Source organism: Podarcis gaigeae (assembly GCF_964106915.1).
Source record: "Podarcis gaigeae genome assembly, chromosome: 13".
Lineage (NCBI taxonomy): Eukaryota > Metazoa > Chordata > Lepidosauria > Squamata > Lacertidae > Podarcis > Podarcis gaigeae.
The window spans coordinates 14912763-14983445 of NC_139689.1; the positions used below are offsets into that span (position 1 = coordinate 14912763).

The 70683-nt window shown below is 47.5% G+C and overlaps 3 protein-coding genes and 1 long non-coding RNA gene across 6 annotated transcripts in view; 2 read left to right on the forward strand and 2 right to left on the reverse strand.

Annotated features, from left to right (window-relative positions):
- APEX1 (apurinic/apyrimidinic endodeoxyribonuclease 1) overlaps positions 1–1780 on the forward strand; it is an 8648-nt gene extending 6868 nt beyond the window's left edge. For all 3 annotated transcript variants that reach the window (XM_083707279.1, XM_083707280.1, XM_083707281.1), the window contains exon 5: positions 403–1780. In XM_083707279.1, the coding sequence (XP_083563405.1) occupies positions 403–917 (515 nt within the window). In that variant the 3' untranslated portion in view covers positions 918–1780. The remainder of the gene's footprint in view (positions 1–402) is intronic.
- A 1549-nt stretch (positions 1781–3329) lies between these two features.
- PIP4P1 (phosphatidylinositol-4,5-bisphosphate 4-phosphatase 1) lies at positions 3330–15072 on the reverse strand. Its single transcript, XM_083707282.1, has 7 exons — positions 14814–15072; positions 13839–14041; positions 9180–9286; positions 7973–8078; positions 7140–7192; positions 6507–6597; positions 3330–5563 (listed from the first exon to the last, which is right to left on the reverse strand). The coding sequence occupies exons 1-7, from the start codon at positions 14956–14958 to the stop codon at positions 5420–5422; spliced, it is 849 nt and encodes a 282-aa protein (XP_083563408.1). The 5' UTR covers positions 14959–15072; the 3' UTR covers positions 3330–5419.
- A 7446-nt stretch (positions 15073–22518) lies between these two features.
- On the reverse strand, positions 22519–55877 carry LOC310829325. Its single transcript, XR_014557226.1, has 3 exons — positions 55250–55877; positions 53625–54878; positions 22519–22540 (listed from the first exon to the last, which is right to left on the reverse strand). It is a non-coding gene; the product is annotated as an uncharacterized lncRNA (long non-coding RNA).
- On the forward strand, positions 28788–53064 carry PNP (purine nucleoside phosphorylase). The gene is made up of 6 exons (XM_083707544.1): positions 28788–28942; positions 46312–46481; positions 46655–46758; positions 47625–47800; positions 48450–48640; positions 49536–53064. Exons 1-6 carry the CDS (start codon positions 28920–28922, stop codon positions 49751–49753), a joined length of 882 nt encoding a protein of 293 aa, XP_083563670.1. The 5' UTR covers positions 28788–28919; the 3' UTR covers positions 49754–53064.
- Positions 55878–70683: the final 14806 nt, after the last annotated feature.

Below are 70683 nucleotides of genomic sequence, written 5' to 3' on the forward strand. Positions count from 1 at the left end.
TTACACTTTTCGCTGTAAATCAGTTTGGGACAATTGGTCAACTGTTGGGTCTTGCATAGTCCCTGGCGAGGTGCTTTGAAAAGAGCTCTGTAGCCAAAGGAAAAAAGGTCACCTGGCGACAGCTAGTGTGGCGTAATGGTTAGAGTGTTGGGCTATGACCTGGGAGAGCAGGGTTCGAATCCCCACTCTGCCTTGTAGCTCGCTAGGTGACCTTGGGCCAGCCACCGTCTCTCCGCTGGTGTACGTAAGTGTAAGAAAAGGGGTATATAAATCAAAACAAACATTGTGACTCAAACTTGGCCTGCAAGGCCTGGGGGAGACCTAGGGTCCCCACCAGATCCAGTTGCCCCTTCTGCTACTCCCGTAACCGGCGACTGTTTCCGTTCTCTTTCCCTGCTGCAGGCGAGGAGGAGCATGATAAGGAAGGCCGGGTGATCACGGCTGAGTTCCCCTCCTACTTCCTGGTGACGGCCTACGTCCCCAACGCGGGCCGGGGCCTGGTGCGACTGGAGTACCGCCAACGCTGGGACGTGGCCTTCCGCTCCTACCTGCAAGGCCTGGCCGCCCGCAAGCCCCTCGTCCTCTGCGGGGACCTCAACGTGGCCCACCAGGAGATCGACCTGAAGAACCCCAAGGGCAACAAGAAGAACGCCGGCTTCACCCCTGAGGAGCGGGAGGGTTTCGGCAAGCTACTGGAGGCCGGCTTTGCCGACACGTTCCGCCACCTCTACCCCGACACCCCCTATGCCTACACCTTCTGGACCTACATGATGAACGCCCGGGCCAAGAACGTGGGCTGGCGGCTCGACTACTTTGTGGTCTCCAAAGACCTGCTGGAGAACGTCTGCGACAGCAAGATCCGATCCACGGCCTTGGGGAGCGACCACTGCCCCATCACCCTGTACCTGGCCGTGTGATGGAGATGCCAAGGGGATGGAGGGAGGTTACTAACATGGGTCCTCTTATAATTGCAGCTTGAGCCGAGAGGTGGATAGAGAGACCCAGCCCTAGAAAACCTGCTTGTGGGATTTGAGATCGTGTTCTTTCAGTATGCCAGGGGTCGCCAACATGGTGCCATCCAGGTGTATTGCTCTTGGGAGGTGCAATCCACAAGATCTAGAGAGCATTATGGTGGCAAACTCTGGCCTATGTTCGTGCCCACTCTTCTCTAGTGGGGGCTTCAAATTTCTCTGTTATTTCTTTGTTCATAGCAGGGTATCTGCACTGGGTTGCCTGCTCCTAATCAGGGAGACCGCCTCTTTTGCAATTCTGCCTCTCCCCAAGGATGGTTTGGGGCTTGTGAAATGGTGCAGAGTGCTGGGGGAACCCAGTACTGCAGAAGTTCATGCACCCTCCCTCCCCCCCTTGCAAGTCAGCAGGGTCCCGTTTTCCACTCTAGAGCAGATGGGAGGGAAGAGGCGGGAGATGCAGGATAAGCCATATGGTGTCTTTCTGACTCAGGGCTGTTAAATGTGAGGTTGGTATCGCCGGTTCAGCAGCTGGCAACCCTTTGTTCTCAAAAGTGGAAGTTTCTCTGGTATTTAGGAAAAGCTGGAGTTTTCTCTCCGTCAACCTGACGCTGTTTTCCAACTCCTTTGGCCTCTAACTGTTCATCCTCCCTCCCTTATTTTTCTACCTAGCAGCTACCTGTTTTCTCCTTACAAAAAAGGCTGCCCCCCTCCTCTAGGCAGCAATGGTGTTCCGAGACAAAAGATTTAACTCTTCTGGAAAAAATGTATTAAACTTTCCTTTATATATATATAAAATGTGAATTTCTACAGCTGTCCTGGTTCTTTTTGTGGCATCATTCTCAAGGCTGGAGGGGCAGCAGAGGCGAATGGGCACTGCCACACCAACCCTCAGCCTGCCTTCCCACTTCCAGCCAAGGGGTCACCTGACCTGTCAGCTTTCTCTGCTTTAGTCTCTGTTACCCCTTGTGTCAATAGGGGAGAGGATGGGGACATTGGGACAGGCTCCACCTAGTGTTTGGCTCCCACCCTCCGTTCCAATGGGCTTCAGCCACTACGGTTGGAGTCTGAGTGATGGTCTTCCACCCTGCTAATGACTATTTACTTCATTTTTATCCTGTCCATCTTCCAGAGTCACAGGAATTACTTTCCCCTTCTGTTGGATCCTCCAAGAAACCTGTGAGGGAGACCTCTGGCAATGACTGACTCATGGTCATCCAATGACTATCAAACTCAAATGAATATTTAAATGCAGCTCTCCCTAACACAAGGGTAGCCAACGTGGCACCCTCAGTTCAGATATTCTTGGACCACATCTCCCTTGACCTTTGGCCATGCTGACTGGGTCTCATGGGAGTTGCAGTGGACAGTGGAGGGTCCCACATTGGCTACCCCCGTAATAGTCTCAGTCTGACAGCAACTCTGGCTCTAGATTACTATTTGCCAAGTCACCTTTTTTCTCTGCATGCATACAGCCTATTGCAGCTGAATTCGTTGATTTTCCATGCTATATACTGCTTTTCAGGTAAGCAACACCAAGTAGTTTGCAGAAATCAATTTTTTAAAAAGCTTATCTAAACACATTGGAGGGTTGGGAGGGTGGCAACACAAGACCGGGGGCCTTTGCAGTTAATGCCACATTTCTTTCCAAATCACACTGCCAGCATGCAGTCAGTTGAGGTGATGTAGCAGCCCTGTAGGCTTGGAATAGAATCGCCATGATACATGATTAAAGGGGAAATTTGGATGACTACGGGGCAATTCAGGGCGCTCTTTCAACAAACAGAATTTCCTGGTGGACTGTGTCCACATTTTAAAAGGGAACATTCTCAACAAGCAGAACATCCCACCTTAAATGCCTGTCAGTAAAAGCAGCCCAGTTTTTAACCTGTCATTTAGATTTCCTCATTTCAGTCCCAAAATGGTTTAGGGCTAGGATGGGGGCGAGGACCTGTAGCCATCCCAGTGTTGATGGACTATAATTCCCATCACCCCTGAACAGTGGCCATGCTAGCTGGGGCTGATGGGATTCATAGTCCAACACCATCAGCAAGGCTACAGATTCCCTCAGTTCAGGACAGCTCCATATTAGCAACTGTAAACAAGGAATCAAGACCAGGAGAGTTTTTGTTTGAAGGGCACAGAATTAAATCCACCTAAAAGGAAGACAGGGCAGCTCCCATCATAACTGGCCACTGTATGTTGGCAGGGGAGTTGTGGGCCCAAACATCTGGAGGGCACCAAGTTGAAATTAGGAAACGGCACGTCCCCAATTAGCACCCCCCTCCAAAATCCAAATATGGTCCAAACCGCACTCCCAAGAAAACAACCACCCAAAGGGCATCCGCCCCTCAGAAGACGTATGGAATCTTTTACTTTATTTACAACCATCCAATCTGCATTCCTCCTTTGGCTGTGTGGAGGCAAAGGAGAGCGAGAGGCGAGTTTCAGCATGACTGAAGGAGAGACAGGGTGCAGGCACACAAGGTGGGAGGGAGCGAGGGAGCCACCGGGAAGGAGAGCGAATCTTAAATAGCTCTATGTACATATCAGTTATTCTTATATATACAAAGCTGCAACGGCAACAAGTTTTGGGGCCACAAGCTCAAAGCCATGGGGGCACGAGGAAGGGGGGAATTTGAGGAAGGGACTTAAAAACACCCCATTGACAAAAGCCAAGACATGCATGGAAGCAGGACTGACACCCTTTCCCCTCTGGTTGCGCTGCCAAGACTGGCCTCCCTCCCATGAACGTCTCTCGCAGGCCTCAAATGACCTAGGCCAGGGAGTGGGGTACGTTGGGGCCTCCAGTTGCTGCACTTTCAACAGGGTCCAGCAGCAAGGAATGATGGGAGTTGCAAGTCTAGCAACATCTAGAGACCCAAAGGTTCCCTGATTTAAGGAAAGGAATGCCACCACCACCACCTGAAATGGGGTAACACAAAAGCATGTTCTTGAAAGCGAGTTGGAGGGGTGGGGGCGGAAAGGTTATGTCCAGGATCGGAACACAAAAGAGATGAGGTTGGAATTTCAAGCCAGGAGGAAAGATCGCAGACGGAATTGCAGATAGAAGAGGGGAAAGGACTTAGCTGTCCCACCCAGCAGTAAATACGGGAAAGGGAATCCACTCCCCTGGATCCAAGGGTGAAGCTTGACAAGTCGCAGTGCATGATTAGGCTGGGGGGGGTTGTTAAACCAGGCACAAATCAGTGACACGATGCATAAGATGGGGGAGGGTCCCTCAGCCCCACCCTCCCAAGTAGGGATTTGGTTCTTGGAGGGGCAAGAGGGGGAAATTCCTCCACCATGGAATGTGCAAACAAAAAAGGGCAGAGAGGGGCAGAGAAATGAAGTAGGATCAAGGGACTTTTTTTAAAAAAAAAGTGTCAAAATGTGGTACCGGAGATTCTGTCAGCATGAGCCTTCCAGATCTCAGGATTGCCACTGGTCACAGAATAGAGGGCTGTTGACTGGGTAGGGAACATTTAGCCAAACGCCAGGCGGTATTAAGGGACAGGGGGGTCTGGGGAGAAGAAGGGCGTGGAAGGAGTCTGGAGCGCCCACGCCAAGGTGCAGGGTACTGGCCATTAAGTAACCGAGTTCTCCCAAGCGCCACGGGAAGCCAGCAGCCGAGGATCTGGTCGCCTTCCACGCCTCTCGTCGCAGGCTCACCGTTTACAGAACGTGCAAGGTGCCTCGACTCTCTCGCAGCCTGAGCTGTCCTTCGCAGCTGCCCCAAAGTCACAGAGCAAAGAGAAAGGATGCAGCACTGATGTCTTGTAGCTCCTTCCAGCCTGGGAAGTGTTTCAAAAGCAGCTCAAAGAGAAGCCAACGGATTCTGAAAACGTACCGCTCTGCCAAAAATGTCCCAGCCGAGTCACTGTAGTTTTTTTTTTTTTTTTAATCTCAAGTGGTTGAGCCCATCACAACTGGGATTGGACCGCTTCAATCTAATCATCCGACCACTCCGGCCCCTGTTGCTCATATGTCCCAGCGCAGTCGCCGTAGCTCTGATGTCTCCCACACACGGGAGGCACTCAGGAATTTGTGCCAGTTTCTTGGAACCCACAATGTCTAATCACGCATAAGCCCCTCTTGACGTTGGTCCCATTTAGTGTTCTGTTGCCCCCGGAGAACTCTGCTGTTGCTGGGGTAGCGCCCCCCCCCCCCCGATTTCCGCAGGTTAGGAAACTTCTTCAGGTCAGATCGTTTGTTTTTGGCACCACCAGATCCAGGGTGAACGACCAGGAAAGAGACTCCTGGGTGAGGGTTGTAGCAGCTGCTGAGATGACTGAAAAATAGGGTGCTGGCACAGCAGGAGGGTGGCCCCGGAAGGTCCCAGCCCCAAAGCGGAAGGAAGGGGAGGGGGAATAAATGAGGACGGACAGGGCTGGCTCTCAGTAGACGATGTGCTGGGAGCAGCAGCAGGAGCTGGAAACGGAGGAAAAGGCTCAGGAGAAGTTCTGGACAGGGTGGCTGACCCTCATGCAGGCCCAGTATGTGGCTCGACCAAGGCACACCAAGGCCAGTAGAATGACCAGGGCCCAAGAGGCGTAGATCCCGCCGTATATCTTGGCTTGCTTCCACGTACCAAACTGGAGACAAAAAGGAGAGGCAAAGAAGAGTCAGCGAATGGTGAGGCTGCCAAGCTCACATTCACTGCCAGTCAAATGAATAAAGAGTTTTTCTGTGAAAGAGGGAGGGGACTGAGGGTATTGGGAGGAGCCCAAGGGCGCACCGTTGCTCAAGGTGCAGCATAAACACCTATGGGGCACAGATAGGCTAGTCCCATGCCAGAAGGGGATGGGGCTCTAACTTGCTGCTTCACACACACCGCAGTGCTGATATATGTGGGAGACGTTAGGACCAAACTCCGGAAATCACAATCTGAGTGGTCCAACGTGCTCATGTTTCTCTCCAAAACATACCCACCAAGTTTTGCTTCCTAGGGACTTTTCAGGAGTCGCTGTTGAATTTCCCTTGAAATGTCATCTGCCTCTTTTTAGCGTTATGATTTTCTGTACGTGCCCCATAATTCTGATACCTCAACAAAGCCATTCATAAATAAGGAAGTGTATTGAGGATTCCATAATGTTCTACTTGAAGGGAGCTTGCGAAAGGCTTTGGTGAGCCCTGGCTCCAGGATGTACAGTCGTACCTTGGAACTCTGACGTTTTGGCTCCCAAACGCCACAAACCCGGAAGTGAGTGTTCCGGTTTGTAAGCGTTCTTTTGGAACCCAGACATCCGCTGGGGCTTCTGATTGGCTGCAGTAGCTTCCTGCAGCCAATCAGAAGCTGCAATTTGGTTTTCAAAACTTTTGAAAGTTGAACTACTTCTGGAACGGATTCCGTACGACTTCCAAGATACAACTGTACTGAGAAATTAGCAGCCTGTACAAAAGCTGCCCCAGGCCCGGATCTAATGCAACTTCCTAATATTTTGCACTGAAAATTGAGCAGCGATGGCTAGTTCAGTTTCAGACAGGCAAACGCCAGGAAGGGCCGCACTGGGACTGTGCCTTCTTGCTCACACTCACCGCAAGTCCCGTCGCTGTCACAGCCATCAACACGCCTAGCAGGAAGCAGCAAAAGCATCTCTTCCGGGGATAGCGTCGCCCGATGGAGGATCTGGGGGCAGATATAGGCAGCCCATCAAACTGTGCTTGGGGAGCCTCAGTTTTCTGGGGGGATTTGAACACTCAGATCTTGGGGAAGTACTTCAGAGGAGTTTGCCACACTGGCTGGCCCAGAGCAAGCAGCCAACCTCTGCTGAGGTGACTAACAAAAATGCAGCTTGTGCTCTTGAGCAGCCTGGCTCAGAATACATGACACACTTCCAGGTTCACCTGTCTGAGAAAAAGAAGTGCCAACCCCACTCCCCCAATCCAGCTACTAGTTCATCAGTGGAATGGTCTCCCTCAAGAGGTTGTGGGCTCTCCTTCCTTGGAGGTTTTTAAGAAGAGGCTGGATGTCCACCTGCCATGTATGATCCAGTTGAGATTCCTGCATTGCAGGGGGTCTGGACTATAGATGACACTCAGGGTCCCTTCCAACTCGACAGATCTATGCATTCTATGAAATGCATACAACAGCTATTCAGAACATTCCCTCAATCTCCCCCTGCCCCGTGAGTGCGGCTTGTGGGTTAAGGAAGAGTGGAGTTAACTCACACTTTACGGCAGTGAGGACATCGTGCTAATGTGCGGTCCGTGAACTCTGTCCACTGAAGGGAGGAAGAAAAAACAAACAAAAAGAAAACATGAAGTAAAGCTAGTCAACCAAATCTGAAGAAAAAAATGACTGCTCCAACTCCAGAGGTGCCCACCTGTCAAGCACACCACCTGCTCACCCAGCTCCCAAGCACTAGCTATTCAAGCGGGTCTGCCAGGGTGCCACAACAGAGGGGGCAAGATTATCCCTTGCCACCCATCCCAAAAGGAATCCCAAAAGCAGAACAAGACACTCCTTAACTGTTAGCACACTGATTTGTGAATTACACTTTTATCCTGCCCTTCTGCCCGGGAGCCCAGAGCAGTGGACGTTGGTCCCCCACCAATTTTTCTGTGTATTCCTGCAAGGGACATTCAGCCAAGATCCCGATGCCCAGAGGCCACCCAGAGGTGATATTTGAGGCTGACATTTGATCATGGGCTTCCCAGTCCAAAGACAGGCAGCCAACCCAGTTCCCTCCACATGTTTTGAGACTGCAACTTCCACCACCCCTGACAATTGGCCACACTGGGGCTGATCTGAGCTGTAGTCCGACCATAACTGGAAAGCCCCACGTTGACAACCTCCGCTCTGTCCATTACATACCCCACTGGTTCAGTTGCTAGCTTCATCCCACCAATATTCTGGAGAAGAGGTATTTTAGGTAAAATAACAAGCTACTGTTTCGTTTCCAAAAGCTGGAGACAGTGGGAAGATCCTAAGTCCTAGCCTTCTCTCTTTCCAACCCGCTCCACCCCCAATGACCCTGGCCTCACTTCCAAGCACTCCTTACCAGGAAGTTATTTTTGCAATGTCCGCAGTTGACGCGCACACCGACCGGCTGTGGCTCAGGACTCAGGGGTCCTGGATGCACTGGGCCCAGGTTAATGATCCTTTTACTGGGAGCAAGGGGGGGAAAGAAGAAGAATTAGATTAGAGGACTGCTCTGCTTTTCCGTGCCTGTACCAGTGGTACAGCCTGGAAAATGGCACACCACCCACTTCCCAATCCCAACATTACTCCTTTATTCCCTGCTTGTTGCCAATATTCTCCCAACATGCAGGTAGGTCTGTCCTCCCAACAGATCCAGCTTGCCCAGCTAAATTCAGTCCCCCAGCAATACAACTATTGATCACGGCAAGTAAAAAGAAGTGCTTCATCTCTCCATTCCTCACCTCCTAAAACAAGCATCTATGGCCCCCTGCTTTTGTGACATGGTTTTCACAGTTCCAGCACACAACAATCTGATCACACAATGCAGCAAACGTTTCCTAGTAAAGACGTTTTTCTCCCCAGGATACAAGGATTCTTAATTTTTATTTCAAACAGCACCAGGCTCCTGGCCGCATCCTGTTCAGGGGTGGGAGGGGTTTCAGATTAAGGCTTCAAGTGAAATTAAAGCCATTTATATCCAGTCAGCTGGTTGGTCCTCAAGACAGTGCGCACAATATGATAAGAGGCTTTTTTTTTATATAAAAAAAGCCTAAGTCACCAGAAACAGACCAACTCAGAGTTTATATAACAACTCGTTTACAGGTGCCTCCTAGATAAGGAAATGCCACTGGAAAAAAAGGAGTGGGTGAACAGCTGGTGTCTAGGTCGGGGTGCAGGAGGGCAAAAGGGAAGTCAGGATCAACAGATCTCTGGCAATAAACTTGCAATAGATAAGCAAAAGGTTCTGACTGCCTTAACAAAAAGAAAAATTCTGCCCAATTCTTTCCTTTGACGTTAAGTGAGAGGGACTACCCAACTGTCATAGTGGCCCACAGATGTGTGAGAAATTTAGGACCCAGCTGGCTGGCCAGAACCTGTAAGCCACCACTCCTTCGAGCCTAGTGGGGGTGGAGTTCTAGGGTACCCTCCTCCCCACAAGCATATCCCAAGTTCAGAAACCAAACTTCTTTCATCTGGGTTGCAGACCTGGGGTCCCATCCCCAAACTCCCCAATGGAATTGCAGCAAAGCCCCTTTCTCAGCACCTCTCCCAGCCCATTCCATTACCAGTATATCCGAGGACAGGCAATGCGCTGCGATGTCACTTTGCAGATCAGGAGGCAGTTGCAGGGACATCTCACATACTTCTTACCAGGCGGGGCATTTTTGATAGGCTGTAGCAGAAAGAAGGCAAAAGGACACAATCCGTAAGAAGCAAACACACGTCCTGGTTTAAGGGTGAGGGGAGGAGGGTGTTAGGGACATGAAAGGTCTATTTCGCTAGGGAAAGATCTTGCAGGGTTTCTGTAATATATGGGGTGGGGCTGCGGAAGGAAAAGGCACAGAGATGGGAGAGCTAGGATGGCTCAGTGGCAGCAGGGTGAGAAGCAGGGGCTAGGTGAAATTCTCACTCAGGACCCAGAATAGCAAGGTAAGGCTTGAGAAAAAGGGGTATTCATTGCAGCAGAAGAGATGGGACTTTAGGCAAAAGGAGGAGAAAGGCACAGAAATTTGCAGGTCGTTTTCCACCCCAGGTCAATTTTTTATTCCATTTTTGGTCCCAAGTATCTTGAACTGTGTATTATATGACAAGCAACAGTCAGTGCTAAGCAAGGGTTCAGAGCAAGTATTCTGGACCTGGGAGTCTCTTTTAGCCATAAGGCTTTGTAGCTGGTCATAGATAAATCATTAAACTTGCAGCCACACCCCTTCTCCCAATGCAGAAGTGGAGATAAGTATTGTGAAGTGCTTTAAACTCTAGTACGGAATGCAACAATACCCACACCACCCAATTTAAGCAGACCATGCAAAGGAGGGCAGAAGGAATACTAGTTCAACTTACACTGAGGAAGAGAATGTATGAAAATCACAATGAACTAAGTCACACTGGACTCCAGTGAATATGCCTATAATCTGTTGTGAAGGGTTAGAAGAGGAATGAGGGCTGCAGACTTACAGTGTTGCTGGACTTCAATTCTTGTCAACCCTGCCACAAGCATGGACAATGGCAAGGAAGGATGGGAGTTGAAATCCAGGAACATCTGGAGGACTGCAAGTTCCTCACTTTGGGTTAAGGCACACAAGCCTCCCTCTGCTCCTAAACTACAACTCTTGATTATCCCTGCTGATGTTGTAGTCCAAAACATCTGGAGGGCACCAGGCTGGGGAAGCCCGATATTAAGGAATGTTTCAACATGTGAAGAAATCAACATGTGAATGAGGTTTGAATGTGTATTGGATTATGTGGTGATTATGTTGGAAGTCTTCACTCTGCTTCAGTGATTTAATTGTCACTGGGGCGATAACAGACAGCTCTGAGGAAGGGCTGGTGGTGAAATTCACAGTATGCAAAACAGGGATGGAAGATATGCATATTTTGATTGGTGGGTGGAGGCTTAGAATTTTCATTTGGACAGTGCGATTGGCTGGGGCTGCACTAGTGGGGGTTAGTAGTAGTACAGTGGTACCTCACAAGACGAAATTAATTCGTTCTGCGAGTTTTTTCGTCTTGCGAATTTTTCGTCTTGCGAAGCACGGATTCCCATAGGAATGCATTGAAAATCAAACTTGCAAGACGTTTTCATCTTGCGAAGCAAGCCCATAGGGAAATTCGTCTTGCGAAGCAACTTGAAAAACTCTTTCGTCTTGCGAGTTTTTCGTCATACGAGGCATTCGTCTTGCGAGGTACCACTGTATATATATGGCCTGGTGTGCAGTAAAAGGAGGGGTCTGGGAGCTGGAAGGAGGAGTTGGTCGAAGAAATGGACAGCAAAATAAAGGAGGGCTAGGGAAGAAGACAGACAGTCCAAGAAGCCAGAGATCTGGTTTTGTTGAAGATCACTGAATCACTTGGCTCAGTGAGTAAAGTGGAGAATCTGCCTGCAGCCCCGAGGGAAGGAGAGAGAAGCAGCTCGGAGTGTTGAGCTCTGCTGGCGGTTAGGAGTGCCGGAGAGAAGACTTCCAGGGAACCACAGAAAGATAGATCTGAATGCCAATAGGTCAGCAGAGGACTGATAGAAGAGGCTTCTAGTGGTGGCCTCCAATTAAGCTGGAAAGGCTTAATTGGAGAGCGCAAAAGGACAATCTGACTAAAGGGTTTCAACAGAGCAATTATTTCCTTAAAGCTGACTTGTTTAATCTTTATAGCTGACCCTAAGCTGCTGGTATTTATAGTGTATTCCCATTTAATGATAAAGTACCATATTAAAACAACTAGATAAGCTTGTGCATTTCACGATCTTGAAACATGAATTCTTTCTTCAATATAATAACTGTCTGAAAAGCTTTGCACTGTACCTCTACCCCACAGATGCTGTGTTATTGTTAATTTGAGATTCCAGAGGCAGAAAGCGCAACAGGAATGTGGCAGCAGCACAGCAAACCTGTATAAACCTAGCTCCAAAGTCCAACAGACTATCCCTCTTGGACCACACTTATGTGTTTGTCAGCATCCATAAATGAGATTTCACTTATTGGATGAGAAGCTGAGCTAACTATGGTCAGACAGGTTTCTCCAGGAGATTAAAAAAAAGTCAGGTTAACTCCAGGTAATTATTCTGGGAAATACATGAAACAACAGAATAGAGATCTGTAGCTCTGATTTAAAACTTTGGAGGGTGCCCAGACAGCAGTGCATCACATCACACCAACTCTGTGGAATCTGCTTGTCCAAGCATCAAGGCCACTGCTGAGCTGCAATTTCAGCTTCAAGATTTATGTTTGTACGCCAGACTAGGCTTTAGCAAAATTTTGGCGTATTACCCTCTCTCTCAAGTTAACAAAGAATATTCTAAACAAAGGAGCAGCGCAAAGGGAAGAATGGGGAGAAGCAAAGCCAAGAAAGGAAGCTCTGCGGAACTGTCCTCATAGCAAGACTTTGCACCAGCCAGGCACCCTGTGTGTTCAAAGTGGTCCATGCACATTATCTTAGCAGTGCTTCCAAGAACCCAGTAAGTCAGAGTATTATTGCCTCCAGAAGCTCAGACCTACAAGGACCTAGGTGTCCTTGAAGAAAAAGGAAATCCCCACTAATTCTGTTGTGGAAAGGAACCATCCCCAAATCCTTCTGTACCAACATGAGTGCAGGATAAGTTTTTTCTCATGCTATATATTGGGACTGAGTCAAGGATGCACATCTTTCACCTTCCATTTTCCTTCCATTAAAACTGTTGGGACTAGGGCTCCCTAAATCGCCCCTCTCATATCTATTTATTGTAAGGCTTTGGGGAGGTTGGGAGAAGGTGGCCTTTTTGGGAAGGGTGTTTGCTGTTGCACTTTTTTGGTCTGTACTGTATTTTGGGATTCTTTTTTTTTCTGCAGGGGTTGGTGTTTCACCTGCTTTTTAAGTGTGTTTCTGACCATCACCAACTTTTCATCTGTAAAATGAGTATGTTTCTTATAATTCCCAGGTGTATCCCTAAACTCCAAAGAGGTTGGGAACACCTGTGTCAGAGGGCCTAACACTCTGTTTGGTTGATTGGTGAATGTTGACTGGGATTGCAGAAAGAAGTGATTCATCTCATCCAAATTCAATGCCACCTTTATTCTGATTTTTTTAAACTTCTTTCTTCAATCCCAGTCAACATTTGTGGAGGAAGCTCCTCAAAAGGCAGGGTATATATTTTTTTTAAATAAAAAACTTCAAAAGGATCCAAGATCTCCATTTCCCATATAAGATGAACGCTGCTAGATGAGACAAAAATGCCTGTTCCCTGACATTTACTAACCAAGTGCAAGTAACTGCCCTTTCCTTTAGATTCTTGCTGAGCAAATTTTAATTCAGAGGTACGTTGCATCTGTAGCTGGAGATTCCACAGTCACCACTGACAATTTATAAATCTCTCCTCCTCCATGTGTCTGCGTAAGCCACTTTTAGACCTACCTAAGCTATTGACCCAACACCCTGTCTGGTGTCAATGGTTAATTATGTAGGGGTGTGAACAGGAACTGGTCTGTCCTCTTGGTTATCCTGAATGTCAGTCGGTTTTCAATGTGTGACCCTAGGATCTAATATTATGAGAGAGGAGAGAGAAAAGTTCCTACCCATTTTATTCTTTTCTCTTTATGTCCCAAGTTAAAATGAAGTCAGCTGGTTGCTTTCCGTCAGGCTAGCACAGCCACCAGCAAGCTGGTGCCCTGAGATGTTTTGGATTACAACTCCCATCAGCTGTAGTTGGAAACAGCTTGCCAAAGGCTGACTCAACAGTTACCTGGCAAACCAAAAGCTTAAAGACAAAACTGATTTATCCCACGTCAGGCCACTTGTTCACCTGGCTCAGTACACCGACTAGCAGAGGCTCTCCTGAGTTTCAGGCTGGAAGCCTTTCCCAGATCCACCTGGATATGCCAAAGTTGGAACATCACATCTTTTAGAATGGATGCGATGCAGGTATTTTAACACCAAGCTAGATCAGTTGTGCATCTTTTGCCTGAGCTCCAGTCTCATGGTTAAATAAACAGTCCTGCTACAGAAAAAAAAGACCCCACAACTATATTTATGTGTACCTAATATGCCACCTGAGCTACAACTTGGCTATTAGAAGTGATGTTGTAGGTAGCAGCTGAGGCTGAGAAATAATGGCTGTTGAGCTAAAGATGAAACAAGCCTAGAGCTTCGATAATTGAGACAAGATCTGAGCCAAGGATCTCCTGGCACACATCTCCTCCTCTTCACCGCTACCTCAGCCCCACTGCCATCGTACCACCCACCCTTCCAACAGTGCTCACCGTGGCCTCGTTGCAGACGCTGCATTTCACGACATGCTGATGCATCTTGCCCTCAACATTGATGGGGCTCTGGCAAACCCGGCAAGTGATCATGGGAGCACTGCCGCTCTCTGGAGACGCCATAGGCGAGTAGGGCGGGGGGTCCTCTCCGGGAAGCACAGCTGCCTGGCCCCCATCGTTGACCCCACTGAAGGAAGGAAACCCTTTCAAGAGGAAAGAAAGAAGTGTCTGTGGAAAGGGAGCATGGACTATTGCTTCAGTGTCCCAGCCCCTCTTCACTCTGCTTCAACCAGAGCTGCATCTCAGCTGCCTTTTCACAAAATAACACACATCACTTTTCACAAATACTTCAATAATCCCTTAAAAAAAAAAAAATCTGTCCTCGGCTCTGCCCAAATTCATCCCACGAGACTCCAATATCTGCAGGCACTTGGCTTAACTCTTCACCCACTGCGCCCCACCGGGTGGATCAGAAAAAGACAAAGATGCTATTCATTTGTTTATTTTTGCAATCGGATCTCCAAGTGTCAGCCAACTTATTATTGCCTCCTGTAAATGCTCAAACTCAGCCTTGGGGGAACCCCTCCACAGGGTGATCCACCTCTCTAACATGTTGCCCATCAGACTACTGTGAAGCCAATCATGCCCTCACCTGTCCCTTTTTCTTATCTACCTGCCCCCCAGCACCCTACAAAAAAACCTTCCCAGACCAACCCTGAACTTCTCCACTTACTGCCTCACTAATTGCTGGGCAGGGGCGCCTAGAACCCCCATTGCCTGCAGCCCAGCCCCTGCAGCACATGGCCACGCCCTCATTCGAAGTAGCCACGCCCACGCAGCTAAAGACCCCGCCCATGATGCTTTAACTCCGCTTTTTCTACTTAGGAGGTTTCCCTCGCCTTCTCCCCCCAACGCCCCTCCATTGCTCCCCCTCTATTGGAATCTCATGCATATTAATGAGGGGGCGTGGCTCACCCTGAGGCGGGTTCGGCTTCCCCGGCGGGTTCGAGGCGGAGGCCGAGACCAGCCCTGCGGGCCCGACCAGCCCTCCAGCGCCGAGGCCGCCCCCATCCCCGGGCTCGGCTGGTAGTAGCGGGGAGCGCTCGCCGTCCGCAGCCATCGCTGCTACTGTTGCTCCTGCAACCGCCCTGCTCTGCGTCCCTCTCGGCTTCCGTAGCGCGCGACCCCGCCCCTTGCTCTCTCTCTCTCCCCCCTCCCGCGCTACCCTAGTCACGTGACGAAAGACATCCTGTTCCTGTTGACTGCAGAGAGCTTCGTCACGTGAAGAGAGCCAGGGAACTCGTTTACTGATTGGGCACTCGTGGCCGAGCCCGTGCAGCTGCTGCGCGCCATGATTGGGCAGGAAACGTGCCCGCCCACAGCATACACTTGCCCCTTATGTCACCCTCATTCCGTGACTCTCCTCTGGCCTTTTCATTGGCTGCTCCTGCAGCCCGCTCCCTCTTGTCCCCTGAGTCATTTCCTCCCGGCGCTCCGCTGATTTACAATACGGCTGTCAGAGCGGTGCGAACTGAGGAACGGTTGACCCACGTGACAAGCAAGCCGAGTGTTTTCATTGGCTGAGGCCTGTCGCTGTTCCATAGTATGATCCCACGTCTCTGCGTGTATTGGCCGAGACAGGGCCTTATTTTTCACGTGATGAAAACTCTGTTCTCCCATTGGATAGACTCAAGCTCACCCCTGTCCTTCACTCAGGATGTTCTCTGAAGTTTGCCCCGCCTCTTATAGTTTCTCCGTATTGCTACGCCCCTCAGGCAGTGATTGACGTCCCAGGCAATAGTCCATTTGAAAGCGCGGGGGGGGGGGCGGCGGAAGCATATGAGCACAAATGTCAATTTGCATATATGCAAATATATGCAAATCTTTGTTACACATCCTAGGAGTCCAAACTGGGAGGACCAGTGGTGCAGATGCTGAGGTTACAGAATTATAAGTTAAATCAGGATATTTTCATTTAAATGCAAAACACATTTTATTGAAATATAAATGCGTACTACGTTTAAAAATAAAAGGTTTGTACTTAGGCATGTGGTTTGCTGCTATGGAACAGGATGTTGTACTAGATGGGCATGATCCAGCCAATCCCTTCTGAAGTTCATTAGGTACGGGGTGATACTATATTCAGGTCAGTTTCTCATGGCAAAGGTAGGGAGCAAAGGCAGAGTTATACAGAATGCCTATTGAGGAATTCATTGTGATCAAAAATCTTGCACGTTTTAATACCAAGAGATACTGACCCAATTAAAAAAAATTCAACCCCCTTTCTCATGTTCTACTAAAAACTAAAAGGTGAAAGCCTGAAAGCTACGCAGAAGTCCAAATATACACCCTACCTATTAAAATGCATAATTTAATTATGCAAATCAAAATGTAACCAAAATGTCAGGTGAGGATCTGAGTTAAACAAGAAAAAAACAATGAGCTAAAGCCAACCAACGAAACTGCAACTTTGTTAAGATGTGAAACAAGGAAGCTACTTATCACCATGTTCTGTTGATGCCAAATGTTAAGCATTAAGTATTATCTTTGTTGAATTATGTGTACGCTGCACTTGTGTATCTTGTTTGCATAGCTTTTGCTAGGCTATATATACTTGCCAGACACAGTGAGGCAGGGTGTAGCTATCGATGATGGCATACTTATCCACAGTGCTATTTTTCCAGAAAAAGAGGTGCCAGAACTCACAATGAACAGCTCTCTTGTTCTCCTATAATGGCAGTGGCACTCATCTGAGAGGTGCCAGAACTGAGTTCCAGTGAGTTCTGGCTGAAAAAAGGTCCACAGTCTGCTGGAGAGGGGTTGTTCCAGCAGCAATTTTGCGACTTTCCATGTCACAGCAATGCTGGCTGGAAACAGGATGGGCCCCTATGCTTTAATAGTGCTTCCAAATTTCATTCATTCAGCCACATTCTGAATACCAAGAGGGCCTGCATGGTGCAAAGGCATTAAATACAGTCACATACCTTGGTTCTTGAACGCCCCAGAACTCGTACGTTTCAGCTCCTAAACCCCCAGGAGCTTCCTGCAGCCAATCAGAAGCCGTGCTTTGGAAGTCGAACGTTTCAGATTCTGTTAGGCTTCCAAGGTACGACTATAACTGCAAAAGTTTCAGGATGAGTTCATGGATCTATATACTGGCTGTTTCCCAAGAAGCTGTGGCCAGTCATGAATTCCCAGGTCATATTGACCATGTGTCTCCCACAGTGGCGTGGGTTGTCAGCACCCGGGCCAAGGCAAGTAATTTGCGCCCCCTAACCCGTGTGAGAGAGAGTGTGTGAGCCAGGTAGGGGCAGAGAGCTGCGAGTGCGAGCGCCCCCCCCCCGATGTTGCACCCGGTGCGGCCGGCCCCCCCTGCACCCCCATGCTACGTCACTGGTCTCACATATACACCAGGGCTCATCCATACTTAACTTTGCTCTGCATTTCTAGGCACAGGTCTGGACTTTCCACTTCTGTGTCTGAGCACTTTTTTTTTGCTAGCACTTTCCCTGCAAAAAACTGCTCTTTACAGCTGAAATGAAGCAAATGGAAATCAGCAAAAAATCTGAATTGCCGTTTGTTCCGATTCAGCATTAAAGAGTGGGTTTTCCTGGGGAAAGCAGTGGGGCAAAGAAGAAGAACAACTCAGGCATCAAGTAGTTGTACGTGCTCCTGTGCCTAGAAAGCACAAGGCAAAAGGTTAAGTGTGGGGGAGCACAGAGTGCAAGTCACTGGGTTCAGTTCCAATATCATCTCAGTCAGTGGCTTGTCAGCTAATAGCTTCCGGTAATTGTCTTAAGATTGCTTCCAGGTGACCTCTTTATTGAGCGCACATGCTGATTCATTTACACCATTTTTGCAAGGAGGATAGTCAACATCAGCGGCTGACTGAACAGCCATTCTGATTTGTTTGTGGGGAAGTTACAGAACTCTGCATCAAAGCAATAGTTACCCCACGCTTTCCAAAGCATTTCCATCTGGTTGATTGGGGTAAGGGAGAGAGGCTTTGTTATGGAAGAGTGCCAAATGAACGTTCAATGTGCAACCAGAATTCCCTGGCATGCGATTGGAATCTCACCCCAAAACAGGGACAGTCTGGAAGTGCTCTGTGTTCCCCAATCAAAAAAGAAGGGAAAACGAAGTCATGGCTGACATGCCACAGCCTTCCTGTGATCATATGATGAAATGGAGATAGCAATCAGCCTATCAGCATTGCTGCAGAAAATAAGTCGCGTGAGAGGAACAGGATGCTTTAATTTCAGCAGGGTATAATTAATTTAAAGCATTAGGAAATGCAATTCACACACACATGCACACCACTTACTGTACAGTTCACATGGAACCATCCTAACCTTCAACAGGACCTCTTGTTCAGAGACCATGTCTGAATTTTTCCATGATAATTTAGGAGAACTATCAACACAGTAACTGTGTGTGGCCAGCGTGATAAAGGAAATAGAGTGGCAGAAGGATACAGTGGGAAGCGGTGGTTTTAAATAACAACAGAGGTTTGACTGACGCGCAAAGGAAGGAAAGAGAGGAGGGAAAGAGACAGTTTCAAACTCTGTTGTGTAAGCTTGTTTTGTGTTAGCTTCTGTGCTGCACACATCTCCGCTATTTCTCCTTGTTGAGATTGGTTTGCTTGCTTGTTTGCTTTTTTATTTTTTAAAAAAACCTCACCATCCTTCCAAGGCTGGATCTAAACATATCAAAGAAGCGTTTCAGTTAAACGCGTTGTAAACTTTGTATGAATAATCGGGTTGGAAAAAATGGAACTCCACAACGGCATCTGGTGTCACCAGTGTTATAATGAATACAGTACACAACACATACTGTATAAAGCCCTTTTTTTTGCCAATGTAGCTGAGTGAGTTCCAAGCCTGCTTTACTCAAACCTCTGCTGTTGCTTAAAACAACAATGTTTGTCTCAGTGTCCCTCCATTAGCTTTCCTCAAACTTCTGTCTTTCTTTGAGTACAGGAAGAAGGTAGATACACTGAAAGGGAAAATTAAGTCTGTTTTAAACTTCTCTGCTGCCTCATATTCCATTGTATCTTCCCACAATATATTTCACTCCAGGAACCACGTATTCTCTTCAACGTGAAGTTCCAGGTTCACAGTACTGTATTAATTTAGGAGAGCTATTTTGTTAACAAACAAACACCCATATACGTACGAAATCCATCAACTGAACTTAAACTGAACAAGCTACTGTAACCGATAGCTTTGCTCTTTATACTATTTATTTATTTATTTCATGAAATTTATATACTGCTTGATTGTAGAAAAAAACTTCTTTACAGAAAGTGTTTTACAAAAAATATAAAGCAGAAGATAAAACAATAAAATGGTCACTAAGAAATTTGCAACTGTAATTTAAAACCTATTTGCAGAGCATAATTCTTTCTGAGATGGAAAATGCAAGATCCCTTTTCATATACAGTGGTAACTTGGTTCTCAAACGCCTTGGTTCCCAAATGCCAAAAACCCAGGAGTAAGTGTTCCGGTTTTCAAATGTTTTTTGGAAGCCGAATGTCCAATGCGGCTGTCAACTATTGTTTCCGGGGCGCTTGCACCAATCAGAAGCTGCACTTGGGTTTTCAAACATTTCAGAAGTCAAACGGACTTCCGGAACGGATTAAGTTTGGCGCCTTTGTTTTTGCTATTTATTTTTGTGGATTTTTCAGTTAATTTGTTTTCTTGACTCTGTGGAAGCCAGTTCAGCTACTGATTGGTTGACTATGTGATTGCGGAAATGGATAAAAGCCCCCCCCCCCCCCATCCAAACAATGACTATCATCAGTGCAGGTAAGAATTTTTTAAAAAATACAGTGGTACCTCAGGTTACATACGCTTCAGGTTACATACTCCACTAACCCATAAATAGTACCTCGGGTTAAGAACTTTGCTTCAGGTTAAGAACAGAAATTGTGCGGCGGCGGCACAGCAGCAGCAGGAGGCCCCATTAGCTAAAGTGGTGCTTCAGGTAAAGAACAGTTTCAGGTTAAGAACGGAGCTCCGGAACGAATTAAGTGCGTAACCAGAGGTACCACTGATTTATTTATTTAATAGTACAGTACATTGATTATTGCTTTCATTTTATGGGTGAATGGTCTTGTTAGATAGTAAAATTCATGTTAAATTGCTGTTTCAAGGGTTGTTTTTAAAAGTCTGGAACGGATTAATCCATTTTGCATTACTTTCCATGGGAAAGTTTTGGAACACTTTGGTTTTGGAACAGACTTCCGGAATGGATTAAGTTTGAGAACCAAGGTACCACTGTAGACAGATGCAAGACTGACTCCACTTTGATTTGCTTGATTCAAGTTATACAATGCTTGCTAGAAACTTTTTGAGCCACAGGCAAGCCAATAAGAGAGGTGCTGTTGCTTCTATAGGATGGTTAAGCATACATTTACGTATTAAGAAGTCTATGCTGGGACGTGGGACTTGCTGATCAGAAGGTTGGCGGTTTGAATCCCTAGGACTTGCCGATCAGAAGGTTGGCGGTTCGAATCCCCGCCACGGGGTGAGCTCCCATTGCTTAGTCCCAGCTCCTGCCCTCCTAGCAGTTCACAAGCACGTCAAGGTCAAGTAGATAAATAGGTACCGCTCCGGCGGGAAGGTAAACGGCGTTTCCGTGCACTGCTCTGGTTCGCCAGAAGTGGCTTAGTCATGCTGGCCACATGACCCGGAAACTGTACGCCGGCTCCCTCGGCCAATAAAGCGAGATGAGCGCCGCAACCCCAGAGTCAGCCACGACTGGACCTAATGGTCAGGGGTCCCTTTACCTATAGGAAATGGTTGGCTATTGTGAGAACATTTTATTGTTTACATGACTGTATAAAAGGGGTTCAGAAAACCCCAACTTGTGATGCAGCTCTGAACAAGCTTTTCTGATAGCTTGTCTCACTGTCATCTTTCTTGTCTGCAGCTTGATATTAAAATCTATTCTACGTCCATTTGAAAGATGTGCTTTCTGGTCTCTCATCGTTGCTGGGACGAAGTGACTTGGCTGTGCCCGGATCTCAGGTGGACTTTTGCCCACATCACTTCTAACACCTGGCTGCCCTATCACATCCATGCCACTGAGCCCAGCCCCTTGCCTGCCCTCCCTTTGGCCACCATGGCACATGGCTATTGGCTTGGCACATCTGGCACCACTGGCTCCGTCCCACTGCAATTCCAGCTCAGGGACACTGTGGACGCAATTAAATGACAGGGCAGTTTTGTTTGCTCTTGTGAAAGGCATTTCCCTCCCTTTAATGTTAATGTCTTCTTTTGTAAAACAAATTGCCAACCCATATCATGATCCACTATCTTTGTTGACTTAGGTTTCCTCAGTTTAGCAAGCAAGATATTATATAAGGCTGAATAAATAACACGAGAGCACAATCTCGCTGGCAGTGTGCTGCATGATAAGGGGGTCGTCGAACTTTTCCTGAAATTGCAGATTAGGATCATGTTTTCTTAACTTTCTCTTGGCTAAATCGGAATATGCATTCTTCCCATAATCACCCAATCTTGCTTCCATAACCTCCAGCTCTATTAAAAAGTTAGATGTGAGGTCAATCTTTGGCCGACCTGGTTCCCCTTCATAATGTAGGTATGGTATAGGTGCAACCTTGAATTCTGGCCTGGCCAGTAGCACTATTTCAGTTAACAAATGTCTTGGTGGCACAGAGAAGTTGCAAACCTAGCTGTGTATCTTGCTACAGCAGAGTACAGAAGGACCTGAGATTTAATTTGGAAGGCTTTCAAGTGGTGTAAGATAGGAAAATACGTCCCATAGGACAGTAGACTTTAAAAATAAATGCCTAAGTGTGAAGGTAAAAAGGTAAAAAACCCCTGGACAGTTAAGTCCAGTCAAAGGCTCTGGTTATCTCCCGCTTGGACTACTGCAATGCGCTCTACGTGGGGCTACCTTTGAAGGTGACCCGGAAACTACAACTAATCCAGAATGCGGCAGCTAGACTGGTGACTGGGAGCGGCCGCCGAGACCATATAACACCGGTCTTGAAAGACCTACATTGGCTCCCAGTACGTTTCCGAGCACAATTCAAAGTGTTGGTGCTGACCTTTAAAGCCCTAAATGGCCTCGGTCCAGTATATCTGAAGGAGCGTCTCCTCCCCCATCGTTCTGCCCGGACACTGAGGTCCAGCTCCGAGGGCCTTCTGGCGGTTCCCTCACTGCGAGAAGCCAAGTTACAGGGAACCAGGCAGAGGGCCTTCTCGGTAGTGGTGCCCGCCCTGTGGAATGCCCTCCCATCAGATGTCAAAGCGATAAACAACTACCTGACATTCAGAAGACATCTGAAGGCAGCCCTGTTCAGGGAAGTTTTTAATATGTGACATTTTAGTGTATTTCTCATCTCTGTTGGAAGCCGCCCAGAGTGGCTGGGGAAACCCAGCCAGATGGGCGGGGTACAAATAATAAATTATTATTATTATTATTATTGTTATTGTTATTGTTATTGTTATTGTTATTGTTATTGTTATTGTTATTGTTATTGTTATTGTTATTGTTATTGTTATAAAGGAAACAATGGGGTGTGGCGCTTATCTCGCTTTTCGGGCTGAGGGAGCCAGCGTTTGTCCACACACAGCTTCCCAGGTCATGTGGCCAGCATGACTAAACCACTACTGGCGCACGGAGGACTGTGATGAGTGCCAGAGCACATGGAAACACCATTTACCTTCCCACTGCAGCGGAATCTATTTATCTATTTGCGCTGGTATGCATTCGAACTGCTAGGTTGACAGAAGCTAGGACAGAGCAATGGGAGCTCACCCTGTCGCGGGGATTTCAACCGCTGACCTTCCAATCAGCAAGCCCAAGAGGCTCAGTGGTTTAAACTACAGTGCCTCAGGGTAGGGAGTGTAATGGTGTAAAAGTGACCCTTGATAATATGAATGCATGCTATACTTCACTGTCAAAAGCGCTTGTTCAAGTAAGGAGGGTTGATGTACTGCATTCAGTTCGGAAAAGAAAAGCAGATGGTTTAAAGGTTGACAGAAGGATGGATAGAAAAAACATATGTTGATCCCTGTCCTGCATCCTCCTTTGAAACAGCAGCAGAGTCCAGAATCTGCCATTTAAATTTCCCAGAATGCCTCTGAGTTATGCTATTCTGGGAGTAGCATTGTGGGAAATATCAGGCCTTGCCTCCAAGGAAACAGGACGGCATCCACAGCAGCCTGCCAGAGGGCAACTTGCCAAGGGCCTCGTCATGCCTGGAGCCGGAAGCTCCTGGAGAAGTCTTTCTAAGATCTTTTGCTGGAGAGAGGTTTCTTAATGCAAAGTTTGTCTCCCATTAACCTGCCATGGCCCATTAATTAGCAAACATTTGGAGGAAACGAAACCCCCCCGCCTGAGGACCACATTCCTGTGTCAGCAACCAGCCAGGGGCTGTGTGCCAGCCAGAGGCAAAGTGTGCAGAGCAATAGATGTGACCTGTACCTTTGTACAGTAGGTTACGTTTCTGCCTTGCAAAAGACAGAGATTTCCGCACACACCTGTCTCCTGCTCCCAGGCAAACAAAAGGCATTACTACAGTTCAGGTAAACATTCCAGTTGGGTTAAAGCACCCAAGGAGGATGTGGACTATGGGATGGGGTTGTGGTCTAGGGAGAGTCCTGAAGGCTACACAGAGACATCTGGAGGGTCCATGTTTTCTATGGGCCTGAGGTTCTCCCCACCCCCTGAATGAGCAGATTGCTCCTTTTTATATGTGTATCCAAAATGGGTAGCTGTGTAGAAACCATAGGGCATCTTTAAAGCCATATTGTGATCCATATATTCCAACTTTCACAATTTGTTCCTGTTTTCCAAGTTTCCGTTGCTCCTCTTTTTCACACATTTTTGGTGTTTTCTTTTGGAAGGGAAACCTTGTTAAAATTATCAGTGTGGAGAACTAGAGTTGCCCTTCCTCAGGGTTCACAGGCTGTCCAGGAAGTTAAATCCCAGAGCGGGGAGAGTGGGAGAGGGAAATGTATCATGGCTTCAAATTCCTACGTATGTAATGCACATGCAGGCGCCTGCCTTCTCATACGCTGAGGTCTGCTGTGAACTGTTGACAATAACCCTTTCCCAAACAATGATGTTTGACTAATGTGCAGGTAGTCAAAGGAACAAACGGCAACACCCTCTGGGCTTTTAAATCCGCGAGCAATAATAAAGGCCTGTTGCACAACAGCAGTAGCCATGAAATGGGAACCAGAAATGAGAGACACCGAGAGGGGGAAAGTGGTGGTTCGAAACGACAGAGAGATTTTAGTAAAGCAGGGATAGAGGAAACTGAGAGGAAAATTGGCTATTAATCCCCAGGCCATAGATGACAAAGTAAGCATAGATGCTCTCACAATGAACAGCATGAACAGACAATTCAGAGATGAGAGGACCCCAGTGGCAACTGCTCTTTCAACTCAACCAATGGAGCAGGTGGAGTGGGCTGTCTTGCCTCAGCTCTCCCTCTGCTGGATCTTCTCAATTATGGATCTTCTCAATTTTCTGCCCCCTTGGCTCAGCACCTTGTGCGGGGGGAACTGGCCACCCTCAATCTGGTGCTATGTGATGATGGACAAAATGGATGTGATCCTATATGTCCATTGGTTCCAAGCTTCTCAAGTCACCATGCGGGGGCACTGTGCCCCACGGTTTGAGAACTGGCTCTAAAATAAGAAACAACCCCAAGAAGGTTTGAGTGGGCAATCCTGTGCAGGAAAAGGCCCAAAATATTTTGCTGCCTGAGGCAAAGGACAAATGGTGCTCACACCCACCTGTTCCACCCACAGAAGCCAACAGAACTGGCAGGTGCACCTCACTGGAACACAGCCAATGGGACAGCATTCCCCACCACATCAGGGTAGTGTAATGAGACGCAAGCAGACTGCGTGGCACACACAGATCAGTCCTCCAATAGCTCTCCACTGTTTGTCACCCAACAGCATCTGCCACCTGAGGTAGAGCGGCCCCAGTCCTGTTGCCCAGCTATGTCCCACTATACCCATCAATCCTCTTAGATTGCATACACGCTATACATTTAAACCACATTTAAAATACATGACTCACTCTTCCCAATAATCCTGGGAACTATAGTTTACCCTCACACAGAGCAGCACCCTTAACCACAGTTCCTAGGACTCTTTGCAGAAAGTCATGTGCTTTAAATGTATGGTGTGTATACAGACTTGCATTCCCAAGATGTTATTTGCCTTCTCTCTCTTTCACCATCTCTCATTCCCTTCATGCCACTCTCCCAGGCCTTCTTCACCCCAGTTTGGCCTTCTGTGCAATTCCTGTTGCCCCTCCCCCTACCTTTTTCTCGAGGCGCCTCTATGTCTCCTTGTCTGGAGAGAGCAGACATTTCTATATCACACAAAGCAGGGCCATCTTGGGTGGGTTTCTCAGCTTCCCAAAGGGAAAGCCCAGTTCTCTGACCCATGGTGTAGAGAGGCTGGAGGATCTCTGATCAAAGGAGGACCTTCAGAGACTATAGTGCGACAAAAAAGCATTTAGTATAGACTCATTGAGCAGGGCTATAAGGAAGTGGCAAGCACACAGGTTAGCAAACAGCTTCTGAGGGAAGGAACAGCCGCTGTCATCCATGCTGGGCAGGATCAGTCATCCCATTCCAATATCCTGTCTATTCCAGGAGCCAAACACCTGATGAAGCCACAAATTCTCATTACAAGAATGAATCACCTGACATGATTCTGTCAGCCTTTGATTTTGGAGGTGAATTTTTGGTCTAATATGGGCCCAGATGATCCCATCAGCCACCAATTTGTTTGAAGCCTTCAGGCTATCTTCTCATCTAATTACACACAGCAAAGTACAAAGAGGAAGACAGAAACTGAATGCACGTGGAACAGGCCTTGTCCGGGGCAGTAGGAGGGTTAACTTTTCATTGTGCTGTCAGAGGTTCATGATGCGTTTAAACTAATTTGCTTCCCAGGAAACTGTTCCTAGTTATGAAGGGGGTGGGGACACACACAGCCTGTCGGATTGCCTCCTGTAATTCTCTACTCTGGACATAAAGGTAAAGGACCCCTGACAGTTAAGTCCAGTCGCAGACGACTTTGGGGTTGCGGTGCTCAGCTTGCTTTACAGGCCAAGGGAGCCAGCGTCTGTCCACAGCCAGTTTTTCTGGGTCATGTGGCCAGTATGACTAAGCCGCTTCTAGCGCAATGCAACACTGAAACCAGAGCAGCGCATGGAAACGCCGTTTACCTTCCTGCCAGAGCAGTACCTATTTATCTACTTGCACTGGCATGCTTTTGAACTGCTAGGTTGGCAGGAGATGGGACCGAGCAACAGGAGCTCACCCCGTCATGGGGATTCAAATTGCCGACCTTCTGATCGGCAAGCCCAAGAGGCTCAGTGGTTTAGGCCACAGCACCACCCGTGTCCCTTATACTCTTGGACATACACAGAGGTAAAAGAGAAAATAGGATCATGCATCGTTCTAGTCATCATGGACTCTCCATGCCTAAAGCTGCGCTAAGAGGTGACCCTTTCACTCCAACTGCTCTATTTGTAACTTTTATTTTTTAAGCACCTAGCATCCTAGGGCAGCTGAGGCCCAGTACCCTGGGCCTTTCAAATTGGACAGCCAAGACTCTGAGCATCCATTTAAATTTTCTATAATGCTCTGGATAGCACTATATCAAGTGTTTCGCCTGGCACTGAAAATATCATAAAGACAGCAGCCTTGGGAAGAAGAAGAGGAGTTTGGATTTGATATCCCACTTTATCACTACCCTAGGGAGTCTCAAAGTGGCTAACAATCTCCTTTTCCTTCCTCCCCCACAACAAACACTCTGTGAGATGAGTGGGGCTGAGAGACTTCAAAGAAGTGTGACTAGCCCAAGGTCACCCAGCAGGTGCATGTGGAGGAGCGGAGATGCAAACCCGTTTCACCAGATTACGAGTCTACCGCTCTTAACCACTACACCACACTGAACTTTTCTGTGGAGGCTGTTCCACAGTTCAAGATTTGGTACTACTGACAGATGTTAGAGGAATGGTTTAGCATTCATTGACGAATAACTATTTGTTATAACTGAGGGGCAGATAAAGACTCCAACACTGGACATCTGCCCAACTATAGCACGGGATATAGTTTGCATAGTCAAATTGACCAAAAGAGAGATGGTACAGTCTTACAAAACTGAGTGTTTTTATCACATGCTGGTGTAAATAAAGTGCAAGTAAATACAAATCCGCACATCTTGTTGGGAACATTGTGAAATGTTCATTAATGTGTTGAACTAATCAGTACTTGTAGTTTTAGTTATATTTTGTAGTATATAAAGTTAGTGAACCCCAAGCTTAGGCTCAGCTTGTATATATGTGTGTGTGTTTGTGTAAATAAAACTGTATTTCCCCCAAGTCCAGAAACCTCCAGTTATTTTTCTGCCACAGGAAACAGAAACTATGTATGAATAAGAGCCACAAACATCTCAGTGATTAGGCTGAACACGTTACAAATGAAAAGAGGGTTACTAGAAATGTTTCAGTTTTGAGTATCAAAATAGAAAAGGGACATGTACAAATTGGTTTTTCCGTATATACATTCCTAAGAGGATGGAGAAATATTTATCCATTTCAAGAAAACCAAGGCTGGAAGTTTGCCAAGGTTCCAGCCTCCATGGGCGACTTGAAAATATTTGTATACACAAATTATCAGCGCTTTTGATCTTAATGAAATCTGAGTGGAAATTTTTAAGTGAGGGAAGGTTTGAATGTGATAGAACAGAGGAGAAACAGGAGGAAAATAGCAACAGAAAGTTTGTTTGAAGTCTGAGGAATATGAAGTCTGGGTGGATCCAAACTGTTGTTAACATCTATTATTCCTCCAGTTTGTATAATAAATAGTAATAATATTCTTATATGTATACCACACATCCAACCAAATTGTCTGTACACTTTACACAAACAATTACACAAACACCCCCCCCTAAAATCACAGTTTGGGAGACGATGCAAATTCCTGTTCTGCTATGAAGGTCACTGGGTGACCTTGGAACAGTCAGTTAGCCTAACATACCTCACACGATTGTCGTGAGGATAATAGAGAGAGAGAGGAAGAACCATGCATGCCACCTTGATCTTCTTGGAGGAAAGCTGGGGCATAGATGGAGGAGAGAGCTATCAGTGGGTACTAGCAGGGCAGGCCCAAGATATTTGGCCACCTGAGGTGGACCCAAGCATGGAACAAGAGAAAAGATAGCTGAATAATAAAAATAAGAATAATAAGAAGTGCTTTTTCGGGGGGGGGGTGGGCGCGACGACGCAGGGGTACGCATACCCCTAAACATTTTCTGAATCTTTGTACTTTTGTCCATTTACTGTATTTATTTTTCCCTAGATCACTATAAATCACTATAAAATGGTGATTTTCTTGAGTCAAAATGAGAGTACCCCCTAAACATTTTTTTTAAGAAGAAAGCGCTGATTACAGTACTAACAACCACAACAACCTAGCAAGGGGAATGAAACACGTTGCCAGGGGAATTCCCCCGCGACGAGTCCTCCTAACGTTCAGGGTCAGGTGTACGCGTGCATTCCTTCCGCTTTGTGTGTATTCAGTACCCTCCACCCTCATGTCACGAGGAGCTTTGTCGGTAGAAGCCGCTTCCTCCTCTCCCCTGGTCTCCCGATCGCCACCCCCACCCAATACCCCCGGGGGCCCCAGGAGCCGCCTTCGCCCCGCCTGCCCCTTCCTCCTCCTCCTCCGTCCTGGAGGGGAAGCCGGCCGGGGAGGAGGATGCTGGTGCTGATGCTGCCTCCTCGGGTGGGCAGGGCGAGAGCGGTCCAGGGCCGTGACGGGCGCCGGAGCCCCGGCGTTGCCAGGGGCAACCTTTGTGGCCGGCCGGCCGGCGGGCGCGCGAGCGGGCGGGCCCTCGGCAGAGGCTGGCGTCCCATTGGCCGGCGTGCCCGTGACGACACCGTCGCTCTCCCCGGAGGCCGGTAAAACGGCCGCCTCCTGCAGGGAGAAGCGCAGTTCTCCCGGGAGAAGAAAGAGCGGAGGGTCCGGACGAGGAAAGCACCGAATCCCCCCATCAGTCAGAATCCGGCATGGAGAGAAGCGGAGATGAAAGGTCAGAATGATCCCGGTTGCGCTATATGTGGTATTACTGAATACACATATATGCACACACACACATATATATTGCAATATATATAATATGTGGATTATGGAGTAAAACCGGGGAGATCGCGCCTGCACGTGGCTCTCCTTGGATCGGTTGCTTTGCAAAGGGTCAGGCGAGGTGGGGCGCGATGCCCCATCTTTTCAGCACCCTGCCCCCCTCTAAAGCCGGAAATTTAATACTATGCCGCGTTTTCTACCTCGCATCTTTATGTGTGGGGCTTTTCATTTTTTCTCTCTCTCACCCCCCCCCCCAGGGTCCTAATCTCTTAGCGACGGCCCCGAAAGGTAGGGCGGTTTTAGTGTTATCCCCCCCTCCGTCCCATATTGTCGAAATAAGCTGAGGGGCTCGTTCAAGACGGGTAACGACGAAGGGGGGGGGGGTCCCTGATCTGCCAGCCTCGTGTCTCCTAGCGGTCAACTGGAGGTTGCGTTGCATCCCCCTTTCTCCCTCCACTCCCCCCAATCGGCTTTGGGGGTCTTTCCAGATTTGTCCTTCCTTCCTCTCCTGGCATTTAGGGTTGTGGGTTCTTATGATGCCCCCACTGTCTGTGGTGGTGGGTGCAGGGGTGCCAACTTGAATAAAATTTTGGGGTGGGGTGGCAAGCAAGCCCCATCACATATAATCAATAACAAGACACAGCACACACACACACACACCATTTTAAGGGCAGCAGTGCCCATCAACTTGGGGGTGGGTGGACCCCTCAAATATTTTATGGGGGGGGGGCAAAGGGACCTCGGTCCCTAGGAGTTAGCAGGGTGGGGTGGGGTTGGGGGTCTTACGGAGAAGACCAAAGCACAGACTGTGGTTATGGCATTTGGGACACCTGGATCCCAAGGATGTTGTGGCCTGAAGCTCTTGGGACAGAAGAGCTGAAGGGGAAGGGGATTGGGTCTTTTGTGTATACACGAGGGAGAGCCTGGAGGGGTAGGGTCCAGTTGGGGGTCTGGAATAGGGGATTGTACTGAGCAATGGGATGAGATGGGAGCTGATAGTTTACATAGTGTTTTAATAGGAATGCTTAGGGAGATTTGCCCAGTTTTCCCTCACTTCAAAAAAAGTACTCCCTCTCTCTCACACGTATTCACACTCTTGCCTTCCTGTCTTTGCCCCACCCAGCCTACTCGGGTAGGTCTCCTCTTCCCACTTCTGTTTTCACAACAACCCTGACAGGTAGGTTAGGCTGAGAGATAGTGACTGAGCTCAAGGTAACCCTTCCCACCTGTGAGCTTTGTGGCTGAGTGGGAGGATTTGAACCTGGCCGTCCCCTGGTCCGCGTCCAATGCTCGACAACAACCCTTTAGAATGATTTCCCTCCAGATTTCTGGTGAATGAGGGAAAGAAGGGCTGAGATAGCGCTCGGTTTACTTAATTCCACTGATTTCAAGGCTCAGGAATGATTGAGCGGCATCTTCGTACTTTACACTATTAATAACTAGAGGGAAGGGTAAGCAGGTCATGATCAAGAACACTAGGGCCTTTCTGAAGAGGAAAGGAAGTGGCTTTTTTACAGACACTGCATCTGGAAAGTCAGGTGTGGGTTTATAAAACGTCAGATCTAACTTGGGAAAGACCTGGACATAACACCACTTGAAGATGAAATACTTTACAGCCTAGTTTCCGTCATGACTCCTGTTCCTCCAGCCATCTGCACTTCAAATGCTGTCTCATCTCACCCCCTGTGGTTAAGAAGCGTGGAGACTGCCTTCGCCCTTGTGGTTGAGGGACAGCACTCTGCATGAGCTCTAAAGCACTGCTTCCCCCACATTCCAGGGCTGGGCTTTGCTACGGGAAAGCCGATTCTTATAGCCAAAGCCCCGGTGAAGTTTGATTCAAATCAGACTCTGGTTGTCCCAACCTCTGGAAGACAAATTTAAGGGGTTATCTTGCAGTGGTGGCTGGGGGTGGGGGCAGAGGTTCAGAGAGAGAAGCAGGTGAGAAATTGGCTTTATGGGTTAGGGCACATGACCTTTTCCCTGCAACTGTTGGCAACCTCTTGATTTCTCATTACTGTACTTCCATTTCTCTTACATCTCAGCTCATCTGTAAGTTCCTTACACAGCCACACCAGTTTCCTTAAACGCCTTCCACTTTTTCTTTCAGAAGCAGAACGTCTGCACTGAATGGTTGTCAAGAACAACCATTTATTTTCTCTTTCATAAGTTCATTAGGAAAGTACACCAATGGCAAATTCAATATTAGGCAAGCCTGGTGGTTTCCATACTGTTTAACTTGGTTTACCCAAATGAAAGTAAAACAAATAGGCTAATTCAGATCACTCTCTAGGACAGAGGTAGCCAACATGTGTCACAGACCAAAAAAAAACAAAAAAAACCCCCATCATCACTGACCACTGACCATGCTGGCAGAGGCTGATAAAGGGTTGTAGTCCAAAACAGCTGGAGGGCACCACCTTGGCAACCCCTGCTGCAAGACATGAAAAAAAACGGGTGCAGAATTTGGCTACTGCCCTATGTACTGTATATGTATGCTGCTTAGTATGGAAACATCTCATTGCGTTTCTCATTTCATTACGATGAAATCCACTGAAATCTAGCAACAGCAACTTCTTTTTTGGGTAGGTGGGTGGTGTGACCAGGGGGGAGAAACAGCTGATTCAGAGACAGCTCCATTTCTTTGGTAGCAGAGCTGCTAAAGAGAGGGAGAGGATATATCTGGGTTGCAATATGTTCAACTCAGCTTCCAGCTGTTTTTTTGAACCAGGGATGAGGAAACAGGTTCCTGGGCTATAGATCTCATTGTCCCTGGCCACTGACTGGGGCTGGTGGGAGTTGTAGCCTAACAATGTTTAACCATATGTCAGGAGTGCTCTGATGGTGTTTCCTGCTTGGCAGGGGGTTGGACTCGATGGCCCTTGTGGTCTCTTCCAACTCTATGATTCTATGATTCTATGAGTGTTTGACGGGCAGCCAACTGATCTAGATAAAGACCGCAGCGCTAAGAATGTAAGAACAGTTGTGGTGGGTTAAGTCAGTGGCCCAATCTAGTCCAGTTTCTCTCAGTGGCTAACCAGATGCCCCAGTGGGAAACCTGCAAGCAGGACCCCCTTCCCTCCCGCCATTGGTTTCAGAAATATTAATGTCTCCAACTATGGAGGCAGAGCAAAGCCATAATAGCTGAGTGGCCATCGATAGCCTTATGCATGCATTTGTCTAATCCAGGGGTCAGCAGACGTTTTCAGCAGGGGGCCAGTCCGAGGTCCCTCAGACTTTGTGGGGGGCCAGACTATATTTTGAAGGGAGGGAATGAACAAATTCCTATGCCCCACAAATGCAGAGATGCATTTTGAATAAAAGGACACATTCTACTCACGTAAAAACACGCTGATTCCTGGACTGTCCGCGGGCCAGATTTCGAAGGTGATTGGGCTGGATCCGGCCCCCCGGGCTTTAGTTTGCCTACCCATGGCTCTAATCCTCCTTCAAAGCCTTTCAAATTGGTGGCCATCACTGCCACTTTTAGAAGTGAGTTTCATAGTTTAAATGTGTGGAGAAGTACTTTACAGTGGTACCTCAGGTTAAGTACTTAATTCGTTCCGGAGGTCCGTTCTTAACCTGAAGCACCACTTTAGCTAATGGGGCCTCCTGCTGCTGCCGCGCCACCAGAGCACGATTTCTGTTCTCATCCTGAAGCAAAGTTCTTAACCTGAGGTACTATTTCTGGGTTAGTGGAGTCTGTAACCTGAAGCGTATGTAACCCGGGGTACCACTGTATTTCATCTGTCCTGAATCTTCCAGCCTTCAGCGTCATTGCAGGTTCTGGGGTTATGAGAGAGGCAGGACACATCTTTTCCTTTCACTTTCTCCATGCCACGTATAATTTTATAAACGTCGTATCATGTTGCTTTTTGCTCGCATTTTCTCTAAACTAAGAAGCCCCCCAAGGCTGCAACCTTTTCTCCCAGGAAATTTCCTCCTAAGACATTTCCTTAGGAACCCATTGACCTGGGAATTGGTCCCCACTGAACTGACTGGAAATGAACTCCCCTACAGGCATGTATAGAATTGCGCCATGAGGAGAGGCACACTTCAGTCCCAGGGGGACAAGTACGTTGTCATTTGCATGGAACCAAAGTGTGACTAATATTGCCTGGATCGTATGCAAAACATACAATTTGCGTCATTTAGTGTTGGGGCCAGAATTTAGCACGGAGGATGCGACAGAAAGTTGTACAGTGTCAGTGTAAAATATTATCTGGATTGCACAAGCTGGCTTACTTAAGAGGAGCTGACACAGTTCCACTGAAATTAGTGGAGGAAGCTAGTCATGATTAAGAGTCCTGATTTGAAGGGATACTAAGTTCAACAATCTGTGCCAGAAACAAACCCAATAATCCATGGCTGAAGAGTCTTGCATGGTCCGTAAGCTTGCAACATTTTACGAGCAACCATTAGATAAATAATAAATGTGAAGTTCTTCCATTGGAGAACAACATATTGCTGACTCAATAAGGGCTGTTATTGTCCTACAAGGAAACAGATTATTGGACGCTCTGTCACCCTTTGGGGCAACAAGTTTAGTTTTCTTCTCTACCAGTCATTGTTAATAAATAAGGAGACCTCTTTTTTCTTTTGCACAACCTTCAATTCACTTCCAGAATGTCTTCAGTGAGTGAGGGTGGAGTGTTGGGTGAATGTACCGTTATTTATGGATTAACAGGTTTTCTACCCTGTTAGTCATAATCGCTGAATAAGAAACCAGTTTTCTTTGGACTCTGCTTGGTAGGGCGAAGGTGATGGAAACTGCTGATCTGAGTGACTGGAAGGTGGGGTGTGAGTCTTTTCCAGGGGTGATGTTTTGTAGAGTTTATGTTATTGTAAGCTTGATCAGGGATGGGACACATGGGGAAAATAGAGGTGTTCAGTAAAAAGAATTTGGCCTCAGTATCTGGATGTGCCCTTTCCCCATAGCCTTTCCTTCAAAATGCCGCTACCAGTTCTTACTTTTTGAGTGGTGATTCTTAAACATAAAAGAAACAGCATAATGGAATTTATGATTATGCAGAAGGTCTGTGCAGTAGTCATTAAAGTGGAAACCTGTTTCGACAGCAGTAATTGTTGTTGTTGGCTGGCATCCGTCTGCAACACAACGGAGGAGTGTGCCTTTGTGGGTGAAGTCAAATCAGTTGGAGAGTTGCAGTGCCTACAGCTGTAGAGACCAATGCAGGAGAGACCAGTTTTGTTGCAGCTGGGACTGATGAAGGCATCTGGTTGTGTTGCTGCAGATGTACCATGATGATCCTTCTTTCTGCGCTGCTCCCAGCAGTCATTTTTCCTCTGTGGATACATGACCTGACTGTCTGTCTCCAGGCCCTGTGGTTGTCTGCAAGGGATTCCCACATGGTGAGGTTGATATCTCCATCCTTCTAGTCTGGTTTGCAGACATCTTTGTAACACACAGCTGATCTGCCTATAGGCTCCAGTGCCCGAAGCCAGCCCCCCCCCCAAGCACATATTTGGGGCACATCCTGTCATCTTCCATTCTGTGGACATGGCCAAGTCAGCATAGCTGTCACTTGGATAGGAGTGTGGACATGGGAATGTGAGCTTGGGGGAGAATATCTTGACACCGTGCATGTGGAGGGCGTTGAGGTATTGCTCCTTGACAGTTTTAAGTTACTTACAACTGACTTCCATAAAGCAACATGATCAACATGCAAGCCTATTAGATCTCAATCTTGGAGGCTTGCCAGGTTGAACAGACCCCCCGTTGCTCCTTGAATGAATGTTCACACCATCTTCAGTTGAGCTGAAGGCATATGAGGGCTTTGGGGAGAGGAATATGCCAAAGAGAGTCGGGGCAAGAACACAGCCCTGTTTTACAACGTTGCTCTTTATAGGGAAGGCGTCTAAGGATCAATAGCGCCTGTCCTCTTGGAAGGACGCAATCATCTTGTGGACCTTTGGTGAGCATCCTATCTTGTGGAGCAGTGTAAGGGTCCTTTTTGGCTGATGAAGTCAAATGCCTTTGTCAAGGTCCACAAAAGCGATGCACAAGTGGCGCCTCTGCCCCTGGGCATTTCTCCTGACGCAGTGAGAAAATCCTGCCAACTGTGGAGCTCTGAGCTCTAAATCTTCATCGTGACTCAGGTAGACTCTGCCAGCATTTGACCGCACTCTGTTGAGAACTATGCAGGCGCAGGCTTCCCCCGCAGTATTCAGCAGGGAGATCCCGCGGTAGTTGTTACAGTCATTAAAGCGGAAACCTGTTTTGACAGCCGTTAATGCTGTGTAAACACAATGTGGGCAATGTATTGCTCATTATCTCTCTGGTGCTTCTCCAGCACAAATCAGGCAAGGTTATATATATATATATATGTATTCCAGATAATTTTGAAAGGCAGTAACATTGTCCCTGCAAATATAGAATTCTGAAATATGACTCATTTACACATTTGAAGGCTTCTGAATATATTTGCTTCCTTCTCATGATAAATGCTACTTCTTGTTGTCATATGGGAGGGGCAAAGAATTATGCAGGTCATGGAAACACCACTCCCTTTTCCACAGAATCCTGCTCAGATCCCTGTCCACCTTCCCCTCCCAGCTTCTGAGATTTCACCTCTCTTGCCAATTAGTCTTGAGGACTAGAAACTTGCTGAGAGAGAGAAAGAGAAGAAATGAAAACAATTATTTTTCCAGCCTTCTCTACCTATAACCAATTCCTTTGTTTGACAGGTTGCAGTTGGGAAATGGTGTGTGTACATTCAACCTTGAGTGTGCCACTTCCTTGTTCCTTGTAGCTGTTGACTGACTAACCCATTGCTCTGATTGCAACCACGTTCATAGTAACCCTGTACGGTAGCAGATTCCTACTGCACGCTCATTTTATGCATTGTAAAATTAGAGGCTGAAGATAACGATTGGCTCCATTGCATCTGATAAGAGCTGGAACTTGTGCCCATCAGTCTTTCCGGTGGATTGTGTCAGCTGCAGTCTTGCTTCTGCCTCACCTCCATCATTGCAGAGTCAATCACGTATGGTGTAGGAAGTTGCATGTTTGTAGCCCATAGGCCTGAAAAGCCGTATTGGTGGGTGGGTGTGACCTGCTAGGTGCAGTTCTGACCGGATTCAGCAAAACAGTTCTTGTGTTCTTATGATTCCCTGGGGTGCCCACTGTGGGCACAGGAACACTGTGTTTTCATTAGCAGGCAAAGGAGAACAGCCTTCTCCCAACCTGAAGCCCTCCAGATGCTATTGAACAATACTTCCCATCACCCCTGACCATTGGCCACGCCAACGGCCCTCTGGTTTGCTCTAGCTCTTACAATCTTTACAAGTGGGACCTGCAACAAAATTCTGCAGTACATTCTTAATCCTCTTCAGGGTGCCATCCATTCCCTTCTCCAGGATTCCATAAGCTGTAAGACACCCAAGTAGGCCACTTCACTCTTCCCTCCTCCCCAGTTCCTGTTTCCCAAATGACAAATTCAGTATTCTGTGGCTCAACCATGTTGTTCACTTCTGCATATCTTGGGCTTGCATGCTGATGCTACCTCCCTCTGGGTTCTCCATGACCTGGGTTTGCTATTGGAGGGAACAATGGCTATTATTTGCTCATAAACTGGGTCCTCCTGGCGTTCATCTCTTCTTTCTAAGAACAGGCTTGCTAGATTAGACCAAAGGTCCGTCCATGCTCAGCATTCTCTCGCTGCCCTCCAACTATCCAAAGCAGACAATGAGGGCAGCAGGAGTGGTGCTGACGCAGAGATACAGTGTGTTACGCCAGCCCCATTGGAGCAGGAACAATACCCCACGTTCCTGCTCCTTCCTGCTCAACTTGAAACCGGAGCATGACGAATGTCCTGGGCAAGGGTGGCATTGCAGTTAGTCATGGCGAAGGACTGCTTTGCTCCATTGAGCAAGCACGGGAAGCTTCCCGATCTGGGCATTTGCATCCTCTCTCTGCTGTGCAATGGCACAATTTCCTGCTGGGCTCTCTGGCTTCCCCCTCCCCTTTCAATTGCATCACAGGCAGGCGGCCAACGAGGAGCTTCCCTGGCTCACACACCCCTCCTGCGGAGAGGCCAATCAGAAGCCAGAGATACTGCCGCAACCCCTTTCCTCCCCCTCCCTTCCAAGGCAAAATGATGATGCAAGGCAATGAGTCCTGATGTGAAGACACAACTTCCTGCAATTTTTTTTTGTTCTCTGACCCCACATTTCCCTTCCCTTTCTGATGCCCTCAGTCTGACCCCACTGCCTACTCTTTCTTTCCAGTGCTCTCGAGGCTTGTTCTGTAACCAGCCAGGCAAGCATATTCACATACCGCCCCCCATTCCGTAGAGACAGCCCCTGTTTTGTATTACCTGCCCGCAGTGAAATGCTCTCTTCCTTCTGCCTTGCAATGCCAACAAACGGAGCTACACGGGCCATTGATCTGACTTTTGCTATGGTTCTGTGCCTTTGTGGCGAGATTTCGGGAATGCCTTTTGGGGGAAAATGTTCCCAGCATGCTAGCTTCTTTTCCGCTGCTTCACCAGAAATCTATTGGTTCCCCCCTTCCTCCAAAGAGGTTGGGGGGGGGGGCTTATGTGGCTTTCCCTCCTCTATTTTAACCTCACAACAACCCTGTAAAGTAGGCTACATTGAGAAAGAAAGAAAGAAAGAAAGAAAGAAAGAAAGAAAGAAAGAAAGAAAGAAAGAAAAGTGCTTGAGTGGCCCTTGACAGCTTTCCTCTCAGGTAATCCAGCCCTCTGGTTGAACAAGAGCCCTGCTCTAACACAGCCTTCCTTTCTGCCATTGTGATTGGCAGCACACACAGGATCTCCTTTGTGCTCTCCCATCCAGGTACTGACCAGACCTGCTTAGCTTCAGCGAGATGAGATGGTGTCGTATGTTTATAGAGCATGTGCTGAGAATCAGACATAAAATGTTCCTGACTGGATTTGCAGCTGATTGGTAAGGTGCAGAGCCTGTTTGGTTTGTTGTTGCCCTTGCCCCCAAAGTCCAGGAACAGGCTGTTGTAAACAAGCAGGTGAAGGAGAGCTTTCTGTATTGTGTAAGGGACAAAGGGATATTGGCTGTTGCTGTGGACGTGTGGGGTGAGGTCAGGTGTTTCCAGCATGTTTCAGTGGGTCCACCTGACTTGTTCACTGCATGACCAGGAATGCACATTTGTGTGCTTTCGTTTGGTTGTGTACTTTGAGATCTAACGGACCCCGGGATTTTCTGGGGAGCCCTTTAGGCTCTCTGGAGAAGTTTGGATTCATTCTGGCCACGCAGCACGTCACCCGCTTCTGATTCCCTTCCAAAGAGAAGGCAATGACCCTGCAGTGTGGAGCAGAGTGTCTGGGCTTCAAGTTTGTGCGCAAAAGGGGTGGTTCAGTCACGGCCGGCAGCCAGCTTCTGTCAGTCATTAATCTGGAAAGACACTGGGGAGGGAAGTTGAGTGATGAGCAGGTCTCTGTGTTGAACGAGCCCTGAGGTCAATGGGGAACCAGCTACGCCTAAGGGTGGATGCAGAAGTCCCTGGAGACAAAGGCAGGACTCCCATCGCCCCCTAGATCTCCCCTTCAGTGCTGGCCAAGGCATTAACTAACATACCTTAACTAGGGTTGACATTTTAAAAACCTTCTGGTCCATTTGGACACCAGCTCCTGCTTTTGTTCATCTCTTCCCCTTAGTGGTGCCTGAAGCAGGTTAGGACCATAGGAAGCTGCCTTCAAAACATTGGTCCATCTTGCACTGTCTACATACAGACTGGCAAGGGCTATGCTGAGTTTCAGACTTAAGGACTTTCCTATCCCTGCTTGGAGATGCTGGGGATCGAACCTGTGACCTTATGCATGTGGAGCAGATGCTCTACCACTGAGCCACCACTCTTTCCCTTTCTACAGCCCCCCCTTTTTTTTTAAAAAAAAAGCCCATCGCCACTTCCCATGGCAGTGAATATCCCTCTGCTGCATGCTGCTGCTCTGCAAGGCTAGCCCTGTTCTCTCCCCACAGGAGCCGCTCTGCTAATCAGAGACACTTTGCACATGCTCAGAAACCCAAGGAAATGTATGATTTGGAAAGCTGGCTGCCAAGTAAATCCCTCCTCACCCCCAGCTTACTTATTCAAGCAAGAAGGACGGCCAGTTCCTCCCTCTACCCTCAAGCAGGGCACCTGTTTCTGGCAGGTGTTTAGCAGGTGAAGCTTTTTTGGTTTGACTGTGCCATTTCCCATTATTTAGCTGAAACCCTGCCAGAAAATAAAACAGATTGGCAGTCCTATGAGGAAGGCAATAAACCAGACTTAGAAACTGTCACGGCCAGATCAAGCATTTATCCTTCTTCCTTTTTCTGTGTTTGCTTTAATCTGCCTTTATCCTCACGGCTGCCCTATATTACCCTGATCTCATTACACGGCTGTGATGATTGGACATGGCTATTCGGCGAGAGCCTGCTTTCCTTCTGCACACCTCATTGCTGCAAGGTGGCTGACAGCGGGCCATTCATTTCTGCAAAAGGACGGGAAAATTATTCCCTTGCCTAAAATGTTGGAGAAATTCTCCCAGTCAGTGTTCTGTAGACGGTAATGAACTAGAAGGAGCAAGAGTCTAGACTCAGTGTAACACAACTTCCTTCCTATGTTCCCAAGCAACAGAAAGCAGACGAAGATTTTTCCTCTCCTGAGACACCTCTGCCTCAGATGTGTTGCAGCCTCATCATTTGTCAACAACTTTTTTAAAAAAAATCTGCCTGTGCTCTTCTGCCTTTCACAGTGTGGCAGATCCTAAACAGGTAATAATACTTAGCTCCCTGCCCTGAAATATGTCCGGTGCTGATTTCTCTGCAGATCAAACTGCCCTGAAAGGTACAAGGACAGTACAATCTTTCTTATTTTCCCCTCACTGGCCAGTTTGTAAGCCGACATGACAAGGAAGATGGCGCCAACACACACACACACACAATATTTACAGGTTCCTGGCACAAGTCTCTCTCTCCCCCCCCCCGCCCAATACTCTGTGTTGTGTCAGCTGTTTAAATGGGTGGGAAAATGTTCTGCCCTTAGCAAGGGGAAGACGTCAGTAGCAAGACGTGATGAGCACAACTTTGCCCCTGCTACACCCCGGCCCGCCGGATTTCCTTTTGCAAAAGCCTAGCGCTGCTCCTGTATGTGACGTATCGTGAAAACATTGCAGACATCCTTTTCGAGAACTGTTTATGACTGTGTTAGGGATAGACATGAGAGCGGTGGGGAAAACGTAACCCACGGTTGGCAATCACTTCCTGTTGCACTCCTCCTTCCCCAGGTTTCTACAAGAAAGCTGTGCTGCAAATCACTTTTCCGTTTCTGATTGCCGAGAAGGGCTTGTCATTGTTGTTGTTTTTGTTACTGTACGAACCTATGAGTCAGCTGAGTTGAAGGTGCTGGACTCTTCCTTCACTGGAGGTTTTTGGGTGGCTGCCCGCCAGGGATTCTCTAGCTGTGATTCCTCCACAGCAGTGGGTTGGACTTGGATGAAACCCTTTGGGTGTCCCTGACAATGGTTCTATGTGACTTTCTGCAAGTAGAGTCCATTCAGATTGGGCTCCTTTCATGCAACTCCACCAGCCGACTCCAGAGGAGAAGAAAAGGGAGCCCATCTAAGTAATGCAGGGGAATCAGCTGGAAGAATAGCATACCCTTCAAGGGTCCTGGTTTTCCCAGGACATTCTTGGAATTGCAGAAGCTGTTCCCTGAAAGGTTAAAAAGAGTTGGGGATGGGGGCACTTGCTATAAATAAAGGGTCTAGCTCTGCCCCTCTCATCAGGTGTCACCTGCAGTCTAAGGCCACACTGTACATTTAAAACTCTGTTGTACCACTTTAACAGTCATAGCTCCCCCTCAAAGGATCCTGGGAACTGTATTTCGTTAAGGGTGCTGGGAACTGGAGCTCTGTGAGGGGTTAAACTACAGCTCCCAAGATTCTTTGGGGGAAGCCGTGACTGTTAAAATGCTATAAATGTGGTTGAAATATATGGTGTGACCTAAAATGGTTTGACCCATCCTCAATAGTCTTATTTTCCTGCGTGTGTGTGGATTAGAGTTCATTTCTGCTTATTTTGGTGCTAAATGTCACCGTGTGAGGCAATTGTTCCTACGTTGCTTGGCTTTCTAAGTGGGACAATAAGGCCGTCCTGTAATTTAAACCCCGTTTGAATACATCAAAATGGATATGTGTGTACAGAGCAACTTAGATGGCCCCCATAATCCCATGTGGCTTTGCAGGGACATGCGAGAAGATCTGTTTGTGACCACAGACAGAGCATCATCGTGGCCTCCTGGGACACATTGTTCATATTAAATTATAAAGAAAGGGGGAAATATCTCTGACCCACACTTAGTCATTGTCCTTTCACCACACACTCAGTGTGGCTTACAGGAGCCCCTGCCACGGATGTTCTGTTGGGTTGTCAATTTTTCTGTCTGGTTTCTGTGCCTTTAATAGTAACGAGAAGGAACACGCCAGGGAGGAGAGTTCTCCTGAGAAATCTGCGCGGGAATGTGGCCCTGTCTCTGACCTTGCCTGATGAAATCTTGTTTGGAGAACTCCCGTCTGTTTTGGGGTTGTGTCCCAGCCTGAACCTGCTTCTTGCTCGAGATGCTTCAGGAATGCTGAGGATTCCAGGTTTTGGATCAGGCAGGCAGGATTCTGTGGTTTAGCTGTCAGACTTTCTTCCCAAAGAACTCTGGGAATTGTCTCTCTCTGAGAAGAACAAGGGATTTTCTAACAGCTCTCAGCACCCTTTGCAAACTACATTTTCCAGGATTATTTTGGTGGGATCCATGACTATGCAAAGTGGTGTGACGCTACTTTAAATGTGTAGTGCAGATGGGGCCCCAAATAATTTTAAAAAACCAAATAAATTATCATTACAGTTCATCAGGCCTCAAGTACAGCCATGTGTTTATTTCAGGTTTTTCTTTGCTGAGTGTCAATGAAAAGTTTTGGCTGCAACTGGCTGTGGTTTGGGTGAGAATATCATTCGCTGTGAAAAAGGAATAGGAATATATATATATAGCAGGTAATAAGAGGCAACAAAATAAAAGATTTTGAGTGTGTTTAGCCATTAAGCAGAGGCTTGACGACCATATGTCAGGAGTACTCTGATGGTGTTTCCTGCTTGGCAGGGGGTTGGACTCGATGGCCCTTGTGGTCTCTTCCAACTCTATGATTCTATGATTAGAGGAGTGGTACTCTTTAGGTATCTGCAGAAGGGGGGCTTACAACCTGAGACCTGACACAAAAAGGAAAGGGTTGGGGAGGAAAAAGGAAAAAACCAAAACTCCAGGCACGGTTTCTTAATGACCAGCATTCTTGCAATGAGCACCCAGTGCAGAGAGACTTTGAGGAGAAGAGAAGAGGAGACAAAGATTGCTGGTCCTTTTAGGAGAAGTGACTTTGGTCTTTCAAATTTCAGAGGCGCCCTGTGCAAGGATCTCTCTTGCCTGTGGGATTCTCCTTCCGCACCCTTAGGAGGATGGCTGCCTGTGCTGTGAGATGCCCCTCACGTGACTTTTGGGTACATCATAGGATGGTGTGAAGGAAACGTTTAGCTACCCTCACATAGAAACGGTAAATGCACAGGTGGAAGAAAGAAGCAGAGTCTGTCCAAGATCTGCACTGGGGCCATTGTGTGCCTTTAAAAACAAACAAAACAAAACTGGTTCATAAATGAGCAGCACCATTGTGTGCGTAGATGATGACGCAGTTACTCTTTGACAGGAGCCCCATGGAAGTCTGCCTCTTCAGAGAAAGGATATTCTGCCATCCCTTAGGCTTCCCACTTTATTGGGCGTCTGCGGAGGGCGAAAGATTTATACGAGATCTCGGGAGAAGCCAGAGGATAGCCACGGAAGGCGGCTTGCCAGCCTGCAAAGTGTTTCTGCCCAAATAGTGTATTAACCCGCTGAGCAGAGACAGAAAAACATATTACTGTATAAAAGGCGTAACGGCGTCCTTGGGCAAGTCTGGCGCTGGGAGTTGTTAAGAGAAACCTTTTTGTTTGCTTAGTCCTTTCATATGATGCTCAAAGAATCAGTCACTTTGTCTCTCTCTCTTTCTCTTTCTGCACTGTTGTTCCCTGTTAGCTCAGTAAAGTTTTTGGGGGTGAACCCCTAAAACGACAACAAGATGGCATCCTAAGGGTTGGGGATACAGATCCCCCAAGCCAAGAGGGATCCCAAAAGAGGGTTGAAGCTTACGGTGAAAAGTGAGCGGGGCACCTGTCCTTTTTTAGTTTGATAAGTGGTATGTCTTTTATTTATTTATTTATTTATTTATTTATTTATTTATGGCATTTTCTGGCCCAATGATCTTATCCCCCCCCCCCTCCTTGGCATCTCTCCCTGGAGACACCGTTCTTCTGAAGCAGCTGTGTGTGTTCTTGCTGCGGCTTTGTCCTAAGGCTCGGCGGGTGGCGCTGAGAAGTCCTCCCAGCGCCAAAAAGGCATTTAAATAGGTTTAAGCAAGCAGATTAGGAGGTGACGTCAAGGAGCAAGGCACGTGGATTTTCCCTTGTCTTTGAACCCTTTCGCCCAGGCTCCCTGGTCCTTTGATACAGCTCTTAGGTCCCTTGTAGGTTTCAAGAGGGTCTTTCCTCATTTTTGGTTCTGTTTAAGTGGCTTCCTGGCCCAGCTGCTGCCAGGGGCTGGAGGTAGAAACCCAGGTCTCTTCCCTTGGCCTTAGGTTCAGGTTGCTAGGATTGGGCCCAGAGAGAATCCTAGTATGTTTCCAGTGTTGTGGAGAAGGGAGTAATGTACTGGCACAGACCTTTTCCATCACCACAGGTGATTTTCATCCTGTATGCCCACAGAAAGGCATGGAAGTTCCCTTTTTTCTTATGCAGATGTTCAGGATCCCTAGAAGGAAAAATCAGTGGTTCGGAACTGTGGTCCTGAAATCTTATGCCATAATTAAAATGGTTAGTCTGTAAGGTGCCACAAGCCTCCTCCCCCTTTTTTTTTGCTGCAAAAGGATGTAACTGCTCTGAAGAGAGTGCCCAATGTGTTGTTTGTGTGGCTGGGACAGATTTGAACCTGTGGCCCTCCAGAAATGGTTAGACTCCAGCTTCCATCAACTCCAGCTAGCTTGACCATCGGGCAGGGAGGGCCACAGGTTCTCTGCTGAGAATTGGGGTGTCACAAGCACGCAGCCCCACTTCCCCCTGGGAAACGTCAGCCAATGCAGCCAAAATATTCCCCTGGAGGTTAAAATTCAGGGAAGGTTTATCTTCGGAGAGTTCTGTTTGCAGGTTGTCGTCTGCAATGGAAAGCTACAAAGGAAATTGCAACCTGGCCGGTTCGCCAACTGGAATTTTTTCAAAGCTATTGTGGCGCAGCTTAATTTGCAGGAATGGCCTGAGGGGTAGGGCGTTGGCGTTGGCGTCGGCAGAGGAAGATGTGATTTGCGTGGAGTTTCATTGGCATACAGTATTTGGAAGAGGCTGGCACTGCCAGCTAAAATGGAACTCCCTTTAGATTATGGTATGGCAGCCCAAGATCTGCATTTGGAACAGAGGAAGGAACTGTACATTCTCCAAAAAGTGGGGACTATTTGCTAGGTATTGCCAAGGGCGCCACCAAATTCGCCAAATTCACAATGGGAACATGAGGAACGATAGAAGCACTGGGCATTCTTGAGAGTTTGGTTTTTTTAAAAAATGGAGTTTGGGAGGACAGTCGCAGAAAACTTTATGAAAAGGATATCTGAAAGCAAAAGGTAAACTTGCAAGTAAATTGATCAACAGCGTTTTTCATTTTTGAAAGCCAAGGTGGCCTGGTGGCTGGAACTGGGAGCCATGGTGTCTCGAATTCAAATTGCACACCAATACGAGAGCTGGAACAATGTAGTGGTTACGACTTTTGAATGAGGAGGGCTGGGGAGACCCGCGTTGATATTTTCTCAGCATAGCCTACCTCATAGGGCTGTTGTGCAGTATGTGTGTGATCTATCTATCTATCTGGCCAGTTGTGTCATTCTGTCCTCCTCTGACGAAGGATGGGATGTAAACATAGTATGTCAATCCATAAAAAATTTTTGGTCTGCAGCCCTGCCCAACTGGGGACGCAGGTGGCGCTGTGGGTTAAAGCCTCAGCGCCTAGGACTTGCCGATCGAAAGGTCGGCGGTTCGAATCCCTGCGGCGGGGTGTGCTCCCGCTGCTCGGTCCCAGCGCCTGCCAACCTAGCAGTTCGAAAGCACCTCCGGGTGCAAGTAGATAAATAGGGACCGCTTACCAGCGGGAAGGTAAACGGCGTTTCCGTGTGCGGCTCTGGCTCGCCAGATGCAGCTTTGTCACGCTGGCCACGTGACCCAGAAGTGTCTCTGGACAGCGCTGGCCCCTGGCCTCTAAAGTGAGATGGGCGCACAACCCCAGAGTCTGTCAAGACTGGCCCGTACGGGCAGGGGTACCTTTACCTTTACCTTTTTACCTGCCCAACTTGGTGCCCTCCAGGTGTTTTGTATGTGGTGATAAATATTGCTCTACCTGACAGGGCTATTGGAAGGATCCCTAGAGTTGTGTAGGTGAGGTGCCTCAAGCATGCAGTATGCAAATGGATTATGAATTAATGCAAATGCTGATTAATAATTAACAATTAGAAATGGTTTGTTTTGTGTTTCTCCCATGGAAAAGGAATAGTTTTGAAGGGCCCCCCAGTTAATTTATTTTACTTCACTTTATCTCTTTCCCCCAGTGCCGGCTTTACGTATAAACTAAACAAGCTATAACTTAGGGCCCCACTCTCTTGGGGCCGCCCAAAAAAATTAAAGGAAAAAAACCTGGATGTACATTTCCAAAATATAAGGTAAAAAACAAATAAAATGAAACCTACATACAGCAGCAGTGTTTTGTGTTCTGTAGGCTCATATTTTGTTATCTGCAAATGGCTTAAGATACCTATTAGGTCCATAAATTACCTTATAGCATATATTCAACACAAAAAACAGCGACAATTTGTTGTTGACAAAGGACAGCTGGACATATAAAGGGCCCCATTACCTTCAGTAGCTTAGGGCCTCATGAAACCTAAATCTGGCCCTGCTCCCAGGGAAGCAGCGATGCTGGGCTGGACATCCTTTCCCTCCTGACCCATTCCACCTTATCCTCACAACAACCCTGCAAAGGTAGGGCAGACTGAGAGTTAGTGACTGGCCCAAGGTGACCCGGTAAGCTGCATGGCTGATGTTTGTACTTAACAAAACTTCAGGATTAATCTGTTTCTCGCTTTTTGTGTGTGTTTGGTTGCTGCCCCCTAGTGGCATGAAGTCTGCCCTGCAAGCCCCAGCCTGGCCAACCATGTGAATATGTGCATCTCTTTTTCTCAGGTACACATATGAAGACTGCAAGCGGACGGCCGACTGGCTGCTGTCCCACACCAAGCTCCGGCCCAGGGTCGCCATCATCTGCGGCTCGGGCCTCGGAGGGCTGGCTGACCTCCTGAAGGACCAAGTGGCCTTTGAGTATGGCAAAATTCCCAACTTCCCTGAAAGCACAGGTAAAAAACCCATGGAACTGGTGATGGAGGAACCAGGGATGGGGTTGGATAAACTGTATGGCAGCCACTAGGGGGAGGGCTAGTAAGCAGCAGCTGGGAGGCGCTACTGTACAGCCCAGTGGCCAATAGGGGGCAGCAGCGAGTCCTTTAACACTTTGCTTGCCTCATTCCAGTTGTCGGCCATGCCGGAAGGTTGGTGTTTGGGAGCCTCAGTGGGACTCCAAGTGTGGTGATGCAAGGCCGCTTCCACATGTACGAAGGGTACCCGCTCTGGAAGGTGAGTCACTCCACAGAGCTGCAAACCTTTTGAAACTCGAGAGGTGTCCAGCTGATTACAATTTCAGGAGTGGGATGGTCAATAGTAACGGACAATGATAAAGAAGATAGTGCCTCTGAGCCTATGCAAAGGTCCTCTGCGTCTTTACTGGTCCAACACATCTGGGATGATGGGTGAAGACGGTTCCACAAAATTTAGCCTCATCAATTTTCATGGTTCCTTGGGCATGTGCAGAGTGCAAGGGGACCTGAGAGCTGAAGGGGAAGAGTTTTGGCTTAGGACTGGGCGTAAGGTCCGATTTCAAATCCCCGCTCAGCTGGGTGACTTTGAGCCAGTGATGGCCTCATCCTAGCCCGCCTTGCAGGGCTGTTGTGTGAGAATTGCATTCAACGCAGGAGGGCTGGCACTGCCTGCCAGCGTCTTCGCCTGACATCACAGTATTTCGCTTGAGGAACTCAGCGGAGAGGAGGATGCGGATGAAGCTATAAATTGTGTGTGTGTGTATTAATGCTTTATTAGAATTTCATTTATAAAAAGAAAGAATGATAAATAAAAGCGTGAATGAAAATAGAAATAAAAGAAAAATACTCAATACCATTTCCATACATTAGTATACAGATATGTATAATTATCCTAGTACAAATATATTTATATATTCTGTGTAAAGTTGTTCCAAATATCACATTTATCCAAAGAAAGTCTGTGTCTATATGCAGACTGTACATAAGTTGCTAGAATTTGTTGGTCCCCACCCGTCACTGACTCCGGCTCCACCTACTATATGGGCCCCAATGGGCACCAGCCATGGTTGGTCCCAAAGCGCCCTTCTACCTCTCCTGAGTGCCGCTTCTGTCCCTCCCTCCCAGGTGACCTTCCCGGTCCGGATCTTCCGTCTGCTTGGTGTTGAGACCCTCATTGTCACCAACGCGGCTGGGGGGCTCAACCCCGAATACAAAGTGGGGGACATCATGGTGATCCGCGACCACATCAACATGCCGGGCTTTGCTGGGCAGAACCCCCTGGTGGGGCCTAATGACGACAGGTAAGGTGGGGCTCTCGTCCTTCCTCCATGAGATGCAACAGGTTGGCCTCAGTTAGACTCTAGAGCAGTGTTTTCGGACTACAATTCCCATCATTCCTGACATTGGTCTTGCTAGCTAGGGATGATGGGAGTTGTATTCCAAAAACAGCTGGAGACCAAAGGTTGAGAAACATTGCTCTAGAGGCTCCCTTTTCCTTTATTATGGTGGTTGTGGAGAACTTGAGAGCCGCCCAATGCTGCTGGACTCCAATCCCAGCAGCCTCCAGTCAGCATGTCCATGGCCAGGGATCATGGGAGCTGAAGTCCAGCAATATCTGGAGCCTTGCAGGTTGCCCACCCTTGCCTTCATAGGAACATAGGGGTGGTGGTCCTCCAAGTCCATCTGTTTGAGCTTCCCTTCCAGAGGATGGGCTTTTAACTCACCCAGCGCTGCTCCCGCTCACAAGTCAGGCTGTTTGGGAGGCAGCATAGCCCAATGGGTAGAGCTTATGCTTTGCATGCAAGAGTTTCAAGGCTCAGTCCCCAGCTGCTGTGCACAGTGGTTGGCCGCTGTGACAACAAGATGGTGGACTAGATGGGCCATTGGCTTGATCCAGCAGGCTCTAGTTATTTTGTTAATGTTCCTTCTCCTCCCTCCCCTCGTCCACAGGTTTGGGGTACGTTTCCCGGCCATGTCGGATGCCTACAACGAAGACTTGAGGAAACTGGCCCACACGGTCGCATCGGAGATGGGCTGCTCCGGGTCGGTGCGTGAGGGAGTCTATTGCGCCTTGGGGGGTCCCAACTACGAGACCATCGCTGAGTGCCGCTTCCTTCAGCGCCTGGGCGCTGACGCCGTGGGTCAGTTGGGGGCAGAGCAAAGGGGGCTTTGGGGTGGGGAAGAGGTACGTTGTGCCATTTTGAAAGGAGGCATTCTCTGCCACCCCATGCTGTTGGCTGCCTCTAACATGGGGTAAAGGTAAAGGGACTCGTGACCGACTCTGGGGTTGTGGCGCTCATCTCGCTTTATTGGCCGAGGGAGCTGGCGTACAGCTTCCAGGTCATGTGGACAGCGTGACTAAGCCACTTCTGACAAACCAGAGCAGTGCACGGAAACGCCGTTTACCTTCCTGTCGGAGCGGTACTTGTTTATCTACTTGCACTTTGATGTGCTTTCGAAATACTAGGTTGGCAGGAGCAGGGACCAAGCAACAGGAGCTCACCCCGTCGTGGGGATTCGAACCACTGACCTTCTGATTCGCAAGTCATAGGCTCTCTGGTTTAGCCCACAGCGCCACCCATGTCCCATGGGGTAGCAGAGCCTATACTTGTGTTTGCCGTGGGCAACCATTTCTATGACCCCCTTACCCATGAAACAGGCAGCAATTAAGCAGGTGCAGTTTTACTTGGAGCTGCAGCAAATGGTGGGGGAAAGCCCTCTCTGGGGCAGGGCTGTGCAGAGCGCAAGTTGGGGTGCGCTGGCATGGCCTAATGCACCCACATATTTAAATCCCCCCAGGTGTTGTTGCACTACAGTTCCCATCATCCCTGACCATCCCTGACCAACCTGCCAGGGGGCTGATGGGAGCTGGAATCCAATAACATCAGGAGGGGCACTGATTGCTCCAACTCAGGGGTAGAAAACTTCAGGCCTGGGAGCCATACACGGCCCTCAGGCCTCTCAATGTGGCCCTCAGAACTCTGCCCTGATGCAGTTGCTCTAACTTCTCAACCCCCCACTTTATTTTCCCCTCAGGCATGAGCACTGTCCCCGAGGTGATTGTTGCCCGCCATTCCGGCATGCGCGTCTTCGGTTTCTCTCTCATCACGAACAAGGCCGTCCTCGACTATGAGAGCAAGGAGAAGGCCAACCACGCCGAAGTGCTGGAGGCCAGCCGCCAGAGCGCCCGCACCCTCGAGAAACTGGTCTCCCTGATGGTGCAGCGCATTGAGCGCAACAACAACTTGGCCTAGTGGCGCACTTTGCGCCGGCCCCCTGCCGATCTCTCGCCAGCAACGTCTTGCCAAGTGGGAGACCACACCCCGCTTGCCGGATCGTGCGCGGACCAGGCGAGGAGAGCATGGCGACTGACTGTCCCGTCCTCCCTGCCCCCCGAAATATTCTTCCTTTGTTGAATCCTGCTGCTGAGTCCTCTACTGTCCAGACAGTAGTTGGAAACGTCGTTCTGCTGCAGTACCTTGACCGTCTCAGGCTGCCCAAGGGCTGCGCCTCTGTTTGTGTTTCTGATCTCTAGCCTCTGAGACGGTGCTGGTCCATCTTTGTGTGTTTGAGTGTGAGTCTTTCTCTCGTCTCTCCCCTCGTATTTCAGGATTTTGTGTACAGCTCTTAGGTTTCCCTCCTCGTAATCCCTGCCAGGGCAGGAATAAGGTTGCCAGTTCCGGTCGTCTTTGATCTTACGGGCCTCTTACTAATTTACCTCTTTCATGGCACTTCGCTTTTTAAAGGTTGAACTACAGAGAGCGGGCTTCTGAAACCCTGAAAGCTTCCGTTTCAAAATGGCCGCTCTCTCGTCAGCAGGTTCCTCAGGTAGAACCCAGCTAATACTGTGCTGCTCGCTTGATCGTGAAGGCCAGGATTTCAGTCCCTTGGATGTCAGGATGCTCACTTTGCCTTGAGGCATCCTTTGTAGGATTTCTGGTTGAACTCGATGGGCCTTTGGCCTGACCCTGCAGGCTCTTAAGTTTGCTAGGAAATGGCTTCTTTGTCCCCCTCAGAGATCAGTACTTCCTCTCAGATCAAGCAATGGCCATTTCTCCTTCCAGGATATGTGTGTGTTTGTGTGTGTGTCTTCATTTAGTCCCCTTGTTCGTCTGTTTGAAGACTCTTTGCCTCTCCATAACAGTTGCTTCTTCTCGACTTCCTCTAGAAGGGCTTCATGGATGGAGATGGTAAGGAACTTTTGTTCACTCGGAACACATTAAGGGGCAACCAGTCTTCCTTTGCCCCCAACATATCAGCCCCAAAGGTGGCTAATGTTTGGACTCTAAATATCCAATGAATTACTCAGAACCTGGGTTCATCTGCACACAATAAACCACCAAGGCCTCAATCTCACAAAGAGCAGCAGATTGTGGGGTAGCAAGCTTGTGTTTGGATCAGCTTCAAACAGCAGGTGCGCTGCTGACACGACAGAATGCCCCTCCATGCGTAAACAATCCCTGCACGTGGAAAGCTAGCTCATCATGGAGCTAGCTGGCCTAGAATCCTGACCTGCTAGTTTTCTATATGCAACAATATTTTTTATTAGTTTGCACAGAGGAGCATTCAGCGACAGAAGCCTGAAACAGCTTTGCCACCCCTACCCCTTCGTGACAAATTACTCCCAAGGTCCTGCTGTCTCTGTGCCCATCTCCAGCCTTTTTTAAACGAAAATATTATTAAGTGAATGAAGTTGGTTTTATGTTGCCACCCCTATAGGAACCAAAGGAGCAACATTGTATTCGCTTCTCTGTCAACTCCTTTTTTTTGGCCTCCAAAACCCAACAGACATTCCCATCTGGATTTCCACTGGAAGTGGCCAGTGGTAGTGTGGGAATGGATGATCGATTTCCTGCCATGACACATGGGATTGACCCATGGATATTCTCCCCCCCCCCCCCAAAAAAAACATTCTGCGGTGGAGAACATGGTTGGACCATTGCAACCCTGCTGCAAGCGATGGGGTTCTGAGGCCAGTCTCCGAATGCTGGACATCTTGGCCTTTGAGACACAGCAGCTTCTAATCTAGAGGGTGACAATGTGACACACACACACACACACACACACACATACACGTGTTCTTTTGGTGCTGGGATCAAGGATCCTGCTGGTCGCTGGCAGCCTCCATGCTGAGGAATCCGAGTACTTGTGAATGTATACTGTAGCCCCGTAGTAAGTCTGAATTTGGCTGCATTCAGAGCTTTGCTTGTGCCTTGCCACACAGATTTGCGGCAGCTTGGTGTTAGTGAAGGCGATCCCTTTATCTCTCCTTTCGCGTTCCAGGCTGGATTGCTCCTCGTTATTCACATCTGACACCAGAGCAGTTTTTAAATTGGAGCGGATGACTAGACGGCCTCGTAGAGCGGCTTGTGAGGGGTGTGTGTGAGTGAGTGAGCGAACAAACAAAGGCTTAGTGCTAACTCCACAGAGGCCAGAATAAATCACTTACTCTCTTTACCCCTGGCAAGACTTGCCCAGGGCCCTTTTGGCAATAGCTTTGCTGTCTTGGCGCAGTAGTGAACACCCCAGCTGCTGTTTCTGGTTTGAGAGAGAGTTGTTCCCGTAGCAGGAGTAAATTGCTTTCCTGTGTTGCTTGCACCAGCCTGGTGCACTCCAGATGTTTTGGACTACAGCTCCCATCATCCCTGGCCAGCATAGGCTGATGGGATTTGTAGTTGGCAAAAAGTAAATTTGCATACATGGTGTGGGGAATCTGTTGGCCTCCAGATGCTCTTGGACTACAACTCCCATCATCCCTGACCATTTGAACTAGGACTGGGTGGGGAGGAGCTGGAGTCTGACAACATCTGGAGAGCCATAGGTTCCCATATGCCTGGTTTTGGTGATCTTTACCCGACACCACAGAATTTTCGCAGTATGGAACCTTTCATCCAGTTTGGATGATTTGTCGGGCCTCATTTTGACCTGTCCATTATTTCCAGTGGGTCTACTCTGAGTAGGACTAACGCCAGATCCCAACCCTCCCATCTCACGTCAAATTCCTGTTTTAAGGCCCGGGTGAAAAGTTGCCCACAGCTCTCGGTCCTGCAGAACAGAAGCTGGCACAGATGAGCTTTTGATATCTTACATCTCTGCATGTGGGCTGCTTTGAAAGTTGGTTTTACTGGCCCTGTGTTAATCTGGGAGCTGTCCAATCCCAGATGGGCTTGATTTCCACATAAAGCGATACATGAACTCAGGTACAGCTGCTGTCCTGCTTTGCTGACTGCGCTCAATACTTCCTCCCTGGTTTCTGCTTGAAAGGCCTCTTCCTTGTCTCTCTATTTTTAATTATTTTATTAGCAATATCAGTCCACGGACCACGAAACTGCCCCCCCTAAACCCTGTAGATGCTTGATGAGGCAAAGAGGAACTCTGGTATGAAGGACACAATGATTTATATCCGTTCAGCGGCTCTGAAGGATTGGAAATGATATATAAATATATCTATATATTTTTGTAGAGCATTCTGCACTTTCTTTGTTTTATTTAAATGAATGAATGGGCCTCCCTATTTTAATTATTAAAATGACATGAGTAAATAATAAAAGTTGGAATGAACAGATTTGACGTGCTTGGCTTTGTGGGTTTTTTTGTCGGGTCACTTCACTGTGGGCAGCCCTGCAGTAAGACGGACAGAAGGAGAATCTTGCACTAAGTTTTCACAAATTGAGTCCCCTACCCTAAGGAACAGGGAATCGTATACACAAGAAGTTGGCCAAATGTGAAGCTGGGGTAAAGTATACCAGATCCAGACTCCATTCAGGAGACAGGGCTATTGTTTTATTTTTATTAGGTATCTTGTGGTTTTATATACTGCCCTGAGACCCCCGGGTATAGGTCGGTATATAAATAATAATAATAATAATAATAATAATAATAATAATAATAATAATATTGCTGGCTGAGCTGGCCTAAGCCTGGCAGAGGGCAAACAAGAGTTTCAGTTAAAGGTAAAGGGACCCCTGACCATTAGGTCCAGTCGTGACCGACTCTGGGGTTGTGGCGCTCATCTCGCTTTACTGGCTGAGGGAGCCGGTGTACAGCTTCCGGGTCATGTGGCCAGCATGACTAAGCTGCTTCTGGCGAACCAGAGCAGCGCACGGAAACACCGTTTACCTTCACGCCGGAGCGGTACCTATTTATCTACTTGCACTTTGATGTGCTTTTGAACTGCTAGGTTGGCAGGAGCAGGGACCGAGCAACGGGAGCTCACCCCGTTGCGGGGATTCGAACTGCCAACCTTCTGATTGGCAAGTCCTCTGTAGTTAAACCACAGAGCCACCTGCGTCCCCTGAGTTTGAGTTAGGCCACCCTTTTTTCCAGCTTACCTTGCACCATGGTAACAAGTCACATGACCATGCTAAATAGGCTTAGGATCTGGTCTACGTCCTCCGTGCCACATCCAGTTTAAAATCCACCAGCCTTGGCTCAGCCAGCTGGATCCCAGTTCAGCCAGGATACACCTAGCTGTGTGCCAGGAACCTCTTGGCTCAGCTGGAGATCCACTGGATCATCTCATCCTGGTAGATCTTGGTTTTCTAGGTTTTCTCCCTAGATTTATTCCCCTCTGCTTCATGGTGGATATGAGATCATCTCTATGTCTGTGAGGTTCAGGAGAAGTACAGGTTAAGAGCTTCATGCTCAGTCTAGCCTTAACATACCAGAATTTGAAAGTTCCATTTCTTCCCCACCCACAAACCTCACAGCTATGAAACTATGGCAGTTTTGCCCTTAACAGATTTATCTATTGGATGCACCGCTGGTAGGCAATTAAAAACATTTTTTAGTTTTGTGTATTGGATATGGGATTATAAATGTTGAGTGACAAAGTGTAATTTTGAATCTCGAAATGAAATGAAATATTCAGAATAAAAAAGTAAAAGCCCATTCAGTCCAGCATCCTGTTTCTCAAAGTGGCCAAACCTGAAAGCAAGACCTGAGAGCAACAGCACACTCCCCAGTTGCAATTCCCAGCAGCTAGATTTCCAGGGCATTCAGTCTCTGATCCTGGTGCAAATCCTGTCGCTGCACCAGCTTACTAGGAGGGAAACACCACCGGTTGGATTTCAGCCTGTTTGCTGCACACATCTCTTCAAGGAGACCTTTCACAAGCAAAGGGTAGCTTCTCTTATTTGAAAAGGCACATCGGGGCGGTAAGAATCACAAAGTGAGGTTGGTGGAGGCTTTGGCCAAATGTAGCTATATACTGGTGTCTTCCTAGATTAAGAAAATAAGATAAAATAAGCATTACAGGAAAAAACGAAGTCTCTCTCTTAAGTGCAGGATCAATATGTATGGGAAAGATGCGGGCTTGAGGCGAAAAAGTTTTGAACTATATAGCCTGCACTTTTTATACAGTAAAAGGTAAAGGTACCCCTGCCCGTACGGGCCAGTCTTGCCAGACTCTGGGGTTGTGCGCCCATCTCACTTAAGAGGCCAGGGGCCAGCGCTGTCCGGAGACACTTCCGGGTCACGTGGCCAGCGTGACATCGCTGCTCTGGCGAGCCAGAGCCGCACACGGAAACGCCGTTTACCTTCCCGCTGGTAAGCGGTCCCTATTTATCTACTTGCACCTGGAGGTGCTTTTGAACTGCTAGGTTGGCAGGCGCTGGGACCGAGCAACGGGAGCGCACCCCGCCGCAGGGATTCGAACCGCCGACCTTTCGATCGGCAAGTCCTAGGTGCTGAGGCTTTAACCCACAGCGCCACCTGCGTCCCCTTTTATACAGTACAACGTATTTAAAAACAATTCAACAATTATTCCGAATATAGAAAGTAACAGTCCTCTACCGCTAGATGGCGCTGATCAGTCATAGAAGCCAACAAGATGCTCAATGTCCTACAATTCCACGTGGCACATAGTGACAGAGGTTGCTAGATAAACTTTTTACGGACCCAATGATCATAGCTGGCTCGTTGGTCTAGGGGTATGATTCTCGCTTAGGGTGCGAGAGGTCCCGGGTTCAAATCCCGGACGAGCCCTATATTTATTGCAATACTAAACCATGAGTGAACGTTCCTATAGTGTCGGGTTTTATCTCTTTTCTCCTAAGAAGAAAGTTGCGTACTATAAAAATTCCTTAAAAGACAAAGATTGATCCTGGGCAAAAAAATTCTGTGGTCTGTATTCTGAATTTCTGTAATTCTGTAACATTTTCCTGGTGGCAAGTCCCATTGAACATCTAAATAGATGTGTCTAGGATTGCACTTGAATGCTGTTTTCAGAATATCATGGGTGGAACAAATGAATGCATATTAACAGCATTAATAAAAATAAAACAAAATGTTCCTGACTTCAACTGTTATTAAATATCCCCACCTGAGTTGTGACCGCCCACCAACTTGCTTTTCAGTTCTTAAACACAGCACCAAAGTGTGTGAAAAATAATAAAAGAAGAACCCCGCAAAGCATGTGCAGTGTGTTTTCCTACCCAACCATGTCAAACACATCAAGGATGAAAAGAAAGGGTTTGCAGATTGGAAGTTATGACCCCTTTAAAAAAATTAAAAAATAAACACAGAGAGAATTGTGCATATATTACAACTCAACCAATCCTCCATTTCTTAAAAGTGTTATTAAAATCGGCATCCATACATTATGGCATTAATTTAGAACCATGTATCTTCTAAACACACACACACACACACACACGAAACACTAGCATTTATTTTATTTCCTTAAAAACCTTATTTTCAGGCAGTCCAAATTTCTCAAGCTTTTTTTTTTAAAGCAATAACAAACACATGATGACTCTTCTTCAAGCCTCTCCCTTCCTGCACATCAGTTATGGAGTGGGAGGGTGGGCAGACCCTTTTCTGAAGCACTTTTAAAAATGAGCTTTCTGTGGCTATTCATACATTCATTATTATTATTATTATTATTAGCCTACACCAGAAATGCTTTTGTAGTGGAAGTGGAGAAGGTTGATCCTCTTGGAGGTACGGTACTGTGAGTGCCAGGGTTTAACTCTGGGCTCAGTAGTGTTCGGCCCTCCAGATAGAATCATGGAATCATAGAGTTGGAAGAGACCACAAGGGCCATCGAGTCCAACCCCCTGCCAAGCAGGAAACACCATCAGAGCACTCCTGACATATGGTTGTCAAGCCTCTGCTTAAAGAACTCCAAAGAAGGAGACTCCACCACATTCCCTGGCAGCAAATTCCACTGTCGAACAGCTCTTACTGTCAGGAAGTTCTTCCTAATGTTTAGGTGGAATCTTCTTTCTTGTAGTTTGGATCCATTGCTCCATGTCCGCTTCTCTGGAGCAGCAGAAAACAACCTTTCTCCCTCCTCTATGTGACATCCTTTTATATATTTGAACATGGCTATCGTATCACCCCTTAACCTCCTCTTCTCCAGGCTAAACATGCCCAGCTCCCTTAGCCGTTCCTCATAAGGCATCGTTTCCAGGCCTTTGACCATTTTGGTTGCCCTCCTCTGGACACGTTCCAGTTTGTCAGTGTCCTTCTTGAACTGTGGTGCCCAGAACTGGACACAGTACTCCAGGTGAAGTCTGACCAGAGCAGAATACAGTGGCACTATTACTTCCCTTGATCTAGATGCTATACTCCTATTGATGCAGCCCAGAATTGCACTGGCTTTTTTAGCTGCCGCGTCACACTGTTGGCTCATGTCAAGTTTGTGGTCAACCAAGACCCCTAGATCCTTTTCACATGTACTGCTCTCAAGCCAGGTGTCACCCATCTTGTATTTGTGCCTCTCATTTTTTTTGCCCAAGTGCAATACTTTACATTTCTCCCTGTTAAAATTCATCTTGTTTGTTTTATTCTTTAGTTTTATTGTATTATTATTATTATTATTATTATTATTATTATTATTATTATTATGTTTTTTACTTATACTTTTCAAATTTATACATTTAATTAATTTTACAATCCATTTAACATTTCAAAATTTGACTTCCTTCCCCCTCTTTCTCCAGTTCCTTAAATTTATTTTTTCATATCTTATGCGTATCCAAATTCATTTAATTTACCCATTTGGTTATCGACTGCAAATATATACTCTTATAAAACTGCAGGTTATTACAATAATCCTGCTAATGTTTTTATCTGTCTACAATTTATCTGCAAATATTCAATAAGCCATTTCCATTCTTTTATAAAGTGTTTGCTATATTGATTTCTTATTCTTCCGATAAGTTTCACTATTTCTGCATATTCCATAAGATTTTGTATCCATTCTTCCTTTGCTTAGACTTCTGCTTTTTTCCATTTTGGGGCAAGTACCATTCTTGTTGCTGTTGTAGCATACATAAATAAAATTCTATACAATTTAGGTAGCTCTGACCCTATAATTCCCAAAAGAAAAGCTTCTGATTTTTGTTTTGTTTTTTATAAAAGTTATTTTGAACATCTTTTTCAATTCATTATATATCAGTTCATGATATATAATGGAAATGAAATGATTTATTGTAATATTTTTGATCACCCATGAGGCTATTATTGGTGCTTCTCAGCTGGGGCATCAAGCCGTTTTGTGTGCAGTTCCAGCACCACTTGGCTAATACCCATTCCATTATCACCCTCTGGAGAAATCCCAGTGTGATCATTGCCCCTTCAGTTTATTAAACACCACACCCAATGACCCAATACTTGGGGCAGGGATGGCATTACCTCCCCACCCCCAATGTCCTTGGAAAACCAGGACATACTGTTTTTTCACGCGAGAGCACAGCGATCATTGGAGGCACTGTGATTTCACATGATTTTGCACTGAGATCTTGTCCCGAAAAGAAACTTTTTGGGGTGCCGCAATCCTGCACGGTGCCCCAAAACAAGCATTTTCAGATGCTGTGCTCATGTGTGAGAGCGTGCCCCCCCCCAAGTGTGTCTTTTGGGCACTGTGATCTCACCTGGGTCAAGTGACTTGTGCAGGCACAGCTGGGAAATCATGCGTCCTGGTGTTATAAGAAAAAACTGCTCCTTTATCCCTTATGGGTATTCTAGAGCCCATATAGAGTCCTTATGTAGGTAGGAGAAAATAACAGAGGCCAACTAGAGGATACTAAGAAGCAAAGCAGCTAGTAAGCATGATCTTTATTAAACTGTTGCAACAGGGTCCCCACTCACCACACGCAGGAGGGAGGAGAGGAACCCAGAACAATGGTGCGCAAGCCCTTATATTGTATAGACCAGGGGTCTGCAACCTTTAAGACAAAAAGAGCCACTTGGACCCGTTTCCGAAGAAAAAACAACAACTGGGAGCCGCAAAACCATTGCGACATTTAAAACAAATATAACACTGCATACATTGTTTCTTAGCCCAATGTTATCCTCGTCATTATAAAAATAACTTTTTTGACACTTTTTAATTATTTTTTGTTTGACCCCTCAGAATTACTCCTCCTCATAGAAATAAACGTTATATTAACAAGTTACCTTTTTTTGAGTGTGTGTTCTTCACTCCCCTTCAAAACAGTAGCTGCAAATTGCAAAGCAATAGCAGCAAATCAGCCAGCAACAAAGACATGCTATATACCGTATTTTTCGCTCCATAGGACGCACTTTTCCCCTCCAAAAATGAAGGGGAAATCTGTGTGCGTCCTATGGTGCGAATGCAGGCTTTCGCTGAAGCCTGGAGAGCGAGAGGCATTGGTGCGCACCGACCCCTCTCGCTCTCCAGGCTTCAGGAAGCTATCCGCAAGCCTTGCAAGCCCGGCGGGAGTTCCCACAGGCTCACAAGGCTTGCGGGCAGCAGCCTGCAGCCCCAGCGAGTGTCCGCAAGCCTTGCGCGCCTGGCGGGAGCTCCCGCCAGGCGCGCGAGGCTTGGGGCGGCAGCCTGTTGCCCGAAGCACAGGGAGCCCTCCGGAGGGCTCCCCGTGCTTCGGGCGAGTGTCTGCAAGCCTTGCGCACCCTGCAGGAGCTCCCGTCGGGCGCGCGAGGCTTGGGGCGGCAGCCTGTTGCCCGGAGCACGGGGAGCCCTCTGGAGGGCTCCCCGTGCTTCGGGCGAGTGTCTGCAAGCCTTGCGCGCCCGGCAGGAGCTCCCGTCGGGCGCGCGAGGCTTGGGGCGGCAGCCTGTTGCCCGAAGCACAGGGAGCCCTCCGGAGGGCTCCCCGTGCTTCGGGCGAGTGTCTGCAAGCCTTGCGCACCCTGCAGGAGCTCCCGCCGGGAGCTGCTGCTGCTGGGAGCCCCCACAACCCCCAAAAGAGGACTCGCTCCAGAGATCCTGGCGGCTCCCAACCCGGGGTCGCTTCACCACGCGGGGCAACAATGAGTGAAAGGAGGCGCACTAAAAACAATGGCTCACGGGGAAGGCGGGCGCGTGCCGCTCGGCCCTTGGGGAGCCTTCCTGCTGCCGCTGCCCTGCTCCCAACTCGCGAGGAGAGTGGCGCTGCCTTCTGCTCTCCGCCGCCGCCTCACAGATGACAGCGACTGCACGGGAACAAAGGAAAATGCGCCTCCTCCCCTCACCTCCACCCCGGAGCCGCGGCAAAGGCGTTAAAGAGCCGCATGCGGCTCTGGAGCCGCAGGTTGCAGACCCCTGATATAGTTCATCAACCTGGAGATCTTCTGTCCGAGGCTCTTAACTCTTTTCCAAGTCCAGGGGTCTGCAACCTTTAAGACAAAAAGAGCCACTTGGACCCGTTTCCGAAGAAAAAACAACAACTGGGAGCCGCAAAACCATTGCGACATTTAAAACAAATATAACACTGCATACATTGTTTCTTAGCCCAATGTTATCCTCGTCATTATAAAAATAACTTTTTTGACACTTTTTAATTATTTTTTGTTTGACCCCTCAGAATTACTCCTCCTCATAGAAATAAACGTTATATTAACAAGTTACCTTTTTTTGAGTGTGTGTTCTTCACTCCCCTTCAAAACAGTAGCTGCAAATTGCAAAGCAATAGCAGCAAATCAGCCAGCAACAAAGACATGCTATATACCGTATTTTTCGCTCCATAGGACGCACTTTTCCCCTCCAAAAATGAAGGGGAAATCTGTGTGCGTCCTATGGTGCGAATGCAGGCTTTCGCTGAAGCCTGGAGAGCGAGAGGCATTGGTGCGCACCGACCCCTCTCGCTCTCCAGGCTTCAGGAAGCTATCCGCAAGCCTTGCAAGCCCGGCGGGAGTTCCCACAGGCTCACAAGGCTTGCGGGCAGCAGCCTGCAGCCCCAGCGAGTGTCCGCAAGCCTTGCGCGCCTGGCGGGAGCTCCCGCCAGGCGCGCGAGGCTTGGGGCGGCAGCCTGTTGCCCGAAGCACAGGGAGCCCTCCGGAGGGCTCCCCGTGCTTCGGGCGAGTGTCTGCAAGCCTTGCGCACCCTGCAGGAGCTCCCGTCGGGCGCGCGAGGCTTGGGGCGGCAGCCTGTTGCCCGGAGCACGGGGAGCCCTCTGGAGGGCTCCCCGTGCTTCGGGCGAGTGTCTGCAAGCCTTGCGCGCCCGGCAGGAGCTCCCGTCGGGCGCGCGAGGCTTGGGGCGGCAGCCTGTTGCCCGAAGCACAGGGAGCCCTCCGGAGGGCTCCCCGTGCTTCGGGCGAGTGTCTGCAAGCCTTGCGCACCCTGCAGGAGCTCCCGCCGGGAGCTGCTGCTGCTGGGAGCCCCCACAACCCCCAAAAGAGGACTCGCTCCAGAGATCCTGGCGGCTCCCAACCCGGGGTCGCTTCACCACGCGGGGCAACAATGAGTGAAAGGAGGCGCACTAAAAACAATGGCTCACGGGGAAGGCGGGCGCGTGCCGCTCGGCCCTTGGGGAGCCTTCCTGCTGCCGCTGCCCTGCTCCCAACTCGCGAGGAGAGTGGCGCTGCCTTCTGCTCTCCGCCGCCGCCTCACAGATGACAGCGACTGCACGGGAACAAAGGAAAATGCGCCTCCTCCCCTCACCTCCACCCCGGAGCCGCGGCAAAGGCGTTAAAGAGCCGCATGCGGCTCTGGAGCCGCAGGTTGCAGACCCCTGGTATAGACCAAGGGTTGGCAAGGTTTACCTCGCCTGGGCCAGTTCACTCCAGTGGAGATCCCTCTGTGGGCTGGATCATGAGCGCGCGCACCTGCGACTTTTGGCATCTGCACATGTGCAGACACGATTTCTGGCTCCGCAGAAGTGAATCTCCGTGCCGCACTGTGTGGGGGCTCACCAAATAGGCGGCTCAGTTCGTGGGAGGCTTGTGGGCCAGTTAAATGACTCCCGTGGGCCGCTTGTGGCCCATGGGCCTTAGGTTGCTGACCCCTGGTATAGACTTTTGAAGTTGCTCACCCTGTAGCCAGTGACCACCCCCCAAAACATCATACATACATCACAGAAGGAGGTGGTCCCCAGCAAAAAATTGAGTGTGTTGCTTCTCTCCTGTCTTCCGGGATACCTGATAATGCCTTCCTGGCTGCCTTTTCTGGGTAGCCTGGCCATTCCTTTGAGATGGTAAATATCGTTCCTGAATCTTTTACTCATATTGATAGTGTGCTCCGCTTACAGTGGTGTCCAAACTTTTTCCAAAGAGGGCCAGATTTTATGAAGTGAAAGGCCAACCAAAGTTGTTTAACCTTTTAAAGGATTTTACCCAAGGGGCCTGATTAAACCGACTGGTGGACCAGATTAGGCCCCCAAAACGGACTTTGGACACTTGCCAGACTGTATTTACAGGGTACACCTCCCTGTAAATACACTATAGTCCACTATAGTCCAAAGACAATTGGAAAACTTTTCCAATTTCCTTCCTCCTTGCAGAGAAATATTTGAGTCAAAATCACTTCAGGATTGTTCTCCTGTATTATTTCAGGCATGTGCTTTATATACTTATGTATGTGTTTGCCTTGTACATTTATGAACATTTATTTTTTACATATAAGACCTTAGAATTCCTAAAACACTGGGTTTTGGACTCAGCATGTTGGAGGGTGTGGGATGGGGAGCCTGTGGTCCTTCCGCTGTTGTTGAACTTTCAGCTTCCAACCAGTGTGGGCTGATGGCCAGGAATGATGGGTGTGGTAGTCTAGCGACATCCAATTTCCACTGGCTCTGTTCCTGCTCCTTGACCAACAGCCTGATATTAGCCAGGTGATGTTTTAACCACCACTTTATTTCAGGGCAAGGAAAGCTTCATAGGTTACATTTCCAGGCTGCAAGGAATTATTATTATTATTATTATTATTTTTAATGCCAGCTATCCTGTTTGAAAAACAACCAACTAGAAATTGTTGCAAGGATGTCTTCCTGCAGCTCAAGGGATTTGCACACTAATCTCGTAAACGCGAGGCCATGTGTTCAAATCCCACTGGGGGCTGCTGTGGTGTTGTCACTGTTGCGCTGCGATTGGCTTTTGCTGGGGGGGAGACTTCCATGGTTTCCTGGGGAGACATTCTCCGCCCCTTCTCTGTCCACCAGCTGAACAATTCAATTGTTCCTCAGCCCTGCCATTAGCCCAATTACAGATCCTGTGGGACGGAGAGGTGGTAGAGGGCAGAACCACAGTGGCAGAGCCATCTGCTTGCGCCACAGTCTCTGCCGCTAAACAACTGGCCCGCAGTTGTGGGTAATGTCTGTTGAGCATTTGCAGTTTGCTTGCCCAGGCCTGCCCATTCAATTAGCGGCCCCTGGGCTTTATTTAGCTCCTTTGCCGCAGGTGGAAGGAGAAATGTCGCTGTTTTCGTCTTGCCAGACAGGCTAGACAAACTGTCAGTTCAGTGAACTCATTAACCCCAACTTTGTGTTAATGAGAAAGGAATTTGAGCAAAACTTCCTTGGTTCTGTCTGTGCGAAAGGGCATCATCTATGCCAGGCATAGGCAACCTTCGGCCCTCCAGATGTTTTGGACTACAATTCCCATCATCTCTGACCACTGGTCCTGTTAGCTAGGGATCATGGGAGTTGTAGGCCAAAACATCTGGAGGGCTGAAGGTTGCCTATGCCTGATCTATGCTGGCACACATGGCTCTGATCACAATTACTTAGTCATGGGCGTTGAACATGTCCCCCACAAATAAAAACAATAAAAGTGTTTTAAAATGTGTGCTCGTGGCTTGCATTTGGGCTTGCAGTGCATTCCTGCAAATATAAATAAAAACTAAAATGAAATGTTTGCAGCCGACAGAAGGTCCGCACCATACATTTAAAGGACAACTGGCACTCATTTAAAGCACATGACTTTTCCCAAAGAACCGTGGGAACTGTAGTTTTCCCGCTCACAAGTTTCAATTCCCAGCATCCTTAACAAACTACAGTTTCCAGGATTATTTGGGTGAAAATAATATGCTTTAAGTGTATTGTATTGATCTGCTCTGAGCTACAAACATGAGGGATTATCTAATATTAGACACATTGAAATAAATGGACAAAAAAGTCCATTATTTCCAATGGGTCTACTGTGGATGAGGCTAACATTGGACATCAACTTTTGAAATTCACATTTCAGTTCCATGATTGAATCAGGCTGAAAGTTAGCTGTGTAGCCCAAGCAGAACTTTAAGGCTGAACAAGCATCTGAACCAGGGACAGGCAGGGGGGAGGGAGGGAGGTTTTTACAGACAATTTAAAACAAAATAAAAAACAACTTTTCTCTTTTGTTTTTGCGCCATCCAGCCCCAGGTGCACTCCAGCTCATATCCAGGTAACAGACGACAGCAGGAGCAGCTACAATTGCAGCACACAGTCCCAATTGTCTGTAATCATATTCATTTCCTCTCCCCAGAGAGTCGTGGGAACTGGAGCTCAGTGAGAAATTCGAGGCTCTCTAACAGAGAAATTCTCACCACCTTTGCTAGGCTATGAAGATTCCCAGGATTCCTTGGGAGTGGGGAGGCCAGATAGTTAAACTGCTGTAATACAAATTAAATGAAATGAAACAAAATACAATCCTGCAGTAAAGCTGACCAAACTCTATAGCAGGCATAGGCAAACTCCGGCCCTCCAGATATTTGGGACTACAATTCCCATCATCCCTAGCTAACAGGACCAGTGTCAGGGATGATGGGAGTTGTAGTTCAGGAACATCTGGCGGGCCGGAGTTTGCCTATGCCTGCTCTATAGTGTAGAGTGGGTTGCAGGGAACCTCTAGCCCTCCAGATGTTCCTGAACTACAACTCCCATCAACCCCAGCAAACATACCCAATGGCCAAGGATGATGGGAGTCGTAGTACAGCAACATTTGGAAGGCCAAAAGTTCTTCACACTGGCAGCTCACTGAGTGACCTTGCGCTAACTACCAGCTCTCAGTCTAACCTACCTCTTAGGGTTGTTGTGAGGATAAAACTGGGAGGGACAGAAGCGTGTGCACCCCACCTTGAGTTCCCTGATGGTGAGATATAAACGAAGAAAAGAAATGATTTTTTACAAAAGAAATGATTTTTTACAAATATAGGTGCTGTAACTGGCTGAACCAACTGTAAAAAAACTGGCTGAACCAACTGTAAAAAAAAGTACTGAAAAACCAAGACTGGGTGGGTGAGAAGGGAGCACTGCGTTTTAACCACCTAGAAATATTTTTTGCCAAACAAGGGCAAAGTTGCCTTCATTATATATTTTTAGGTACCAGGTGAAAACGTCCCTCTTCAACCAGGGCTGATTAATACTCCACAGTCTTTTATATGTGTCTGTGGGAAGGGGGTGCAATTATTGTTCTGCTTTTTTGTTTTAATTATTTATTTGTTTTTATCCTGTATTTTATTCTGGTAACCACCCTGATATCTTATGATGAAGGGTGGTATATGAATACCGGTAATAATAATAATAATAATAATAATAATAATAATAATAATAATAATATCAGGACAAATCAGAAATCAGCCTGGTCTGTTCTTGTGCTTTTAACTGCAGCTTAGAAATCAGCACCTGAGGGCATGTTGACAGAACATTCTCACTAGTTATTGTTGGTACATATCAAGCCTTTAAACCAGAAGGGGGCACTTTGGCAGTCCAGATGTTCTGGTACTACAACCCTTATCATCCTTGTCTCTATTGATCATGCTGGCAGAGTATCTATCTATCTATCTATCTATCTATCTATCTATCTATCTATCTATCTATCTATCTATCTATCTATCTCTATCTATCTATCATCTATCTATCTATCTATCTATCTATCTATCTATCTATCTATCTATCTATCTATCATCTATCTATATCTATATCTATCATCTATCTATATCTATATCTATCATCTATCTATCTATCTATCTATCTATCTATCTATCTATCTATCTATCTATCTATCATCTATCTATCTATCTATCTATCTATCTATCTATCTATCATCTATCTATCATCTATCTATTCTCGATAGACAGATTGCACTGTCTGCCAGTTAGTTTCTGGGCCCAATTCAAAATGCTGGTTTTCACCTATAAAGCCTTAAACTGCTCAGGACTGCGCCTCTCCCCATATGAACTGATCTTGATCCTGTGATCATCCTCTGAGACCCTTATTTGTGTTCCCACTCCACGAGAGGTCTGGAGGGTGGCAACATGAGAACAGGGCCTTTTCTGTGGTGGCCCCCCATTTGTGGAATGCTCTCCCTGGGGAGGCTTGCCTGGCACTACCATTATACATATCTTTAGGTGCCAAGCAAAAACTTTCCTTTATAACCAAGCCTTTGGCCTTTAACTAACTGTGGCCTTTTAGAAGTGGGTGAGATGTTTTAAAATGTATTTTCTCTTGGTTTTAATGTACCTATGCGGGGTTTATTGTCTGCCTGTCTGTTTGTAAGTCATTTCGGGTTACCTTGGGACAATCTTCCCTGACCAGTAGTGGAAACACAAAAACTTTAGAAGACAGATGAACTGCACCAAGAATTTGTTTTCTTTTTTAAAGGCTTTTATAGCATTCACCATTGCTGCAGATCCCCCTCTCCCCAATTAAAAATGGATTTTATCTGAGGCTGACTGATAGCCTCGGCAGGTTTAAAAGCCACATTTGTTGCTGTTTATTTTTAAAGGAAAAGTGGCCTATAGATATTCTAGATGTAGTCAAAGGGCAGAGAGGGTTGCCAAGTTTTGAACAATGCTCTGAACAATGTTTTGAACAAAGTTTTGAACAATGTTATGCGGCTAAAAGCGATTTGATGCACTGCCCATTTGCGGGTAGTAACATATCTTCTCACTCTGGCTTGATGTCCCTCATTGGCTGGGGAGTTGGGGTTGGGGTTGATGACCTTTGAGTTCCCTTCCAACTCTGTAATCCTGGCACTGCTAATCTCTTACAAAGAGAAGGCTGAAGCTGGCACCTGCCCCCTTTTTTTCTGGCCAGGTTAATACTGAAATGGCTTTACTGGAAGAGAAACAAGAACACCAACTAATTCAATAAATAATAATTTATTTTTGCTGAATCAAAATCTATATGAAATTAGAACAATGGCTCATGAGGCCAAAATGTCACAAAACAGTGTGCAAGCTTTTGAATTTTCCAGAATTCTTCATCAGCATAGATGGCAAAAAAGTAGAAGGGGGGGAGGGAGGAGGAAGGGGTGGGGAAGCATCAGAGTCTGTCATCTATCCTGTTGAAGAATTATGGGGAAGACAAAAGCTTGAACACTAGTATTTTATGATGTTTTTCTTAGCTTAACAAAGATATTGTCCTAATACGGACTTTGCATCCCTTCCCCCGCTTGGGCTAACATGACAACTTTTTGCTGGAAATATTACACTGCACAAAGTTTATGCAGAACAGCTGAAATTAAGAACATCCTGGAGAACTGAAGAATACCATTAGGGGCTTTAAAAAAATTGCACTCTCTCTTAGTTTGGGTAAGCCATAAACAAGATTGCCAGCTAGCTCCAAAATAAAAAGCTGAGCCGGCTTTTGTGCCTTCAACCACAGCTTCCTATGAGGCTCTTCCGAGTAGGGAGATGACCACCTCATGACCGTAGACCAAGTTGTTGTCAAAGGCACAGGCACTGAAAGCGGTCAGAAAAGTTGGCAACCCTGCCCAGAAATCAGTTGACCGAAGGAATTCCTCCTCCTCTGCAGTACTATAGATTCTTATTTCCCCATCTCACACATGTCATTAAAGCTGGGCTCATCGCCAGTATTTCCCCGGGAGCCCAGAGCATGTGATCAGAGCTCAGTGAGAAAGAGCAAAAGTCACCCCCTCCTCCTCAGAATATCCCCAGTTGCGACAAAGTTTCCTGACAAACTTTTGCAAGATTTAATGAGGTCTCTGGGCTGGCATCAGAGCACCTGTTTGGAAGAGGGAACAATGATTGAGGGCCTGGTATCCCTGGGGGGACGTGATTCACGAGAGTACCAATTATCTCTCCTTGGTGCACTCCGGGGTGTCATTAAAGCTGTGCGGCCTGTTCGTTTCTGTTGGGAATTAGGGAAACTGAGGAGGATACTGGCTAGATTGTTAGATACATAACTGCGCCTCCCTTGAGGTGTGTGAGCCTGACTGCTGAGGTTAAAACAAACACACATACACAACTCAACTACAAGCAAGAATTGGGATGCCATGAACATTCATTATAGGATTATAGAAAGGTGACTTTAACAGAATTGGCCTGCCTAGACCAATACTTTGACCACTCCAATGGGCAGTGGTTCTCAAGGACATATGGTCCATCTACATCTGTACTGCCTGCATGGACTGGCAGAAACCCTTCAGGGCTCCAGGCCGGGGCTGTGTGTGTGTGTGTCTCCCAGCACTACCTGCCAGGGGTTGAACCTGACACCCTTCTGGCATGCAAAGCAAGATGCTCTATTGCTGAGCTACAGCCCAGCAACCATGGGCAATTCTTGGGGGGAAAGTGGCTGGGCTTGGGAGCTGCCATTTAAATTGCCCACAATGCCCCCGTGTGATGCTACACTGGGAGGAATTGTGGGAAATGCAAATGGTAGTTTCTGGACCCTGATGCATCTACCTCCAAGTAAGGCAGAGGGGATCCGCTGATGGAGCAAGGCCACTTTGCCAAAGGCTCCCCTCAAACCTGTGTCACATCCACCCCAAACATTTAACACACGTGACTTCCCCCAAAGAATCCTGGGAACCCGAGTTTGGTAAAATACGTTGGGAACTGTAGCACTGTGAGGGGGTAAACTACAATTCTCAGGATTGGGAGGGGGAGCAGCGTGTTTTAAATGTGTTTTAAATGCAAATGTTTCCCTGGATCCATCTCATCAAGGAGATATCATTCCCAGATTGGGTTATTTAGAGTCTTTCACTGCAGATTGAACCAAGGGAGTTTTCTGTATGTGCATCATTGCCCTGCTATGGACCACAGATTAGCAGATTTCCCTAACCCTTTACAGCCTGAGGGCCACAGTAGATGAACAAGTGCGATGATAGAGTGGTCACCCCACAGCCATGTCCATGTGTACCAAACGACAGTGCTGAGAATATGTGGGATTTGCACCCACATTCCAGAGTGGTTCCAGAGTGACCATTTCAGGACAATTTTCCACGATGGAAAATGATTCCCCCCCCCCAATCCTCCCCCCCCCACTATTTTAGTAAATGAAGACACAAGCCTAATCACTTGGTCCTGGCCCAGATATAAATAAGCCTTTCCCCCAACTAATGAAATCTTGCTACCCCAAATATACTCAGAGTTGAGTGTTGATTTCATGTTCTTTATTTCAGCTCATGGTAAACAGTGAGTGAGTCCTTTCCCCCCAAAACCTCTGGTTATATATACATTATTTAGACAATGAGTCCCTTGTGATTGGCTGATTCAACTCCCCTCCTGGAGCCTGATTGGGCTGCTCCTGCAGGCCAATTGCATTGCTGATTCACTTCCTCCTGGAGCCGGATTGGGCAGCTCCTGCAGACCAATCAAGTTGCTGCTTTCTAGGATCCTACTTGTCTATTGTTCTAGGATCCAAGCTCAGTACATAACACTCCCACACCATATACAGTGGTGCCCCACAAGACGAATGCCTCGTAAGACGAAAAACTCGCTAGACAAAAGAGTTTTCCGTTTTTTGAGTCGTTCCGCAAGACGAATTTCCCTATGGGCTTGCTTCGCAAGACGAAACGTCTTGCGAGTTCATGCGAGTTTGTTTCCTTTTTCTTAAAGCCGCTAAGCCATTAATAGCCGCTAAGCTGCTAAGCCGTTAATAGCCGCTAAGCCGCTAAGCCGCTAATAGCCGTGCTTCACAAGACGAAAAAACCGCAAGACGAAGAGACTCGCGGAACGGATTAATTTCGTCTTGCAAGGCACCACTGTATGTAAGCATAACAGGGCTTCCACCGATGAATCCTGTGAACTACCGTATATTTATTCCTCCCATCCACCTCCAGAAGTACAATTCCCAGCACCCTTAGCAAATAGTTCCCAGCATTATTTGTGTGTGTGTTTGTGTGTGTGTGTGCTTTAAATGTTTGGATGCCAATGCCAAATTTACAATGATCCATAGAAAATCATTTGGGGGTGGGTCCCTGGGCAACCCCTGGTTTAATGTGTCTGTCCAAACTGTATAATGGCCCATATATAACCAACTCTCCCTATTTATCAGAGATAATCCTAATTCTCTGATCACTGTGTACATCATTATTCCCTCTCTTGCCCCTTTATGGAGGCCTCATTGAAATGTTGCTAGTGTGAACTGCTAGAGCTTTCATTCTTTGAGTTTCGTCCCCCTTCCCTAGAACCACAAGTTGGGGGAACAGACACATCATTTCTACCATCAGCATATGCACACCCCAAGTTTGCAGGTTCGATCTCCATACGGGACAGCTGCTTAATCCTGATCCTCAGGGTCCCTTCCAATTCTACAATTCTCTCTCTCCCCCCCCCCCCCCGTAAATACGACACCTAGGCTTTTATTATATAGCTCAAACAGATGACATGTAAACACATCCATAAGCATACAAAGGATAAATGTTTATTTCCCAAAGTATTTTGAATCGAAAGAATACCAGACTATAATATTCAGAGCTGGGAACAAACAAAATTTGAGAAACAGAGTATAATAAAACAGTTCTAAGGCACCACTCAGCCTATAGCATGTCATCAGCATTGGTTTATTCACGTGCTAATTCTGTGGTAAGCTGTGGTTGATAAATGCCTCAAGGTGATTCACTAACAATTACAAGGAAAACCTAAATGTTGCTCAGGAGTGGGGAGACCTGTGGCTACTCCTGACTCAGCTGCACACAGTGTAGCGTTTCATCATCAAGAACATCATCACTTTTCCAGGGTAAGCTGTGCTGAGAAGTAGCTCAACACCAGAAAAAAAGTTTACATGACAAAAAACGGCACCAATTCAAAATGATTCACTAACAACAACAGGGAATAATA

Excerpts from the sequence above, each read along its gene's own strand:
- PIP4P1 (XM_083707282.1), bottom strand. The coding sequence starts at position 14,958 with ATGGCTGCGGACGGCGAGCGCTCCCCGCTACTACCAGCCGAGCCCGGG. Across the intron at positions 6,598-7,139 it reads TGTCCTCACTGCCGTAAAGT|ATCCTCCATCGGGCGACGCT; the intron begins GTGAGTTAACTC and ends ATCTGCCCCCAG. Across the intron at positions 5,564-6,506 it reads TGACAGCGACGGGACTTGCG|TTTGGTACGTGGAAGCAAGC; the intron begins GTGAGTGTGAGC and ends TTTTGTCTCCAG.
- PNP (XM_083707544.1), top strand. The coding sequence starts at position 28,920 with ATGGAGAGAAGCGGAGATGAAAG. Across the intron at positions 28,943-46,311 it reads GAGAGAAGCGGAGATGAAAG|GTACACATATGAAGACTGCA; the intron begins GTCAGAATGATC and ends TCTTTTTCTCAG. Across the intron at positions 46,759-47,624 it reads AAGGGTACCCGCTCTGGAAG|GTGACCTTCCCGGTCCGGAT; the intron begins GTGAGTCACTCC and ends CCTCCCTCCCAG.